This window comes from Helianthus annuus, chromosome 11 (genome assembly GCF_002127325.2).
Source record: "Helianthus annuus cultivar XRQ/B chromosome 11, HanXRQr2.0-SUNRISE, whole genome shotgun sequence".
In the NCBI taxonomy this organism is placed as follows: domain Eukaryota; kingdom Viridiplantae; phylum Streptophyta; class Magnoliopsida; order Asterales; family Asteraceae; genus Helianthus; species Helianthus annuus.
In genome coordinates, this window is record NC_035443.2 from 51,162,126 (window position 1) to 51,234,214 (window position 72,089).

A 72,089-nucleotide genomic window follows, 5' to 3' on the forward strand; every position below is an offset into this window, starting at 1 on the left:
TTTCAAATCAAAGTATTCAAAGGTTTCGTTTTTAGTTAAAACGACACAGATCTACTCAAATTATCAACATAACCACTGAAATTACAAAGAAATTCAGAATGTACCTACCGTTTCCGGAGTGGAGTTGAAGATTGAGGAGCACGGAGATGGTGGTGCTCCAACAGAGTCTAGGTGGTGCGGCAGTGCTCCGGAAGAGTCAAGGTGTTGCGGCGGAGCTCCGGCAGAATCAACGTGGTGCGGCGGCGGCGTGGTGTTTTGTGGTCTGAGATAGAACCATTGTTGTATGCAGAGGTGTGTAGAGGTAACATGCGCGTCAAGAGACCTTTTCTCCTTCTTTATTCAGGGATAAACCCTATCCAACAGATTATTTTCGGAAGGAACGACCCAGATCACTTTAAACTTTAGCAGCGGCATTTCCTAAATCGCCGCTAAAAGTGTCGCCGCAATAACTTGTTTTTCTTGTAGTGTACCTCAATAATGAATAAGTGATTACATTTATCCATAAATTTTTTAATTGAATCTAGGTTTAAAATTAATTAATAATGATTTATAAAAATTTACTCATAGTCACAGAATTCGCTAGAAAAGTGGTGAATTTTGTATTGGTACATTTCGTACCATACGGAATTCGTTTTCATATAACAAGGTTCGAATTCGCGAATTCGCTCCATGAATTCAGCGTTTCATTCCATTCAATTCTGCGAATTTCCTACACCAATTCATTGAATTTCGTTCGCAATAATAGTGAATTTTAAGGGTCAATACGTATTAGGGTTGGATACGGCGCCAATATGTATGTGGAGGGGCTTATGAAAGAGGAGGGAAAATATAGATACTGTATCGACGTTACCATATTTTCTAACCAATTACCAAAATTCCAGAAATCGCCAATCATGTATATATATCTACGATTTCAGCCTCAATAATCACACTGATGTGCTAAAAGTGATCTAAATAAATTAACTAAATTAAACCCTAAACTAGACTCTCTAAGTTTTAAATTTATAACTAAGACTCTCTAAACCTAGACCACACAACCGGCAAGTGTACCGGTCAATGTAGTATAGCCTAAGCAAGTCCGAGTATCGAACCCACGAGACTTTCTAATTACGTTTTTCACACAGCTGTGCATGTTTCAACCCGTTTATGAAGCTACTGATCTTCATGACCTCCGGGACGTCTTTGATGTTCATGCTTTCCTTGACGAACCGCTCCATATACTGGTCTATTCTTTCATTGTCCCTCTGTCTTATATGGAGGATCTCATTTGGATTCTTGACCACTTTTCTCTGTTGGCCAAAGTTCCTAAGGAACTTCTCGCTTAACTCTTCGTAGCTATCTATTCCCCCCGGGGGAAGGCTGTCAAACCAAAGCCGAGCCCCCTCCGTCAGTGTTTGTACGAACATGTGACACCATACAGGCATGGGCCATCGCCCAAGTTGTCCCGCTCCCCGGAAGGCATGCAGATGATCCTCGGTGTCTCTTGTTCCGTCATACCGGTCAAAGCCTGGGGGTAACTTTGTCTTGGGGGGCATAGGTGCTTCTGCAATTCTTCGTGTGAACTTTGAGACCTTGGCTAGGTCTCGTGGTAGATAGGGCTGATCTAGGCCATTATCACCAAGGTTGTCTTTTTCCTTCCCCTTCTCCTTCGACTTCTGTCCTATGATAAGGTCCTCCCTTTCTTCTGAGGACATTTGCCTGAGGGCAGTCATAAATGTTTCCAACGGGTCACCGTTGTTATTCTTATTTTGAAGGTCTGCTCCTTCTTGGTTGGAAGGTGTGTCAAAAGAGAGTCTAGCCCTGAGGCTGTCGAGTTTTTCTTGTCTCATTAAATCTTCAAGACACTTTGTTAACTTCTCCCTATGCATGGCCACAAAATCTGGAGTGATATGCTCTGTTCTTTCTGGGTTTTCCACCTGGTTCTCGTTACCTTCTTCATGGGTAATGTCCTCTACAGTGACCCTTTCCAGATCATTTTGTGCCGTTTGAGTGACACGTGAGTTGGGTGGGGTTGCCATGTCGTCCTTGGTGAGATAAGTTGCTCTTTAAACGTCGGATTTTGATGTGGGAACACCGGTCAGGCTGGTGTCCCACAGATGGCGCCAATGTCGAATACCCGACTCCCGGATGACGTTAGATGGATCTTCGTTGACGTCAAGAGCCTTTATCTTCGTTGCTACAAAAGAACAAACTGTTAGCCTCGTCACGGGGGATCCCGGGAGGGGGATCCGTGACCAAGCTCCGGCGTAAGAGTAAGTAAACTTGCCGGGAAAATGAGAGGAGTTTCTCCCGATGAGTAGAATCACCGGGGGGTTTCCTCTTTGGTGTGAATCTAATAAATATGTATGTGGGTATTAAATGTAAGAGAATGTTGGTCGGAATTAATGAGAGGAGAGTAAATGAGAGTGTAGTAAATGAGATGGTTCCGGAGATGATACCTGCCTTCGTTCCTTCATGCTTGCTCTTATATAACAGCCGGTCCTTATCTCACTAGATATCTCCCACATGTGATCTAACGGTTTTTGGGGGCTCTCGGGGGGTGCAGACACGTGTCTGACCCCTAACGGTGAGATGTTCTCCTTAATTAATGCTCCAGCCGGAGAAGTACAGTGTTTCAGACGAGATCCCATTCTTATCGAGCATTAAATGAAACCTGTTTTCCTTGCTAGCTGTTTTCCCGCTCTTTACAAAAGGAGAGAAGCCTTAATGGACAAGGTAACTCTATTTTGTGGGCTTTCGTGTAATTGGGCCTTCGTAAAGATAGTCCAAAGCGGGTAAAGTGGACTTTCCCACTGGCCCGTCGTCAGCTTTCAACACTTTGAAGCTATAGTAGATAACAAAAATCTCATATTACACTTAGCTTACCGGTCCAACTCATGAGCATAACTCTAAACTCATGGGCTTCACATCATAAGTCTATACTTAGACCATCTGAAGTGGTGAGTGAAGATAATGCCCCTCCCTTGGGCATGATCCGTCGTGTGGCCGCCTAATCAACAAAGGAGAATTATGGGGCTTAAAGTTAGAACTGGTGTAATGATATAATGCCCCATTCCATGATTAACCAATTATTAATTTTTTTTATTTTTGTAAATTACATCAAATAATATTTCACTAAAACCACGTCTCTCTATTTTGATTGGCCAATTTCATTTGTACCCAGCGTTTTTTTAAATACGCCAAAACGAAAGAAGCAAAAACCACTCCCGGGCGTAGTGGTGTGTGAACGTGTTTGGGCGTCTTTTTTTGGGTGCTCCACGTCTAAACCACCCCACTACCGGTGGTCTTAGCATGTTATGGGAACTCTTGAAGTCATCTATTAAAACAATAGACTCCATGCACAACATCAATAATTGTAACATAATGTCTCAACCTCAACCGTCTTGTCCAAGCTTGCCATTGTTAGGGCTGTTCATTTTTATCCAAAACCCGAAACCCGACCCGAATTCAAAGCCACCCGAACCCGAATTAGCGAATATCCGAAAAACCCAAACCCGAGAAACCCGTAGCCGACCAACCCGAACTTTAAATGGTTCGGTTATCGGGTCACTTTTTCCCTACCAAAAACCCGAACAACCCGACCCGAAAAACCCGAAACCCGAAAAAAAAACCTGAACATTTATTGTTTTTTTCTTATAGAAGTGTTTTGGTTTGGAGTCTTTAATATATGAAACATTAAGTTTTGGGACTTTTAAATATTATAATAGCATATTGTCAAATAATGTTTGAACTTTGATGATATTTTTAAAGTAACAATATGAATTTTGATGATATCTTGTTAAAAAAACATAAATTTTTTATTTTACATCTAAACCTGATAACCGAACAACCTGACCCGAACTAACCCGAACCCGAATAACCCAAAACCGACTAACCCGAACTTTAAATGGGTCGGTTATTGGGTCAATTTGTTCTAGACAAAAACCCGAACAACCCGACCCGAAAAACTCGAAACCCGAAGAAAAAACCCGATGAACACCCCTACAACCAACATTAATAACGAATAAAAATCCACACTTTATCAAATATTCATCTTAACCTAGGTAGCAACGAAAGGTTTAGCCAGAAAACATAGTCTTAAAAATAATAAAACTAGGTCTCAAACAAGAATTTATCGAATAAAAACAAAGAAACTAGAAAATAAGAGAAACTAAGTAGCAAAACTCGTTAATTCTTTGTTCTCCAAGCTTTCCGCTCAATCCTGATGATTCCGTAGCCTTGATCCTTGCCAAATAATCTATAAAATTCGTCCCCAAAAAGCTCCTGTCTTCGTGCGTCTCACCGATGGTAATTGTCTGATATTGTATTATATAGAATGATATATGTGCGACTCCAAGATCAATTCAGTCGTGATCCCCCACCCCAAATAAATGGGCTTCGGCCCAACAAGAAAAATAGCCGTCCAAAAATAAACCTCCCTCCTTTGTTTCGTATGAGGTCCCCTTTGTATATTTCGTCTGATCATGTATTGTTGTGGATGCCTCCCCAGTTGTTGTGCGGCTGATCGTTCATGCCTTAGGGTGAATTATGGTTCAATATATATCATGACAATATATCTAAAACTTGATTCCAAAGCCCATAACCCCATTCACGTAGCCACCAATCATTAGGACTTTCATGGCTTGTAGTGGACCTCCAAAAATAAATATACGTATGATATGCCTTACTTTATTCTTGGATGTCAGCGTCCATATGGCAGTTGCTTCCAATTCTTTTGACATGGGTTTATTGGATGATCACAAAGCCAACCTTTTCTAATCTCTACGGCCCAATTTAATTGTATTATAGCAGTCCTCTTAACTTATAGAGATAGTTGCTTTTGCCCATTCATAATAAATAGCTGCAAATTTTCTTCTGTCACTGGCATCCTACTCTGCTCAACTGGCTGATTATCTCCTTTTTACTCTTTTTCGCTCCATTTGCACCAGAACCTACCTGGCCCAACACAAAATAATGTAATATAATACTAAAACTAAATAAAACAAATAAAACTTATACAAAAACTATACAATTTACACAGGACAAATATGTGTATTTTACCCCACATCAAACACCTTCATCCTCAATTTCCCACTTCATCTTCAATTTCACACCTTCAAATTGCTTTTGGTAAAAAAATAAAAAAGCAAATACAGTGATGATGATTAAGAAGAGACACATGAAAGCGAGACACAAGAAATTAGTAATTTTTGTTTTAATTTGTGTTTATCGAACCAGACGAAATGATACATCATACCGAATTGTACAAGAACGTACCGAAATGAACCTACCCCCTCCGAACCAAATTCGTTCCAATTAGCGAATTGTAAACACAAACCACATACCCGAACCGGAGCGAAACGCGAATTAGGTGACAATGAATTTACTTATTGTGATAAACTGTTTATTTTTACTTATTTAGTATAAATAAATGTAATAAGAGTGGGGGAGTCCATCTCTCAACTCCCCTCACCTTCCCTAACCAACTACTAAATATAGGTGAGGTCGGTATTGTACGAGAATGCAGATGTCGAAAATGAAGAGAGAAGTGGGCACCGCACACCATATCGAATGCATCGGTTCTGTACCGGTACGGTATCAGTACTGGTATTTCTATACTCAGCCGGTTTCATATTTTCCCCTTTTTACATAACTAGTGGGTTACACTCCCGCTTCGCGGCAATACCACCCTATTTTTAACAAATTTTAAATAATGTATACCCGATTGAAGTTTCGGTCGACATACCAATACCAATATCGATGTATCTGGTCCTTGACATAAGTTCGGTTCATCATGGTACCGCTACGGACACTGTACCAACACTCATTGTGGAATAAAAATATATTCTAATGCAAATAAAACTCCGTTTTCTTCAGCAAAATTTATATATGCATAAAATTAAGCACGTCATAACGGTGTACTCATAACTTTATAAAAAAATCTTGTATATTATTAGAAAAACGAAGAATATCAAACGGTGCTAATTTAATGAGGTCACTTTGATAATATTTAAGTGTGCGCTTATGGAGACGTAATAAAAATAAGCATGTCACAATGACATACTCTTAATTTTAAAATACATTGTATATTAAAAATTATAAAAAAAATATATACTCAAAATTAATTATAACAAAAAAACTAAATGTTTAAAAAATTTGTAAATCTACCTGACACGAGTTTGGTCATAAATATAAAAATAAAAATCGATATCGGTACTAATATTATTTGGTTAGTATCAAGTCGGTTTGTTTTGTTACTTGTACAATACCGAATGCGATTGAAATTTAAAAAAAAAACAATAACTGACAAAAAAAAAGGAAGAAGAAAAATAAATTCACATAAAAAAAGAACAAAAAGTGTTATGTATTATATATACAACTAGTATTAAGCACCCCCGCGTTGCGGCGGGGCGAGCACAAATGTCACACTGCTGTCAGCGACCATCGACACTGAAGTTGCGGTGTTCATTTGTAACACCCCGAAAACGGGTTTGGTAATCAAACCACGTTAATACTAAAAGACGGGTAAAGTACCGTTAGTGGTAAAATCCTGGTAAATATTAGGATTTTAATTAAATAAACCTAATATTAAATAAAGGTTTAATGAAAGCTTTTGAGAAAATAAAGTTTATAAAAGGCCCGATTTAACGGGACTTAAAATAAACTGAGTCGTGAATCCCCCAAACCACTAATTTAACTAAGAATGTTTAACCTAGTTAAGGAGTGGAAATATTGTTAGTAATAAGTAGGTTGTAGGCTACTAAATAACTAACCAAACATGAGGGGCCATATTCGGATAACTTGAAACTTGTAGTATAAAAGAAAATGAACAAAATAAAACACACATAATGTGTGTGTTCTGGGTGTTCTGTATCGACCAGGAAAACTCCCCAGGAGCCAAAACCCTAGTTTCAACCTTTTCATCAAATTGAAGGCTCAAACTAAGTCCAAATTCACAATTGAACGTGAATTAATGATCACCCAAGCTAGGAGATCATGAGGTATGTCAAATTTTGATGATTTAAGAAGTTGTGAAATTTGAATAATCATCATAATCGCGAATTATGAATGAATTATTGAAGCTATGATTTAATTAGTGATGTATATGTCACACCCCAACCGATGGCGGAATCATCGCGGCATGACACTGAGCGAAACAGATTGTCCAGAAGTTTCCATAACAATTATCATTACCAATCAATTTAAAATAACATGTCCCATACCATGTCTCAAAAGGTAAACAAATTATTACAGACAAAATCTAGGCAAATAGTTCTATTTCGACAACTCAGATTTTTAAGTAGAGCAATTGTTTATTTGCTTCTAGAGACTCCTGATTACATTAGTACAGACAACTATTCGTTGGCCTCTAGAAACTTATTATAGCCTCGCTTTCCTAGCAGCTAAGAATCCTAAATACCTGTCACATACGTTAAAATAAAAGTCAATACACATAGTGTAAGGGTGAGCATACAAGTTTGATAGTAGCATATAGAGTTCGAAATAGTTTACGCATAACCAGCACGTACACAGAGGAAAACGAAGCATGTTAATTATCGACATGGATCTATCGATACCAATGACTGCGGGTTGACTGCCCAAGGCAGTTCATAATACATGATCACCACCGTAATCCATGCAAATAATTGTCCTTAACAACCCCCGTGTGAACGGGTGCTGAGTCCAAACTATAGTACTATCGTCGTTAAGGCAGGTAGACAACATTCCACTTGTAAACATAACAACAAGCGTTCATTTAGTCAAGTAATACATGCAGTAACGGTCAGCGTTTAAAGTATTGTGTAATGTGTTCGATTGTGATTTTGTATAAGTAATGTATGTAACACCCAAAAGTACATAAAGCAAAAAGGGATCGAGTATACTCACAACGGTTGGATGGATTGAAGGGAGCGCTTGAGAGTTAGGTTAGCCTGAATAGTTCGATAGCATAACGGTAAGTGGCGCATAAAACGAACACAAGTGTTGAGGGGTCGAATGGTAGTTCGGTCGGATGGTAATCCGATCGGACAGCCAATTCGTGCGGATGATAATCCGTTCGGATGGTTATCCGGTCGGACAGTAGTCTGGTCGGATGACTATTCGAGTGGATTGTTTCTTCCTATGAGAAGGATATGTTTGTGTATGATGGTTTGACTTTTGAATTTTTTATTGTAGCATTTGAAAACATTGAAGTATCTCTACCTTTCAGGTCGGTCGACCGGACGGTAGTCCGATCGGACGGTAATCCGATAGGTTGACACTTCAGTGAGAACAAGTTCACAGCAGGTTGTCACTCGATCGGACAGCAGTCCGGTTGGGTGGCATCACTAGTGCATTGAACATGTTGAAAAATCGATTAAGTGTTAAAGTCAAGTATATCATGATCTGAAGAGTAATCCGGTCGGATGGTAGTCCGATCGGATAGCAATTCGTCAATACTCAACTTTAAATGAGGTTGATTAAGTGTGGGACCCAAAGTGTCGGTCGTTCGGGCGGCCGTCGCTCGGATGGCTGTCCGGTCGGACAGTAGACCGGTCGGATAGCATCCGTGCTGGTCACTCCGTTCGTCCTTCACTTGGTCGTTTTGACTGTTTGTAGTTTTATCGAGACGCTTTGACAACGTTTTAACCCAACAGAACCCCGTTTCGAACCTGGCAACCTGTCCGAATAGGAATCACCCAACTTTTAATCAGTTAACCGGTTCAAGTCGGTCGTTCTTGATTAACCCGAAGTCGGTGGCCTCGTGGATATGATCCAGATGTTGAGCCAACACACCACTAAGGACAAGTGGAGGTTAGAACTAGATCCGATCCTACCGGTTTTGAATGTATTGATGTAACGCTCCGTAATTTTTCGCGTTTATCAAATTATTTATTTATTCATTTATTTAATTAAATACATTATTTATTAATTATTTATTCTTTTATTTAAATCATTTATTCATTTTTAATCATTTATTTATTTATATATTTACTCAATATTTATTTATTCAATTATTAAAGAAATAATTATCAATATTGTTATTTATTTATTTTATTTAACTAATTAAATTAGTTAGTCTAAAAGTTTTATTCTTTTTATAAAAATAATAACCTAGTTAGTGTCGTTAACATAAGTTAAGGGGCTAAGTTGTAATTTATGAAACTTAAAAAGGAGATAAAACATCAAAAAGGGCCAACGCCCGGGATCGAACCGCCGCCCCTCAAACCACACACACGCGCTTTAACCGGATGGGCTACCATAATCGATATGAATAATCCCAACTCATTAATTGTTATACATGAATTACATGGATTCCTTTTTAAACATTTGCCGCCAAAGTTGACAGCGTGAACAACCGACTGTTCCTTCTTTTCATTGATTTCCTTTCCTTTTGTACGCTGATTTGCCGGAATGAAATCCCATATACGCGTGTTTCTACTTTTGTTATCAATCAAGAACGTGATTGATCCTTAATTCCTTGTTTCCATATTGTTTATCAATCACCAACTCGTTTCCGTTTTTGCGAAACCAATCAAGGAATTAATCTAATATTCATGGCTTCATTCAGTTATGTAATCATCTATATATACCCTCTCAGCCTACTCGACACCCTCACAACCTCACAACACCTCGCCGAAGGCACTAGTCTCGCCGGAGAAGAACTCGTAGTGTCGGAGGACGCAGACGTCGCCGGAACCGAAACTCGACTCGACGTGTCTCAGTATAACTTCTCGTCTTTTCTATTTGCTTTCGTTTGGGATGCTTGTTCGACACTAATATTTTATCCAACACCCTCAACCAGCCGCAACACCTTTTCGCTTAACCGAAGCTCGTCGGAATCGCGCCGGAGAAGCCGCTAGAAGTCCTCGAAGAAGACGACTGTAGTTCGACGGAACTCACGACATCCTTTCGTTTCGGTATACAATTCTAATTCTTTTGTTTTGTTTGTTAAATTTCTGTTATGAATCCTTTCCAAATGAATTAAAAAGCCTAGAAACCACATAACAGTTACTTTCATGTTTTGTTTTTGTAAAGAAGAGGATAACAAAGAAACAGTGTTTAAAAGAATTACAAAACTCAAAATCTTTCAAAACCAGTACTTTAGAAAGTATTATTCCAATGATCGACCACAATTTTCGTAAACGTTTTTTTTAGTACGTATAACTTCGGGTATGAACATTATCTCTGTTATTATTATTAATATTATTTATTATTATTATTATTATTATTATTATTATTACTATTATTTTCTATTTTATTATTTTAGTGACATTCTCAAATATTATTATTATCAGAATTTATAACATTATAATTACTCATTATTAACGGGTTTTAATCAATATTATTAATAATACTATGATTATCGACTATTACGTTGGCAATATTATCAATATATTATCAAATAACAAATGTTATTGTAATATTATCATGCTTATTTCTATTGGTGGTAATATTAAAACGATATCCATGTTGACATACGTATTGTGTCAAATTATTACAATAATGATGTCAAATATTATTAAATTAATAATATTACTAAAAATACTATATAAAATATTATAAATTATTTTTACCATTATTATATAGAAGTATCAATTTGGTAGGACGTTATGACGACTAATCTCACTAACATAACAAACCAAAGTCTTGCAATATTAACAAATACTTCATATTTTAATAGGGTAATCTCTTGCAAATCTCTTGGATAATCTCAAACCTTCCTATTCTTCTTTTACCAAGAAAACGCAACGCAATCCAAGGTGAGTATACATGACCCATTTTCCATTTTCCACTTTGGGTGCAATATGTATTCTATATCAAACATCACAATTACATCAAACATTTTATGCACACTCTATCCTTACTCTATGTGATACATTTTAATCATGTTAGACATGTTATGCTAATGTAAACATTCATGACTATGTGTTCATTAACTTCGTACAAGCCTCCCCTAACAATGGTAGTGCTATAGGTTGAGAAACGCCCCTCCCGTTATATTAACGGGTATTGTTAGGTTAATCTATGTTAAAACCACCCATACTCTTTTGGGTAGGCACTTTAATTGTGTTAAACTTTGGTTTGGACACATAGAGTAACATCGTTTCGAGTATATACTGTCAATATGATATTGTATTTCGCATTTGGATATGAGCAACATTTTAAACACGTACTATGCTATGTATGAAAACTTGTATACTCGCCAACATGCTTTTGTTGATTTTATTTTAATACATATTGCAGGTTGAATGATCAAGAAAACAAGAATCAAGCTAGGATGGACATTAGAAACCCACTTAGCATTTTTGATTATTGTTGAATGTTATGTTTATTTATTTCGAACTATGTACCCCACTTTACAATTTATGAAATGAATTTAATAATTTATTGTCACAATAGTGTTATGTTGTTTTGAGCAATTTGTTCGTCTCATCCCGATGTTTCCGCCATCGGTTGGGGTGTGACAGATTGGTATCAGAGCCATAACTATAGGGAATTAGGAAGATTGCCATACTTTTCCCTAGTCTATAGTAGGAATACTCTGATACCAGATTGGTATCAGAGCCATAACTATTGGGAATTAGGAATGCCTTGCCTAGTCTATAGTTTAAGAGCTTATTCACTATGTGTTGCTTAAAACAACTTCCTTTCTATCTTCTTTGCTTCCCTCTATTCTCTTGGTCTTTTAATATACATGTCTTTCCTAAGGCTAACACAATACACTTGGAGGCTTTGAAGACACTCATGTAACACAATCGAAACGAATCATCAAGATAGGGGTGATTCCCACACTTGGTGATGACTTTCACTCAGCTATACTTTGAGTTTTGCACGAAATCTACCCTCAAGTTAGGAGTGATATCCAAACCTTGAAGGGAGTTTTCCATCTCATATTCTAGTGGACCCTTATATTTTGATAAGTACCAACCACATTAGGGTATGATGTTATCAAGTTAGAGGTGATACTCGCATCTTGTTAACTAGTCCCACTCCTCGATTTTCAATCTCGCCAAAGTTTCGATTTTCCCAATCAATTAGAGACGTGTAGTAACTGGAAGGACAAATATCGTTAATCGCTTCTCGATGAGAGTATTTGTCTATTAGGCCAAAGCACGTTTCCTTAATTCGAAAAGGACTTCGATTCACTTTGGAATTGTCGTATGTTACGTTCCGTGACAATCCATATTTTACGTTAAATCTCTTTTATGTTATCTCAATTATTATGTGTTTTACGTTTGAGCGTTTCATTCATTTCAAGCTAGGAGTCACGATTCACATTATGGTCGCAACCTAAAACAATTAATGATGCTCTCGCGTGAACAAATTAAATTTATTATGCTTTCATCATACATGTTACTCTATGTGAAAATTCATGTCACTTTATTCATGTTATACTATGTGAAATTCTATGTGAAACAAGGTGCTATATGGTGCATTCATGAGAACAGTTTTCCTTAAACAAAACATTACGATCTAGTATCTCGTCTATTCCTTCCTTTGAATCTTTAGAACTCTTACCCTTAGATTTCGAGGACGAAATCTCCTAAAGTAGGGGAGACTGTAACGCTCCGTAATTTTTCGCGTTTATCAAATTATTTATTTATTCATTTATTTAATTAAATACATTATTTATTAATTATTTATTCTTTTATTTAAATCATTTATTCATTTTTAATCATTTATTTATTTATATATTTACTCAATATTTATTTATTCAATTATTAAAGAAATAATTATCAATATTGTTATTTATTTATTTATTTTATTTAACTAATTAAATTAGTTAGTCTAAAAGTTTTATTCTTTTTATTAAAATAATAACCTAGTTAGTGTTGTTAACATAAGTTAAGGGGCTAAGTTGTAATTTATGAAACTTAAAAAGGAGATAAAACATCAAAAAGGGCCAACGCCCGGGATCGAACCGCCGCCCCTCAAACCACACACACGAGCTTTAACCGGATGGGCTACCATAATCGCTATGAATAATCCCAACTCATTAATTGTTATACGTGAATTACGCGGATTCCTTTTTAAACATTTGCCGCCAAAGTTGACAGCGTGAACAACCGACTGTTCCTTCTTTTCATTGATTTCCTTTCCTTTTGTACGCTGATTTGCCGGAATGAAATCCCATATACGCGTGTTTCTACTTTTGTTATCAATCAAGAACGTGATTGATCCTTAATTCCTTGTTTCCATATTGTTTATCAATCACCAACTCGTTTCCGTTTTTGCGAAACCAATCAAGGAATTAATCTAAAATTCATGGCTTCATTCAGTTATGTAATCATCTATATATACCCTCTCAGCCTACTCGACACCCTCACACCCTCACAACACCTCGCCGAAGGCACTAGTCTCGCCGGAGAAGAACTCGTAGTGTCGGAGGACGCAGACGTCGCCGGAACCGAAACTCGACTCGACGTGTCTCAGTATAACTTCTCGTCTTTTCTATTTGCTTTCGTTTGGGATGCTTGTTCGACACTAATATTTTATCCAACACCCTCAACCAGCCGCAACACCTTTTCGCTTAACCGAAGCTCGTCGGAATCGCGCCGGAGAAGCCGCTAGAAGTCCTCGAAGAAGACGACCGTAGTTCGACGGAACTCACGACATCCTTTCGTTTCGGTATACAATTCTAATTCTTTTGTTTTGTTTGTTAAATTTCTGTTATGAATCCTTTCCAAATGAATTAAAAAGCCTAGAAACCACATAACAGTTACTTTCATGTTTTGTTTTTGTAAAGAAGAGGATAACAAAGAAACAGTGTTTAAAAGAATTACAAAACTCAAAATCTTTCAAAACCAGTACTTTAGTAAGTATTATTCCAATGATCGACTACAATTTTCGTAAACGTTTTTTTTAGTACGTATAACTCCGGGTATGAACATTATCTCTGTTATTATTATTAATATTATTTATTATTATTATTATTATTATTTTCTATTTTATTATTTTAGTGACATTCTCAAATATTATTATTATCAGAATTTATAACATTATAATTACTCATTATTAACGGGTTTTAATCAATATTATTAATAATACTATGATTATCGACTATTACGTTGGCAATATTATCAACATATTTTCAAATAACAAATGTTATTGTAATATTATCATGCTTATTTCTATTGGTGGTAATATTAAAACGATATCCATGTTGACATACGTATTGTGTCAAATTATTACAATAATGATGTCAAATATTATTAAATTAATAATATTACTAAAAATACTATATAAAATATTATAAATTATTTTTACCATTATTATATAGAAGTATCAATTTGGTAGGACGTTATGACGACTAATCTCACTAACATAACAAACCAAAGTCTTGCAATATTAACAAATACTTCATATTTTAATAGGGTAATCTCTTGCAAATCTCTTGGATAATCTCAAACCTTCCTATTCTTCTTTTACCAAGAAAACGCAACGCAATCCAAGGTGAGTATACATGACCCATTTTCCATTTTCCACTTTGGGTGCAATATGTATTCTATATCAAACATCACAATTACATCAAACATTTTATGCACACTCTATCCTTACTCTATGTGATACATTTTAATCATGTTAGACATGTTATGCTAATGTAAACATTCATGACTATGTGTTCATTAACTTCGTACAAGCCTCCCCTAACAATGGTAGCGCTATAGGTTGAGAAACGCCCCTCCCGTTATATTAACGGGTATTGTTAGGTTAATCTATGTTAAAACCACCCATACTCTTTTGGGTAGGCACTTTAATTGCGTTAAACTTTGGTTTGGACACATAGAGTAACATCGTTTCGAGTATATACTGTCAATATGATATTGTATTTCACATTTGGATATGAGCAACATTTTAAACACGTACTATGCTATGTATGAAAACTTGTATACTCGCCAACATGCTTTTGTTGATTTTATTTTAATACATATTGCAGGTTGAATGATCAAGAAAACAAGAATCAAGCTAGGATGGACATTAGAAACCCACTTAGCATTTTTGATTATTGTTGAATGTTATGTTTATTTATTTGGAACTATGTACCCCACTTTACAATTTATGAAATGAATTTAATAATTTATTGTCACAATAGTGTTATGTTGTTTTGAGCAATTTGTTCGTCTCATCCCGATGTTTCCGCCATCGGTTGGGGTGTGACAATTGAGGGTAAAAGAGTTGAAAGAAAGTTGAAAAACCATCTTTCAATCCTTTCTTTGGTGAAAATGTTTAGATCGACTAGAGATCTTTGTTTGTTTATGTGGAAATCGGTTAGATCTAAGTTGTTCTTGGTGGACTGAGGCCAGAACATGAAGTTCTTCAAGAACACATGATGACGTCATCCTAGAACACCTTGAATCTTGGTGATTTCACGGTTAAAAGTTAAGATTCAAAAGATAGAAAGGTGTAGGAGTGCGTGTAGATCAAGAAAGTACAAGATTTATGGAGAAAGCTTGGGAAGGAAGCGGGTCAAACGAATCAAGAATGAAGGAAAAGCATAATCTGGATGCTAGGTAAGTCAAAGCTTACATCTTTTATTTAATACTTATTGGTTTTATAGGTTATGAATAATAAAAAGTCATATTTGAATTATGATGTTTCGACACGACATGTGCGGTTCGGAACAATAGACAATAATGATAAACCATGTTGAATGGTTAAAAAGAGATAATAAGATTATTTAGTCATGCAATGACTAATAAATAACGAGTTTTGGATGATTACCTTATAAGGTAAACCAATACAAATAATAAGGGTAATACGGTAATTCGGTCACTCGTTGACGATAACCGTTAGTTTTTGAAAGACACTTTATGCCGTAAGACATAAAGGAGTCAAAAAATTTAAGAAATGGTTTATAAATAAAAATGACCGTACGGTGTAAACCGAAGCGAGTAACGTAGACGAGATGATAATAAATCCCATCTCGCAAAGATAAACGGTCATTTAGACCAAATGGGTCAAATGGTGAAAATATCACCATTTGAACAATATCGACTAATGAATGCTGTCGAGTCTTATGCTCACATGAGTAAATAAGGGAAAGATAACTTACATCTCTATTAAGTAGCTATTATTAAAGCAAGGTATTAAAACGGGTCAATATATTGATCTAAACCAGGTATGTATAATAGGTTAACTATTCAATTGGAACGAAAGGTTCATTGAGAGTTAAATGAAGTCAAAATAGACATTTGGTTACTTTAATAAGTAAACCGAATGATTCAAGTAATGGTCATTGTGATTAGAAAACATAATGACTTTTCAAACAAAATCATAGCTAAAAAGAGGGATTTTGGTCAAAACAGGCTTTCAAAAGTCCTTCATCGTAAATGAAAGGCTAAAATGGACCAAAATGCCCTTGTAAGCTAAATCAAGCGAATGACCCTTAAATGTTGTTTGGAAATGAGTTTTATGATAAAACAAATACTTCGAATAAGTATAGAAAGCGAAAGATGTAAATTTATGGTCAAATGACTCTATATGAGTCTTTGCCGTAAAATGATAATCCGAGGGGTATAACTCGGAATATATAGATCTCCACATTAAATCCACCACAAATATAGTTGTGGTGGAATATTACTTGATAAGAAATGTGGAAATATGAATCTAGAAACGAATGAAAGCGATTCGTGTTTAAAATGTACTTCAATACCCTTAACGGGTCAAAATAAGTATATAAGAAAAAACGGGTTAAATTTGCGTATAAAACCGTAAATTGAACCTAATACAATAGAAAACAATTACAACAAAAGTTCATGATCATTGGAATGAGACAAATAAGTTGTTTGATAAAATCATGAACGGGTCAATAAAAGTTGTAAAAATATATTAAGCCGCAGGCTTAAAAGTCTCAAAAATTTATTAATCCGGAAGTCGGATTTCAACTCCATGTGATGGAGAATCGAATTACGATAACGTAGGAAGAAACGTGACGAAAAACGGATAAAAAATGATCGAGTTATGATCATTTTAGTCGAAATGTGGTTTGTTGGTAATATGTAGCACCAGCACCAAACCTTTCTGTCAAATTGCCTTGCTCGCGTCACGCGACAAGAATAGGCAACGCGGTCGCGGCCCGCAACCATTGTCGCGTCGCGCGGAACCAAAACCTCATCCCGTCGCTGCAAACGACGGGTTAGTCTCTCTGAATTCTTGCTGAAACTTGGGGTTTGCATCTTTTTGACTCGCGCACTTGTTTAGGCATGTTTTAAATGCCAAGTGACTAACTCATTTCATGTTTTATGAAACGTAGCTGTGCTAGATATACCGGAGGACGACCAAGCCCGACAAAGAACCGAACACGATCAAGAATTAAGCTTCCGCGAATAGTTTTGTTGTCACGTATTAAACGGCGAATTTACATATAAAACGTTAGAACGTTTTATTTATTAAAATGTTTTAACAAACTCCTAATTTCAAGTGTATTTGTGATTGTTAATACACAATTATAGTCGGAATTTATATGATAATCTTATAAAATGGACTAAGGGTCTTACAAGTTGGTATCAGAGCTCCATGTTAGGGAGTAAGGTGTTCGGTTCGAGACTTGATCGCAAAATCCTGTAAGTAATTCTGTACATTAACGGTCTAGCATGTAAAGTGTTGAAAACAACACATAAGGTTATCGTGTAAAACACGTTATCCAAAGAAAGCGATAAAAGACCAATATAGTTAAATGAATTACGTGTGTTAACACGTGTCGTAAAAAGCCTTGTATTATAGTATGGGCGCTTATAAATGTCAACCTCACTAACATTTGTAGACGTTTTAAATTAAAGGATCCTTGCATCTAAAGATGACGAGAGTCTAAGGATCTATCGATACGATGAAGATATGGTCCGAAGTATGACTAGTAAGTCATACATGTTGAAGACATAAATCAGGAAATGGTCTCGAATGAGAGATCGAACAACAAGGAGAGTTATAAGAGCAAGTATCTACAAGGTACACGTTTTAAATTTATAGTATAAATAGTAATATGCAACAAACAGATAGTGAATAACAGTTGCATATAGAATATGAAACTTGGAAAACCTGGATAGATTACCTATCCAGGATGACGTTTCCAAGAGAAATTCAGTAAAGATACGTATTATTCACAGTCGTGAATAATAAGACAATAACTGAATTTAGTTTAAATATAAACTTGGACGAAAGTAATCATTCAAGAAAGTATTCTCAATAAAGATTAAATTGAAAAAGGTAATGATCACATCAACGAATGTGATTGTATAAATGGTTATAAAAAGGAACATTGTATATGTTCAAAGATAAAACGGGTAAAACTAATAATTGTTAATAGGCAATTAAATAAAGTTTTACCAATTTAAATAAATCAAGAGATTACTTACATGGGACGTGATGTGGTAATTATAATAAGGTTATGCGTACCATGTGTTGATCGCTTACTCTAGCTAAGTAAGTAGTGAACACATGATACCATGAGCTTCTTATAATGAGCACAGTTATGTCCGATGTGGTAAGGTCGAGACGAATAAAAAGTTAAAAGAACCTTGGGGTCAAGAAATTTTATGGGCATACTCGTATAAATGGTTTTCGAGGGAACCATAAAAACGATGTATGGCGCGCATAGAAATAAATGACCCAAGGGAATTCGTGAAATAAGTCATTTTGGACGAAAGAGCCATGGTTGACAACAAGGGGCATATAAAACCAAAGTATAAATGAACCGCAGGGTCATAGAAACGAAGGTAATGCCCATACAAAAGACGATCGAAGTCATTGACTTGGTCGTAGTAAAGAAAGGATGATGATAATAATCATCATTCAAAAATTAAAAAGACCATCAAGCATGGTCACATAAAGAATAAAGGTTTGGTTAAACAAAGCGATGGATTTCTCTAAGAAAACCAAACAAGTCAAAATGAAGTTTAAATGCATACCCAAAGGGTTGCATTAATAATGACTTCAGTAAATCACCCGGTTGATGGGTAGGAATTTAAACACATGCGTAAACTGAGAGACGGGAATGTGGGTTGAAAGTCAAAGGACTCGGATTATGTGTTATGACTAAAAGACTACAAAATTTCGTAAATAGAAATTTTAAATAAATATGTTCAACTATTTGAGGTTGAACGGGTTAAATAAAGAATAAAGTTTGATTGTTTATAAGTGATGGATTTCACATTAACAAGTCAAACGGATTGAATATGATATAATGCCGGATGGCATAAGTAAGCGTAAACCGGATAACGGTGAGCATAAGACGAACGGACGCATAAATGACGCGAGAAGTCATAGAGTCGGGATAATGATCCGAAATAAAACGATTGTAGTTACGAACTACAGTCAAGGTTAACGGATCTTAAACTTGAACCCAAATGATTTCCAAATATAAATATGGTGCCTTGACACCAAACATGTATTTAAAAAAAATGAAATGAGTAAGAAATGATCTACGGGATCAACATAACCTTCGGGTTATAAATAACGTAAAGGTCTACAGGACCAAAATGACCCTTGGGGTCATAAATAAAAAGAAATGAACTATAAAGGGCCTTACCTTAACAAGGTAAAAGCCTAAAGAAATAGCCCACGAGGCTAAGTGATAGAACCTATGGGTTAATTAGACAAAGCGAGGAAACCAGTTGAGAATCCCCGCGTAAAACAAAGACCGTAAAAAGAATAAATTCTTAACTGTCAATATCCTGGTATGGATAATTGACAAAAGTTAATGAAAAGATGCTAAACTAAAACTTCAGTTTTAGTAAGAGATAACGTTTTTATAAATATGAATTCTGATAGGAATTTAAATAGTAAATATTAAAGATACAGGTCTTGACACTGATAGGTGCGAGACATTATATTCGAAAGGAGATATTTCGAAAATGAAAGGTTGAAATAAACCTAAACCTGACGTGACACGATCACGGTCAAGAAAAGTAATGTGAAGTATAATCACATTATAGCCCAAGTGATGGGTATAAAGTAACTGGACTAATAAGTCTACTTAGTGAGACCGGTAAAGGTCGAAATTCAAATTGAGAATTTGGATAATACGCTATTTATTATGAGAATAGCGTGGAATAAATAAAATCAATAAATTTACATGATCAAGTGGCCAAATTGGCGACTCGATCAAGTAAACAACAAAGGTCCATGAGATCTCACTAACAGAAAATATTGATCACCTATTTTGAGGGACCATAAGGCTATAAGTTCACAAACAAAAGAGTTTGTTTGTTGAAAGTGAAAGATTTCACTAAAAACCTTTAAACGGATTAAGTTAACGAATTCATGAAGAATTCGATAGTCTAACAGCGATGGATTCCGCTAAGTTAATTAAACTGGTGGAAATAACTAGATTATGTTATTTCAAGTTGCATTATTTCGCATGAAATACATACATGTTTAGTAACCAAAAAGATATTACCATATTTTTATGGTAATGCTAACAATTGGTTAAAATATGAGCAATACTGAATTGATTATCGAGATCAAGTGTATTGAGTTTAAACTCAATGAATTATGTAAGAAAAGGTTTCGAGGACGAAACCTCTTTGAGGGGGATAGACTTGTAACACCCCAAAAACGGGTTTGGAAAACAAACCACGTTAATACTAAAAGACGGATAAAGTACCGTTAGTGGTAAAATTAACCCGGTAAATATTAGGATTTTAATTAAATAAACCTAATATTAAATAAAAGTTTAATGAAAGCTTTTGAGAAAATAAAGTTTATAAAAGACCCGAGTTAACGGGACTTAAAATAAACTGAGTCGTCAATTCCCCGAACCCACTAATTTAACTAGGAATGTTTAACCTAGTCAAGGAGTGGAAATATTGTTAGTAATAAGTAGGTTGTAGCCTACTAAATAACTAACCAAACATGAGGGGCCATATTCGGATAACTTGAAACTTGTAGTATAAAAGAAAATGAACAAAATAAAACACACATAATGTGTGTGTTCTGGGTGTTCTGTATCGACCAGGAGAGATCCCCAGGAGCCAAAACCCTAGTTTCAACCTTTTCATCAAATTGAAGGCTCAAACTAAGTCCAAATTCACAATTGAACGTGAATTAATGATCACCCAAGCTAGGGGATCATGAGGTATGTCAAATTTTGATGATTTAAGAAGTTGTGAAATATGAATAATCATCATAATCACGAATCATGAATGAATTATTGAAGCTATGATTGAATTAGTGATGTATACTTGCTTAGAAACAAAACCCTAAGTGAGAATTTTACATATGATGTTATAAATTGAATGATTTGATGAATTACCACACTAGGATAAGTGGGTATTAATCATAAGATGAATTTGATGGTATAGTTATGATTAGAATCATCATATATGATAGTAAACAGGAAATACTTGAACAAATTGTGAGTTTAGTATGATATGATAAAAATTGATGATATGTTCATATAAAATGATGTTTAATATCATCAAGTATTAATTCGGTAACTTATGATTACAAGAACTTGGTAAATAACATGGTTAAAGACGGTAGCATAAGAATTATGCTTACCGGATAATTGACCAAGTAATTAAACGAATAGTTGAGCTATTTCGTGAAATTATTTATGGTAATAGGCAGTTGACTTAAAAAAAAGTCAAACTGACCAATGATATGATCGAATGATAAATTCGACATTAGAATCGTATGATGGAATAGTCGTGAATGATTTTGACTAATCTAACCATCTTACAAATTTCAATGATAGTTGACGCTTGACAAGCTAGGTGAAAGCTTGGGAAGAAAGCGGGTCAAACGAATCAAGAATGAAGGAAAAGCATAATCTGGATGCTAGGTAAGTCAAAGCTTACACCTTTTATTTAATACCTATTGGTTTTATAGGTTATAAATAATAAAAAGTCATATTTGAATTATGATGTTTCGACACGAAATGTGCGGTTCAGAACAAAAGACAATAATGATAAACCATGTTGAATGGTTAAAAAGAGTTAATAAGATTATTTAGTCATGCAATGACTAATAAATAACGAGTTTTGAGTGATTACCTTATAAGGTAAACCAATACAAATAATAAGGGTAAGACGGTAATTCGGTCACTCGTTGAGGATAACCGTTAGTTTTTGAAAGACACTTTATGCCGTAAGTGTGACAACCGGTGATTTACGGTTCTTAATTACGTGATTAACAGGTGATTAACACGGTAATAAATAGTGTTTACAGCAAAAATTAACTTAATTAGGCCTTTGGAGTGCCTAGGAACGTCTATACGACTTTACAGTGCGCGAACGGTGGTTTACAGAGAAACCTGTTAAACTTCAAAACGACAGCTAATAGAAACCGAACGGAATACTGTCAACGCCGACAAGTACGAATCTTATACGAGTATTTTGTGTTTGTAAATTTAGTTTTACAAATTTATCGTGCTTCCGAACGACACAAAACGCAGACACGTTCAGATATGCCTAGAACCTTAAAATTTATGGCATTGTTATATGTTTTGGTGTGAATCTTAGATCAAACTTAATAATACGAACATAAATGTATCTTTTTTTTTTTTTTACTTTTTTTCTATTCACCGCGTAAATGCTATTTTTAATCACATTTTAACACCAACACTTATAATCTTTTACCAAACTATGTAGTTTGGAGTAGATATTGTATAGACTAGTCATGTTTACCTTATACATATACTCAGTTAAATGGTTAGCAAATGGCTAAACAAGATCAAAACCACACTTGGATTAGAACCAAATTCCATGTAGTTGGGAAACATCTCTAGATATTTTAATATTATTTTTGGAGTCCATGCCATTTCCAAAGAACACCCATGCTGTTAAACAACTCATCAGTCACATGTTGAGTGTTAACCTGGGTAAGAAACAAGTAACCTGAATGTAACATGAATACATAAAAGGCAAAAGACAAAAGATAAAAACCTTCGATCTCTTTCTTTTTCTTTATCTCTGCAATCCAAGACAACACATTAAAATGCCCTCTCATCCAAACACCCCCTTACTTTCCCTTCATTACTATACACTGATTCTCCATCTTCATTCTCACTCTTTCTCGATATCATTCACCAGCAAACAAACCTTTTTCCCTCTCCCTCTCGGTCTGATGGTCACCACAACTGGAGCCGGACACCGGCCGACGACCCCCCCACCCCTTTTCGATCCAGAAAACGAGCACCACCACCACCGTCTGGTGGTGGTGCGGCGACGATAACAAGCAGACAGAGATGAGAGAGAGACTAGAAGTGAGAGAGAAGAGAGAAAGACACCGGTTTTACGGCGACCTTTTGACCGGGGGCGGAGCTCCGACGATGGTGGTGGCGTGTGGCGGTGCTACACAGAGAAACGGAAAGAAAGAGAAGAACGAAAGAGATCGGAGAACGAGAAGAGGAGCCGGCGACGCCGGCGGCGGTCGGAGACTCGGACCGGCGGTCCTTGTCTCGGTCCGGTGGATCCGTTTGGTCCGACGAATTTCCGATGATGCTGAAGATGTTCAGTTCTGGGTTTAAGCGGGTTTGATTCGAGTTCGGCTCAAATGTTCAGGTTACGGGTCTTGGTTCAAGTTATTTTGGTTTGGGTTTCTGTTAAGAGGTCTCGGGTCACAGATGGGTTCGGGTTTTCAGGTTCAGTCTCGTCTCAGATCGGGTTCGGTTAGCTCAGTGGAGGTTCGTGTCTGATTCGGCTCGGTACGAGTCAACTCAGTCAACAGTAGCCGGTCAACTCAGTCGGTTGGGGTCAGACGGTTCGAGTCAAGCGGCTAGATCAAGACGGTTCGGTTCGTGGTTCGGGTTGACTCGGTCAAACCGATTCAACTCGGTCAAACCTGGTTAACTCAGCGAGTCAACCCGGTCGATTCGGTCAACTCAGTCAACAAAAGCGGCACAAAAGACTTGGTAACGATTATTAGTGACGCGAATAAATATTTACGTTAATTATAAAGTCTCCATTTATTTCGTGAAACGAGCTCGAACCGAATAAATTGACGAGTTATTAGTTAAAGGTCACATAGATTTATTTACTACATTGTTTATATAAATTGACCATACGTAAAGATTGTTGAATAAATTGTTGAATCTTGATAAAATAACGACAACTTGTGTTGTCGGGGCCGTCCAAAAACAGAGGAAATTCTGCCCGTTTTTCGATAAAATCCGTAAAACAACGCATTTTATTATGAAATATAACATCGGATTCAAATAATCTTTTAGTAAAACAAATACGAAAATCGACGACACTTCACAGCATCACGAAAGCGACAATTTGGACATAATATTTTCAATTCTTTTATTATTTTTGACAATTCTTTCAAGTATCAAGCAATACGAAACCGTTTTATAACAATCATCGAACAATATGAAACCGTTTCATAAAAATAAATATAGTTTATATTTATTTCAAATGCCAAACGACATGACTTCGTTTTATTAAAATAAATATAGTTGATACATTTATTTCGAATAACAAACAATACGACTTCTTTTATAAAATAAATGTAATTCATATATTTATTTCGGATATCAAACAACACGACGATTCTTTTATTAAAATAAATATAGCTTGTATATTTATTTTAAACATCAAGCGGCTCGTACCCTTTTATAAAAATAGATATAACTTATCTATTTATTTCAAACATCCATCAACTCGATGATGATTTTATAAAATAAATATAACTTTTTATATTTATTTCAAATGCCTAAACGGCACATTATGTAACATACATTTCAACGTACGAGTTTGTTATATGCTATTTTCATATAAACAACCTTTTTTATACGCGTACGACTTCTCGGGGCGGCTAACATTATTTTGTCGATATATTGATATTCTTGTATAAATATTTATATATGTCGAATTTCTCAAAAACTAAGTACTTTCTAGACTTAGTAAGTTATTAACGGTATCAAACGAGACGTAACGCGTATAACTTAGCCATTTTCATTAAGTTAACCAGTTACCATCGAATCGTTCAATTAACGGTTCGGTAGAGCTCGGTGACACGTAGTTTAGTTACTACGTTTATTTAGAAACTTATAAGATATTCTGTGTTAGGAATATTGTAGAATGCACGCTAGCAAGTAAAGAAAAGACATCACGAAGTCGTAATTAGCTAGCTTTGCACAAGACAATCTAGGTGAGTTCATGTTCCCCCTTTTCTCTTTACTGTTTCAGTTTTATACTTCGGGGGTGAAATGCATGCGACAATTATTACAAACATTTATTTACATGGTATGGTTAGCGTAGGGAGGGTTTACTACTAGATCATGTGAGGGGTGGGTACAACACTTAAGGCCATTAATCCTCGTTGTTAGGACCGAGGGACACAAGAGTGATAGATCTATTTGGGTGTAGCGAGCCCACACCCGTGAGGTCGAGGCGGCCCATAGAGGTGACTGTGTTTTACAGCCGAAGCCCGGCAACAAATTTGCTAGGTTTGAGTTTTCCTGCATCATTCCACACATACCATTGGCTTTGCAACCCATTGGTGATCTCTTTTTCCTTATTACGACATACCAGGGACATACATATTTACAGAAATACTTGATTTATACAAATTAAATACCATGTTTTATACAAATTCAAGGCATAGGATTATTCGGGCATGGAGTCAAAGTCAGGGTGGGCATTGACGATTATATGGACTTTACAAATTCAAGAGTTTTCAATACATGGTTTTACGAACATAATGCGTCACAAATACAAAGTTTCCATGTAACTTGGCAAGAAAATGATTTCTAAATTCGTTTTCTCAATATTATTTCACAAACCGGTTATTCAAAAGATTTATTTCAAATCTTTTACAAACAAACTATGAACTCGCTCAACTTTATGTTGACTTTTCCGCATGTTTCTTTCTCAGGTCACATTTCAAAGTTATGGCACGGTTGGAATAGGAGAACCACGTGGAGTCGAGTACTTAGCGGGCGTTCAATTTCTAGAAAGTTTATGCTTATTTGCTTCCGCTGTGCAATGAAGATACTAGTCCAGTCACGCCAGCTCTGATAATTTCGGGGTGTGACAGTAAGACATAAAGTTAAGAAATGGTTTATAAATAAAAATGACAGTACGGTGTAAACCGAAGCGAGTCATGTAGACGAGATGATAATAAATCCCGTCTCGCAAAGATAAACGGTCATTTAGACCACATGGGTCAAATGGTGAAAATATCACCATTTGAACAATATCGAGTAATGAATTTTGTCGAGTCTTATGCTCACAGGAGTAAATAGGGGAAAGATAACTTGCATCACTATTAAGTAGTTGTTATTAAAGCAAGGTATTAAAACAGGTCAATATATTGATCCGAGCCAGGTATATATATTCAATTGGAACGAAAGGTTCATTGAGAGTTAAATGAAGTCAAAATAGACATTTGGTTACTTAAATAAGTAAACCGAATGATTCAAGTAATGGTCATTGTGATTAGAAAACATAATGACTTTTCAAACAAAATCATAGCTAAAAAGAGGGATTTTGGTCAAACAGGCTTTCAAAAATCCTTCATCGTAAATGGAAGGCTAAAACGGACCAAAATGCCCTTTTAAGCTAAATTAAGCGAACGACCCTTAAAGGTTGTTTAGAAATGAGTTTTATGATAAAACAAATACTTCGAATAAGTATAGAAAGCGAAAGATGTAAATTTATGGTCAAATGCCTCTATATGAGTCTTTGCCGTAAAATGATAATCCGAGGGGTATAACTCGTAATATATAGATCTCCACATTAAATCCACCACAAATATAGTTGTGGTGGAAGATTACTTGATAAGAAATGTGGAAATATGAAGCTAGAAACGAATGAAAGCGATTCGTGTTTAAAATGTACTTAAATACCCTTAACGGGTCAAAATAAGTATAGAAGCAAAAACGGGTTAAATATGCATATAAACCCGTAAATTGAACCTAATACAATAGAAAACAATTACAACATAAAGTTCATGATCATTGGAATGCGACAAATAAGTTGTTTGATAAAATCATGAACGGGTCAATAAAAGTTGTAAAAATATATTAAGCCGCAGGCTTAAAAGTCTCAAAAATTTATTAATCCGGAAGTCTGATTTTAACTCCATGTCATGGAGAATCGAATTACGATCACGTAGGAAGAAACGTGATAAAAACGGATCAAAAATGATCGAGTTATGATCATTTTAGTCGAAATGTGGTTTGCTGGTAATATGCAGCACCAGCACCAAACCTTTCTGTCGAATTGCCTTGATCGCGTCACACGACAAGAATAGGCAACGTGGTCGCGGCCCGCAACCATTGTCGCGTCGCGCGACACCAAACCCCCCTCCCGTCACGCGACGGGTTAGTCTCGCTGAAATTGTTGCTAAAACTTGCGGTTTGCATGTTTTAAATGCCAGGTGACTAACTCGTTTCGTGTTTTATGAAATGTAGGTGTGCTAGATATACCAGAGGATGATCAAGCCTGACAAAGAACCGAACATGATCAAGAATTAAGCTTCCGCGAATAGTTTCGTTGTCACGTATTAAACGGCGAATTTATAAAACGTTAGAACGTTTTATTTATTAAAATGTTTTAACAAACTCCTAATTTCAAGTGTATTTGTGATCGTTAATACACAATTATAGTCGGAATTTATACGATAATCTTATAAACTGGACTAATGGTCTTACATAATTCGAAGAAATTAAACCGAAATGTCGAAACGTAAAACATAGAATAAAATAACTAAGTTGATCTAGGACTCGCGCGTTACGATGAACCCGTGTCAGTTTTTCTCGTTTGACAGGTTTATTGTAATCTATATATAATATATATCATTACCATTATACAAACCATAATGCATACATTACAACAACTATTGCATCATATGTTTTAAATTATATTTATACAAGATTTTGGCTAAATTAATTAGATTATTATAAATAATAATAATAATTAATAAATAAAACAACACACCTTTGAATGGATCAAATCGATTGAATATGGTAAGATAATGAAACCATTATTTGATTAGGGTACAACAACTTAAGCACAATTTACAACCATACATGCATACAAAACAGATTGAATTGGTAAGGTAATGAAACCATTATTATTTGATTAAGGTACAACCACTTAAGCACAACTTACAACCTATATTTGATTAAGGTACAACCATTTAAGCACAATTTACCACTAAATATGCACACAAATGTTTCAAATTAATAGTATATAAATAATAGGGATTATTACATATATCCCCCTACTTGAATCCCTAATTACATATTTACCCAACCTGAAAATTTAATTACGTATTTACCCTCTTGTGTCAAAATGACACAAATACCCTTCAAACATATAAAAACCTAAGACCATTCCTCCTGCCCACAACCCCTCCAGGTGCACTCCTCCTTGCTGCAACATTGCCAAATCCTCCACCGCGAACACCAATCACACCAATCTAAACCGGCTTTTGAGAACCGATGACAAGAATAGTAATAATCGAGGAAAACCCATGGCGAAGAGAGTAATAATCGATGAGAACCAGAACTGGCGACAACCATTGTGCTTTGGTTCGAATTCGAATCTATTCCGACTACCACTACACATGTTCTCTCGATAGAAAGGGAGATTGATTGTACAAAATGAAGGGTTCATGAATATTGAAATGGTAGTACTGTAGTGGGATGGATTTGAATAGATTGACTACACATGTTCTCGGATAGAATACGGTCGATGTTTGTATGATTTGATTAGTTTCAGTGAAGAAAAAGAAAAGAAAAAAAATTGAAACTTAATTTCATTCTTTGTTGATCAGAACTTTTTAAATTGGTTTTGGAATAAAACTCAAAATGGATACTGATTTTCATGAGAATTATTCCTCAATTGTTGTGCTTCCTTCATTTCAATTTTAGGTGTTCTGCAAACTTCAGTTTAAAGATTATGATGTGAGGTTTATATTTAGGGTTCTTAGCTTTTGAATCGAAACAGATTTTGTAATTTTCTTGAATTATATAATTTATAATTTTTAGTAAAAGAAAGGGTAAAATAGTCATTTAATAATTTATTTTTAATAAAATAAAGCAAAATGGGTAAATTTGATATTTTTAATTTTAAGGAAGGGGATATATGTAATTTAATTTTTGAGTTGGGTATATATGTAATAAATGAAGTTTATAGGGGGATATATGTAATTGCCCCTAAATAATATACATGTGTTTATAGTTTTTTACTCAAATGTTGTTAGATTCGATATTTCATCATTCATGCCCATTATGATTCTATTGTACCAAACAAAACGTCACTTAAACTCTTTTAATCGTTCTAAACTTCAACAATTATATTGTTGGCTCAATTGTTGTTTGGCCTGATCGAGGGGTCCAACCCAGAAATTAAATGCGTTTTAAACTTGTCATGAGTTGGTGAACTTAAGGGACCAAATTGGGCAAGTAGAATAAATTGGTTAAGTTTGCTAACTACATTATGGTTAGTATGGTAATATTTTGGATAGAAAGTTAGGGTTGGTCTATATAAACCAAGTTTGACATTATGGGTAGAGAGAAATCGAGTTACGGCTTAAGGGATTATAATTGATTTTTTGAGTTATATTTCTATATTATATATTGGAGAGGAATTCAAAACCTATTTGTGTTCTTGTTTATCGGTTCTTGGACTTGAATTGCTACTAGAGCCAAGTTCAAGAACCCTAATTGAAGAAGAAGTCATTGCTGCTGTATTTTGTCGACTGAAATAAACCAAGTTCAATCATTGCCGCTGTCGGGAGAAGTCTATCGTCGTCATCATTTTCCTTGAGTCATAGGGTTCTCGCAAGGTTTTGTTTTGAGATTAAATGGATGTAACTCTTCCGCTCCAAAATGTTTGCGTTTGCACGAACTAAGCTTCATGCGTTCTAAATTCATCTCGTTCACACAATGGAGACATTCGCACGAATGAACCTACTTCATCCGCACGAATGAACCTACTTCATCTCGTTCGCATGAAGGCATATTCTGATCGTGATGATGAGACGAGTCTCCAGAAAAAATTGGTGATAGAATTTTCTTTCGAGGTTTTAACTTCAAATACGGGCTATTCTGGGGCATCGTCGGGGGATTCAGAGAATAGATATGATGATCCGATCATAGAATGTTAAAGATAGTGGAGTAGTCATTGATACCTATGCAGAATGTTTACCATTTGGTATAGTAACTATTAATGGGCCAAATAGAAAAATCTACAATGATGAAAAAACGCACTTTTATGGACCGAAATGACATATTTTACACATAGCTGAGTTTTTCTATTAAAGAGAGGACTGAATTTGCGAAAATTAGGGGGAATAAAAGTTTCATTAGAATATATTGAAATTCTGGCATTCTTGAAATGCAGACATGCAATAGCATTCGGGTGGTTGCGAATTCAAATTGTCTGGGGATGCATAAAATCTGGATTCGTTGATCATAGGAAGTTCAGGTTCTTCAGATCGTGGTCAGATTGATGTCTTAGGGTTTGAGTCCCGAGTCTTCTTACAAGCCGGTGAGCAAGATTAGTGTCAGGATTAATGCATTAGTATTGTCGATACTTAAAAGATATTTCGGAACTGGTAATTATGTGACAGTCTAAAGTGTCAGATTGATCAATCTTCGAGTAGATGAGTTATTTACTGGACTAACCGCCAGGAAGTGATGATGTTTGTTTATTAAGTTGTTGTCGGGACTAATGGAGAAGAATATACATCTGTTATCGTGACTGAAGAGGAATAATGTGAATCTGATCGTGAAAGAATGTTTCTTAAATCGCAGTGTGTTACCAGATGATTTGTTATCCGATGAAGATTTGTTGATTGCGGAGATTACTGTTTACACTGATCAATCATTCAGGATTATGCATAAAGATGATTATGGAAAACGGAATTTCAGATTTAGACTTGAAGTTTACCGGTGTGGTGATCCGAAGTTTCTATCAATTGCCGGTTGGGTTTTTAAAGATTAAGAGATTGAGTTGAAATGGTAAATAAAAAACTAAACACGGATGTGATTAATGTTGAAACAGAGATGCTGCATCAATTAGTTTCAACTTGAAGATTACTTTTAACTTGAAACTTTGAATTAGTTTTGTAACACCTCGTAAAATCATACCTAATAAAATAAGGACACGTGTCATGTAAGACAAACGTGTCAGGAACCCGGATCAAATAAAGATGTATGGTAGGATTTAAAAAGGGCGACATGTTATTAAAATACCTCTGAGCGACCCAAGGCATAAATCCCAAGATCCTTAAATCGTTATGATAAACATCTTATATATTTAGCCGGTTATTCCTAAATAAATAAAATTCCATTTTTATATGGAAATTAAATTCTTTAAAATGTTACTACAATATTTAGGAATTTACAATTCTTGATTAAAAGAATTGAACTTAAGCTAAAGCATGTCCAAACATGTATTCTTGAGATTTCCGTCACTTCAAACTTGCCACAAAGTGCCAAAGGGGTGTAAGTGCATGCAAGGCATGCAATGTCTGAGCAATTGGCCCCTCCACTGAAAAGAAATGCACAAGATTCAGATTGGAAAGAAGTGCATGGTGAAAGCTTAAAATTTTCAAAATTTTTGTCCTCGGATCATCGGTTACGGACCGTAAGGGTCCAGGCTTACGGTCCGCAAGAAGCATACCTGGGCGCATCAGACCTGGGTCGGTTACGGACCGTATCCGTATAAGCATACGGTCTGCAAGAGGGGTATATGGAATGCAAGGGCTTCGGCTTACGGTCCGTAAGCCTGTCGCTGGCAGTAGATTTTCGACAGCTGCCTGTTCAGCCTGTTACACCGCCTTATTAGTGTGGTTTTCGAAAACAGGGGCTTGGTAACTGGTATATAGAAACATAGGGGCACCTGGGATCATCTCACAACATTAGTAGAGTTACATGGCATGATCTTGTGGCATTTTGTGCACTATATAAGAACTTGATGTTGCAACTTTGAGACTTGCTCATTCAAACACAATTGCAACCTTGCTCTGGAGCTCTCTGGACAGCAATCAATCTTTTCCTAAAGTCCCTAATCATACTTAGGACCATTGTAAGTGTTCCTTATCCTTTTTAATTTAGTTTAGCTTAGTTAATTAGCTAAAAGTCAAACCGCCGTAATTAAGGTTTGACTTCGAGATTAAGCAATAATTATCTAGTCAAATCTCGAATTAAAAATACCTATAAGTAGGTAATTATGTGGGTAATAAACCCTTAAAAGGGTATTCTCAGATTCCCACTCTAACTGTCAATTGTCGGGTCAAAGCTAATTACAAAAAGTCAACAGAAAGCTTTATTCCAAATTAATACATAATTAACAATGTAGGATCCATGCAACCTCTTTTATCATTAATATAACTTGGTAATTAATGTAAGAACATGTCTAAACATGTTCACCCGGCAATTTTCAGTTTAGGCTCGGTTTGGAACCGAAAGTCGCATAGTTTGACTTATACTTTGACTTTCAGTTCTGACCTGTTTAAGACAAGTTTAGGATTGCCTTAGAGCTTCTTTTGGACCTAGTTACATGTTAGTATAACCCTCTGTGATTATACGGCTTGGTTCATTAGTTATCTAATTATTATGCAAGTTTCCGTTAATTGCCTAAATGTTGACTGTTATGCCCTTCACACCTTAAAATATGATTTTTGAAAATGTAAAAGAGTAGACACCTTAGTTACTGATTTATAAACTTGTACCTAAAATTTGACATCAGTTTGAGGTCTAGATTTAGAGTTATGCTCATTAGCGTAATTAGAAGCCTTTTTAGTAACTAAATGGCGTAATTAGCATATAGCCTATCTAAACCCAAATTTTAATATCAAACCTTTTACCTACTGATATAAAATAATATTTTGGGACTTTTGAAGATTTTTATTTATTTTTAGGCTGAGCATAACTTAGAGTTCTAAGCTTATTTCGGTTATTGCCGGTTTTGCCCTTTTGGGCTATAAGATGAGTTTTATAAATCCTTTTGACCCCAAACCTTTTTCTACTGATTCAATATGTTAAATAAATTATTTTGAGCCTTCTGGAATTATAAAAATATCAGCTTTCTATACAAAACCCGGAAATGGCTCTAAATCGCCTTTTTAAGCATTTTAACGACATAGTATGTATCAAACCTAGTTTATATATATAAGGTTTGATACCTACTGATATATTCAGTAAATTTTTATATTATAACAGTAAACAAAGGTTTTAAACTCAGATTTCCAGTTTTGACCTTTTAGGCTTATGTGAAATTACCAAAATGCCCCTACGGTGCATAATATGGTTATAATTAATAACGTTCACATATATAAGATACCCTACTGTTATAACTTATTAAATTAAGAATATTTACCGAATAAATCAGACCCGTAACTCAGATTACAAATTAAACTCTTTTATACCCTTTAAAATGACCAAAATGCCCTTATGAGGCATAGTTTGCGTTTAAAATCATTTTGGGCATAATAGAAGATATCTTACTAATGTCACAACATATTTAGTGCATATTAACTCAGGGAACTTGTATATGATTCATATGGTTACTCGTTACGCACTTTTCGCGTTCGGATCGGCTTATGTAACTAGTTTACATATATAAGCCGAAGCGGATTAAACCATAAAATTTTTGTCTCAAAATCCAGAATGTGTTTGAGTTACCCATATTAAACAAGCATGCAAGCTTGTCGGGTCAAAATAACATTCTAAACCGGTCTTCGCCTTCCATGCGATTGAACCGTATTCTTTTTTTAAAAACTAACCGGTCTAAGCTTAGGCTAAATTAAAGACCCGTTAGGATTCTAATAGGTTATTATAAACCTTCGTTCCAGAATAGGAGATCCAGTAAAAGCTATTTGCACTTGCTTATTGTGACTATACTTGCTCAGGTAAATACTTTTAACTTATTTTCCCTATACGGGCTTGGGGTACGGTATATTAAATACCGCTTGGCCGGGCATTGAATATTTAATCAAATGTAGGTTAAACCATTGAAATGACCCGTTAAAATTGTTTTGTTTGCTTAAAGCCTTTGGGGGGTTAATGACCATGTCTCGGATATCCTTTGCATCATTTTACGAAATGGCCACGACCTAAGCATGCAGGTGTAGGCGTACACCCGTTGTGCATAAATTTTAAGGTATAACCGCCGGTTTTGGGTTAAACCGTTGCGGGATTATATCAAGTGGTGTGTCTATTGATCTTTAACCCGGTGTAGACCCGGCTACTGGACGCCTAAGAAACGTGTAAATCTTTTACAAGTTTATATTCAAATAATTATCCCAAGTTATAAAAATCTTTTTGTGCCATGTGCATTCAAATCAATTTTTAAACCTTTTTAAAATGAGTCAGTTAAATTGTATTTACCAGTGTAAACTGACGTATTTTTCCAAAAAGGTTAAGTGCAGGTACTACGCGTAATAGGCTGGCCCCTCCTTAGCATCACTTAGAGTCTCGCAAGCTTGGATGCAATTAAATCTATTGAACGAGTTTTTTTTTCTTTTGATCCGCCTGTGGATCTGTTTCAACTGTTGTGATACTTGATATTACAATTTTATTCGGTTGAAATAAATCTATCTTTTTTGCTTCCGCTGTGCATTTATTTATTGTGTTGTTTGACTATGACGATATCAACTACGTCACGATACCCTCACCGGGCCCACCGGTGACACGTGGAAAATAGGGGTGTGACAGGTTGGTATCAGAGCCAACACTGAGTGAATTAAACACTAGCCTTTTGTGTTTAATCTCAGTGCACAAATTGCACATTCCTCGAGTTCTGGGTCTAGACAAAGAACATAGGACAAATTCTGTTTTTGCTTTATTTTATTTTTGTCTTTTATTTTATATTCTTGTTGTTATCTTTAATTATGTTTACAGGTTTAAGAATGCCGCCGAGGATGAGACGAGGACGAGGTAAGGCTCCATTTACTAGCCATGACCACGAAGCCGGGCCTTCTCACCGGCGTACACTCTCGATCACTATGAGCACGAGTCCTCAGGAGCCCTGGAGGACGTATATCGAACCCGGGAGGCGATCTGTCTCCCTAAGCTCCTCACCATCCTACCTACACTCATTTGGGCCTCAGTCTGAAAGTGAGCCCAACAACCCCCAAGCATCCTTCATACCACTACAGTGATCAAACTCGCACCATTCTTTCGGCGACCCCACTCCCGCCTTTCAGAGCCGATTCAACCCGGCTAATTACATTCAGGAACTCGTGGGTTTTAACCCACTAGGACCCGAAGATCATTTTTCAGGTGGCAACGACATGGATGAGGATACGGATCCCGTGGAGCCTGCAACCGGGACCCCAAACCATCACATCGAGATCTCGGATGGATCCTCGTTTCATGTATTGCCTTACCGTGGTCCGGATAGCTACCAGGCGAGGTTCAACCAATGGGACTGGTATTTTACACCCTCTGAACACTCGTCTCCATACCAGCAACAGCAGCAGCAACAGCAGCAGGATCCTTCTGAGGATTCTCGATTTGTGGCGGTTACTCTGCCACCACCACCACCAGTGGAGCAACCACTTCCGGAACCACCGAGGCGGAGAAGATCAAACGCGCGGATGTCCGTGCGAGGAGGAGTCCGCATCAGCACTCCTCAGCCCTCGAGTGGCAGCCACTATCCGCTACTCCAAGAAGAAGACCCGCAGATGTGGGGACCATCAAACTCCGTCTCGGAGGCAAACTCTGCGCCTGTGGTGCCACCATTGGGTTTTGATAACCCAATCCCTGCATATGCCGGTTCAGCGGCATATAACCCGTTCGAGCTACCGGGCCACAACAGCTACAACTATGCCAATGTGGACCCGTACCAGGAGGCGTGGGACTACAATGCTCGTCACCCAGAAGGACCCTATGGTGGTCTTTGGACCACTGGTTACCCAACTTATGGGTACCAGCGTCCGCCACCTCCTCAACCTCTGTATCAGCCGCCGCAGCCGCAACTGATCCCGCCAGAACGCCAACAAGAGGTTCTCGATAGGTTGAACCAAGTTGAGCAGGAAGTTCAAGAAGACCGCAGGGAACGTCAAGGCTTCTTCAAAGGTCTGTCGGACCTACTCAAGAGGAAGTCCAAAAGAAGGGGTCATTGAAGACCTTTGTTTATTTATTTTATTTAGTTGTAATCAGGTCCCTGCGTGGACTTTTGTTTCAGTACTCAGCCCCTGCGTGGGCTTGTCTTTTTGTACTCTGCCCCTGCGTGGGCATGTCTTTTGTTAACCCCTGCGTGGGTTTGTTGTTTGTTTCGCCCCTGCGTGGGCATGTTATTTTGTAGAAGTCCCGTTTAGGGCAAAAATGTACTTGTTTGAATTATTAATGAGATGTTTAATTTAAGTTTTCATTTTGTTTGTTATTTATTATGTGCATGAAACATAAAACAAATGATAATAAATTTTCCTATTAAAAGATCTACCATTATATTAAAATGGCAAAATCTAAAAAGGACAAGACCTAGCCATGTGTCATCATAAGACAGGGCCAAGATGGTAGTCCCATAATTAGATTCAGATCCATATTAACATCTCAATTTAGGACTGTTCTGCGTTAATTATTAAAAGAATCTTAAAGGTAATACCTAGCCTATATGTCGTTGCAGACATGGCCAAGATGGTAGAACCTACACAAAAGATTCCAATTCTTGTTAACATCTGAAAGCATGTTAACATTCATGACAAACTGTGATGCGATAAAATCACATAGGTCATCTTTTAATTGGGTTGTTTTAAATTCCCTTAATTATATAACCATCCCTTAAGGATGAAGTGCCTACGGGCTATAATTAATGTCCTTGGGACTAAAGGCAGTAGTAGCCTATAACTCCCTGCCTAGAAAAAGGCAATGAACTTTGATTTAAGCCTTAATACCTTGGCTCCGTAGAAGTCTTGGTTTATAAATTTGTCTCTTTGACTATGCCCTTTTTGTGCTATTATTAAATTAAAATATAGGATTGAAATAAAGGTCCTGAATATATATATAATTAGCTAGATTCACCTAAAATGGCTATTAAAACCATGGTTAATAAATCATAAAATGCCGTAAAAGCTTCTAAATAAAACCTTTCCCAATTATTTTTCTATATGTAGCAATTGAAGCTACATGGCTGGGTCGGATGAGGTAAACAGTCATCCGGTGGAAAACCACGATAATGCTAGGGTACAGCTGACTGGTGTAGAACTGCAAGCACTAGTTGATAATGCTGTTACAAGGGCTTTGGATCGGCAGAATAGTGAGTCTAGTGGAACTCGAAGTAGGACCCTATCTACACCGCATTCCAAGCCTAAGACTCATTCTGAAGCTCACAGCAAGCCACCCTCTACCCAACCTAAGTCTAAGAAGGAAGAATCAAAGAAAGATGATGATCGACATTCCTCAAACCAAAACAGTGTTCCCTCCAAGAAGATAGTGTTTGATAATGCACCACGTGCCAAAGGTTGCACATATAAATACTTTTTTGTTGCAAACCCCGGGATTTCACTGGGGAGAAAGGGGCAGTGGATTGCATGACCTGGTTGGATGAAATGGAAACTGTGGTAGATATTAGTGGGTGTGCTGAAAGAGACATTGTGAAGTTTGTATCTCAGTCTTTTAAGGGTGAGGCATTAGCTTGGTGGAGGTCCTTGATCCAAGCTACAGGGAAAATCCCATTGTACAATATGTCTTGGGAACAGTTTGTGACATTGATCAAGGAGAACTACTGCCCTCAGCATGAGGTTGAAAAGATTGAGTCTGATTTTCTGTCATTGGTGATGAAAAACCTGGATTGCCAAGCCTACCTCACAAGCTTTAATACAATGTCAAGGTTGGTTCCTTATCTTGTGACCCCGGAACCCAAAAGAATAGCTCGTTTCATTGGGGGTTTAGCCCTAGAGATCAAGGCAAATGTAAAGGCTTCTCGGCCAGCTACATTCAGGTCTGTAGCTGATATATCCTTGTCCCTCACATTGGACGCGGTCCGTCAGAGATCGCTGAGGAACACGGATGCAGAGAAAAGAAAGCGTGACGATGATAATTCACGACGCTCAGACAAGAAGCACAAGGGAAACAATGACCACAAGAAGGGGTCTGGATCCAAGAAGGACGGGCAGCAGTCTGGAGATAAGCCCAAGTGTAAGGTCTGCAAGAAGCACCACTTTGGGAAGTGCAGATATGACTCAAAGTCCCAATCACAACCAAGGCCATGTGGGATTTGCAAATCTTCTGAACATAAGACTCTAGAGTGTAAGAAGCTAAAGGATGCAACGTGCTACAGTTGCAATGAAAAAGGGCACATTAAGACAAATTGCCCAAAAGCTGCAAAGAAAGCTGATGAAGGGAAAAAGACCAATGCCAGGGTCTTCCAGATGAATGCACAGGAGGCTATCCAGAATGACAATGTCATCACTTCTCATTAATGATGTCTACGCAAGAGTATTATTTGATTCAGGAGCAGATAAATCTTTTGTAGATAATAAGTTTTGTGAGCTATTGAAATTGCCTGTTAAAGCATTAAGTGTGAAATATGAAGTGGAATTAGCTGACGGAACCATAGAAACCGCATCAACCGTGTTAGATGGATGTTTCATATCCATTAGGAACCACTCTTTTCCTTTGTCCCTACTTCCGTTTAAGCTAGTTGGTTTCGATATAGTGATAGGCATGGATTGGTTGTCGCATAACCAAGCCCAAATTGTATGCAACAACAAACAAGTGGTGATCAAGACTCTGTCTTGTGAGCCACTTACCATTCAGGGAGATACCCAACATGGATTGTCTGAGCAGGTGGCTATGCTCAAGGCATCCAGATGTCTAAAGAAGGGTTGTGTCATTTATATGGCACAAGTGACCATTGATGAGCAGAAACCCAAGATGGAAGATTTTCCAGTCATTTCTGAATACCCCGAAGTTTTCCCAGAAGAACTACCTGGTTTGCCACCAGATAGACAAGTAGAGTTCAGAATCGACATCATTCCAGAAGCAGCGCCTATTGCAAGAGCACCTTATAGGTTGGCACCAACAGAGATGAAGGAATTGAGGACGCAGTTAGATGATTTGCTAGCCAAAGGTTTCATTAGACCTAGCTCGTCTCCATGGGGAGCACCAATCTTGTTTGTTAAGAAGAAAGATGGGTCGATGCGTTTATGCATCGATTACCGTGAGCTTAATAAGATCACCATCAAGAATAGATATCCTTTGCCCAGGATCGACGATCTATTCGATCAGTTACAAGGAGCAAGCTACTTTTCCAAGATTGATCTGAGGTCAGGCTATCATCAATTGAAGGTCAAAGATGCAGATGTACACAAGACTGCATCTAGGACTCGTTATGGACATTACGAGTTCCTAGTGATGCCTTTTGGGCTCACTAATGCACCTGCCGCATTCATGGATCTCATGAATCGCGTCTGCAAGCCTTATCTGGATAAATTTGTCATCGTCTTCATCGATGACATCCTCATCTATTCGAAGAGTCAAGCTGACCACGAGAAGCATCTCCATTGCATTCTGAAATTGCTACATCAAGAAAAGCTCTACGCCAAGTTTTCAAAATGTGAGTTTTGGCTTCGAGAAGTCCAATTCCTTGGACATGTAGTTAGTGAGCATGGTATCCAAGTAGATCCCGCTAAGATCGAAGCTATTATGAACTGGCAAGAGCCGAAGACGCCTACGGAGATTCGCAGCTTCCTAGGATTGGCAGGATATTACAGGCGATTCATCGAAAACTTCTCAAGAATTGCTGCACCCTTGACTCTTCTCACTCGCAAGAATAGCAAATTTGATTGGGGGCCTAAGCAACAAGAATCTTTTGGTATTCTGAAGCAGAAGTTGAGCAACGCTCCAGTGCTGATGTTACCTGAAGGAGTTGATGAGTTTGTAGTTTATTGTGATGCATCACACACCGGAATGGGGTGTATGCTCATGCAAAACGGCAAAGTCATTGCCTACGCTTCACGCCAGTTAAAAGTGCACGAAAAGAACTACACCACCCATGACTTGGAGCTGGGTGCTGTTGTATTCGCACTAAAACTGTGGAGGCATTATTTGTATGGAACTAAGTGTGTGATCTATTCTGATCACAAAAGCCTTCAGCATCTGTTCAATCAAAAGGATTTAAATATGAGGCAGCGACGTTGGATGGAAACTTTGAATAATTATGACTGTGAAATAAGATACCACCTGGGCAAGGCCAATGTAGTCGCAGATGCCTTGAGTAGAAAGGAAAGAGTGAAGCCAATAAGAATCAATGCCAAGAGCATTGAGATCAAAAACAGTTTGAATGAAAGGTTGTTAGCTGCACAGAAGGAAGCTGTGTTGGAAGCTAACTATCCCGATGAAAAGTTAGGAGTAACTGAAGAACAGTTATCCTATGGCAAGGATGGAATCCTGAGATTAAATGGAAGAATATGGGTTTCTGTTTATGGAGGACTTCGGGATGTTATCCTCCGGGAAGCCCACAGTTCCAAATATTCCGTTCATCCTGGAGCTGATAAGATGTACCAGGATTTGAAGGAAAACTATTGGTGGATAGGCTTGAAGAAGTCTATAGCTGCTTACGTAGCTTAATGTCTGACGTGTGCACAAGTCAAAGCTGAACACCAGAAGCCGTCAGGATTGCTACAACAGCTTGAAATTCCCACTTGGAAATAGGAAATGGTGACGATGGATTTCATCACCAAGCTGCCAAAGACGAGGAAAGGAAATGAAACTATATGGGTGATAGTAGATTGACTGACTAAGTCAGCACATTTCCTACCCATTAAGGAAACTTATAGTTCTGACATGTTAGCCCAATTGTACGTTGATAAGATTGTGTCTGTGCATGGAGTACCAGTTGCTATTATCTCTGACAGAGATACCAGATACACGTCACACTTTTGGAAAAATTTCCAACAGTCTTTGGGCACGCGCTTAAATTTCAGTACGGCTTACCATCCCCAGACGGACGGGAAGAGTGAGCGTACCATTCAAACCCTGGAATACATGCTTCGTGCATGTGTGATTGACTTAGGTGGTAGTTGGGATAAGCACCTGCCATTGGTTGAGTTCTCCTATAATAATAGCTACCATACCAGCATCCAGGCTGCGCCTTTTGAGGCATTATATGGTAGAAAATGCAAAACGCCTATTTGTTGGGCAGAAGTAGGAAAAGCTCAGTTATCAAGTCCTGACCTAGTCTTTGAAACGACGGACAAGATTGTCCAGATTCGTGACCGCCTGAAAGCTGCCAGGGATAGGCAGAAAAGCTATGCTGATAAAAGGCCTCTAAAGTTTGAGGTTGGTGATAAAGTCCTGCTTAAGGTATCACCCTAGAAAGGGGTGATGCGATTTGGTAAGAAAGGAAAGTTAAGCCCGAGATATATAGGACCGTTCGAGATCATCGAATGCGTAGGAGCAGTGGCTTATAAGTTAAACTTACCTGAAGAGTTCAGTGGTATTCACAATGTATTCCATGTCTGCAATCTGAAGAAATGTCTAGCTGATGAATCACTAGTCATACCACACACAGATGTGCACATAGATGAGAGCTTGAAATTTGTGGAAAAACCTTTGTCGATTGAGGATCGACAGGTAAAGAACCTTCAAAGGAAGCATGTGCCTATTGTCAAGGTGAAATGGGATGCCCGCAGAGGCTCCGAATATACATGGGAGTTAGAATCCACCATGAAGGATAAGTACCCTCATTTGTTCTAGTAAATCTCGAGGTCAAGATTTCTTTTAAGGGGGTGAGGATGTAACACCTCGTAAAATCATACCCAATAAAATAAGGACACGTGTCATGTAAGACAAACGTGTCAGGAACCCGGATCAAATAAAGATGTATGGTAGGATTTAAAAAGGGCGACATGTTATTAAAATACCTCTGAGCGACCCAAGGCATAAATCCCAAGATCCTTAAATCGTTATGATAAACATCTGATATATTTAGCCGGTTATTCCTAAATAAATAAAATTCCATTTTTATATGGAAATTAAATTCTTTAAAATGTTACTACAATATTTAGGAATTTACAATTCTTGATTAAAAGAATTGAACTTGAGCTAAAGAATGTCCAAACATGTATTCTTGAGATTTCCGTCACTTCAAACTTGCCACAAAGTGCCAAAGGGGTGTAAGTGCATGCAAGGCATGCAATGTCTGAGCAATTGGCCCCTCCACTGAAAAGAAATGCACAAGATTCGGATTGGAAAGAAGTGCATGGTCAAAGCTTAAAATTTGCAAAATTTTTGTCCTCAGACCATCGGTTACGGATCGTAAGGGTCCAGGCTTACGGTCCGCCAGAAGCATACCTGGGCGCATCAGACCTGGGTCGGTTACGGACCGTATCCGTATAAGCATACAGTCCGCAAGAGGGGTATACGGACCGCAAGGGCTTCGGCTTATGGTCCGTAAGCCTGTCGCTGGCAGCAGATTTTGGACAGCTGCCTGTTCAGCCTGTTACACCGCCTTATTAGTGTGGTTTTTGAAAACAGGGGCTTGGTAACTGGTATATAGCAACATAGGGGCACCTGGGATCATCTCACAACATTAGTAGAGTTACATGGCGTGATCTTGTGGCATTTTGTGCACTATATAAGAACTTGATGTTGCAACTTTGAGACTTGCTCATTCAAACACAATTGCAACCTTGCTCTGGAGCTCTCTGGACAGCAATCAATCTTTTCCTAAAGTTCCTAATCATACTTAGGACCATTGTAAGTGTTCCTAATCCTTTTTAATTTAGTTTAGCTTAGTTAATTAGCTAAAAGTCAAACCGTCGTAATTAAGGTTTGACTTCGAGATTAAGCAATAATTATCCAGTCAAATCTCGAATTAAAAGTACCTATAAGTAGGTAATTATGTGGGTAATAAAGCCTTAAAAGGGTATTTTCAGATTCCCACTCTAACTATGTCAATTGTCAGGTCAAAGCTAATTACAAAAAGTCAACAGAAAGCTTTATTCCAAATTAATACATAATTAGCAATGTAGGATCCATGCAACCTGTTTTATTATTAATATAACTTGGTAATTAATGTAAGAACATGTCTAAACATGTTCACCCTGACAATTTTCAGTTTAGGCTAGGTTTGGAACCGAAAGTCGCATAGTTTGACTTATACTTTGACTTTCAGTTCTGACCCGTTTAAGCCAAGTTTAGGATTACCTTAGAGCTTCTTTTGGACCTAGTTACATGTTAGTATAACCCTCTGTGATTATACGGCTTGGTTCATTAGTTGTCTAATTATTATGCAAGTTTCCGTTAATTGCCTAAATGTTGACTGTTATGCCCTTCACACCTTAAAATATGATTTTTGAAAATGTAAAAGAGTAGACACCTTAGTTACTGATTTATAAACTTGTACCTAAAATTTGACATCAGTTTAAGGTCTAGATTTAGAGTTATGCTCATTAGCGTAATTAGAAGCCTTTTTAGTAACTAAATGGCGTAATTAGCATATAGCCTATCTAAACCCAAATTTTAATATCAAACTTTTTACCTACTGATATAAAATAATATTTTGGGACTTTTGAAGATTTTTATTTATTTTTAGGCTGAGCATAACTTAGAGTTCTAAGCTTATTTCGGTTATTGTCGGTTTTGCCCTTTTGGGCTATAAGATGAGTTTTATAAATCCTTTTGACCCCAAACCTTTTTCTACTGATTCAATATGTTAAATAAATTATTTTGAGCCTTCTGGAATTATAAAAATATCAGCTTTCTATACAAAACCCGAAAATGGCTCTAAATCGCCTTTTTAAGCATTTTAACGACATAGTATGTATCAAACCTAGTTTATATATATAAGGTTTGATACCTACTGATATATTCAGTAAATTTTTATATGATAACAGTAAACAAAGGTTTTAAACTCAGATTTCCAGTTTTGACCTTTTAGGCTTATGTGAAATTACCAAAATGCCCCTACGGTGCATAATATGGTTATAATTAATAAAGTTCACATATATAAGATACCCTACTGTTATAACTTATTAAATTAAGTATATTTACTAAATAAATCAGACCCGTAACTCAGATTACAAATTAAACTCTTTTATACCCTTTAAAATGACCAAAATGCCCTTTTGAGGCATAGTTTGCGTTTAAAATCATTTTGGGCATAATAGAAGATATCTTACTAATGTCACAACATATTTAGTGCATATTAACTCAGGGAACTTGTATATGATTCATATGGTTACTCGTTACGCACTTTCCGCGTTCGGATCGGCTTATGTAACTAGTTTACATATATAAGCCGAAGCGGGTTAAACCATATCATTTTTGTCTCAAAATCCAGAATGTGTTTAAGTTACCCATATTAAACAAGCATGCAAGCTTGTCGGGTCAAAATCACATTCTAAACCAGTCTTTGCCTTCCATGCGATTGAACTGTATTCTTTCTTTAAAAACTAACCGGTCTAAGCTTAGGCTAAATTAAAGACCCGTTAGGATTCTAATAGGTTATTATAAACCTTCGTTCCAGAATAGGAGATCCAGTAAAAGCTATTTGCACTTGCTTATTGTGACTATACTTGCTCAGGTAAATACCTTTAACTTATTTTCCTTATACAGGCTTGGGGTACGGTATATAAAATACCGCTTGGTCGGGCATTGAATCTTTAATCAAATGTAGGTTAAATCATTGAAATGACCCGTTAAAATTGTTTTGTTTGCTTAAAGATTTTGGGGGGTTAATGACCATGTCCCGGATATCCTTGGCATCATTTTATGAAATGGCCACGACCTAAGCATGCGGGTGTAGGCGTACACCCGTTGTGCATAAATTTTAAGATATAACCGCCGGTTTTGGGTTAAACCGTTGCGGGATTATATCAAGTGGTGTGTCTATTGATCTTTAACCCGGTGTAGACCCGGGCTACTGGACGCATAAGAAACGTGTAAATATTTTACAAGTTTATATTCAAGTAATTATCCCAAGTTATAAAAATCTTTTTGTGCCATGTGCATTCAAATCAATTTTTAAACCTTTTTAAAATGAGTCAGTTAAATTGTATTTACCAGTGTAAACTGACGTATTTTCCCAAAAAGGTTAAGTGCAGGTACTACGCGTAATAGGCTGGCCTCTCCTTAGCATCACTTAGAGTCTCGCAAGCTTGGATGCAATTAAATCTGTTGAACAAGTTTTTTTTTCTTTTGATCCGCTTGTGGATCTGTTTCAACTGTTGTGATACTTGATATTACAATTTTATTCGGTTGAAATAAATCTATCTTTTTTGCTTCCGCTGTGCATTTATTTATTGTGTTGTTTGACTATGACGATATCAACTACGTCACGATACCCCCACCGGTGACACGTGGAAAATAGGGGTGTGACAAGTTTCAACATGAAACTTTCAAGTTGATGATTATTTGTGAAGATTACAGTTAAGCAAATCAGAGGAGATCGGGAACCGTGCAAACAAAGACCTAAAGATTCATTTCAGGGGGAACGTATTGAAGATAATGCAAGCCCGAATCATCAATCAAGGGGGAATTATCTGAAGATATCAAATGCTTGATTGAAGTTACAAATATTTAAACACGGCTCTCATATTCAAAGATCAAGATTCGACAATGACGTCTAATGGGGAATTTGTTAGTGCATATTATATATGCCCGCCACTATGCGAATAGGCTATATAAAGCGTATGTTGAATATTGTACACTAGTGCCGCAAAGGGGTGGTGCGGTGTTACCTCTCGACACCGCAAGTTTACATGGGACATCCCCTCCCGTGCTGATCTCACTCCCCTTGCCCTAATAAGATGTAAAAAATAACAAGAAACTAAATATAGTTTTCTTCATTATATTAATTTCAATATAATTTTCATAAAAACTGAGTTACATTAATAATACTTTTTCATTGAACTCACTTCTCTATCAAAATATAGAAAATTGAACAAAGTTTTTTATCCAGATATTTATTAAATATTAGAAATTATTAAAAATATTAGCTATATTTTAGAAATAAAGATGTAATCTATATCTATAATTTATAATATATTATTATTATTATTATTATTATTATTATATTATATTATATTATATTATATTATATTATATTATTATACTATATATATAAAGCATTTCATATGGGCAAAAATGTAATTTCCTTTAAATTTTTAAGACGTCATACAAAAAGTCATGCCTTATTTCCCAGTTTTTCATCCCCACTTCCAAATCTGCCTTCTTTAAAGAGGATTTAATTTAATGATTTATGGAGTGTGTAACCGATGGCCAGATTGAATGTTCATTCAATTTCTTGCATTGAAGATGTGGATTGAATCCCATTTAACCTTTACAAGAAACTGAAGAAGTTAAACGCCCCTTTTATTTACTCATCATCACCCTGCAACCGTTTACATCATCAGAAGCAGCAATAGTTACAATCAACAAATCCATAAGCATTTCTCTGTGTCTCCCCAAATTCCCAATTTCTCATACCTGAAGACAAAATCTGGCATGTAAGTTTTATCATTGTAACAATTTATTACGAATGGGTCTGTTGAAACTTGTAAAATTAGGGCTTGAAATTTGTGAAATTGAAATTAGTTTTTTTTTTCTTGTGTTGAAACAGTTCTGACCCCCATAGGGGTTGGTCGATGGCGGTTATAGGTGAGGGGAACGCCGGTGGTGATAATATCGCAAACCTGGTTAGGATTTTAATTAGAGGTGCTCGATTGCCGTGAATAGAAGGGTGGCAACAGTTAAAGTTGATGAAGGACTGTGAACATGGCAAAAGGATGGCGGCGGAGCCGGAGAAAGGTGGATGAGGTGATTGCGGAGGTCCGGCGATGGGGGCGGCGATAATGGTAAGGTTACATTTTGAGGGGCTTTAATGAATCAACATTGAATGGAAATAAGATTCGCAGTATAGCCGTACATTGTTTGAATCATCGTTTTGTCTTGAAAAACAGGCTTCGGTCATGACCCTGCGGATATTGCTGGACTTGAATCTGCACTAAATAACCACAAAGTGTACAACTCCGAATCCAACTTTATTGCCTTTATGCAATAAGTTACGCAGTTGTTAATGTATCAATATGGTTTAATAATTAATAATGCAGGTTAGTCTTTTCTTCATGGAGTGATTGCTTTTTATCCATGGAGTGATTGCTTTTTATCTGTTGGAGATGATTCGTGTGTCGCTTTAGCTTCACTTGACACTTTACGGGTCGAGAGAATGCATAGCAACATCTGGTACCCACACTTACCTACTAATTTTAACATTTAACATTGCACCTCGACGTAGATGCAACTCTAAGAGGTGTCTTCTAAAACGACAAAACTAACTTTTCTAATACGGTATATACACCCTTATCATGCTATGATTCTGATGCTGATGTTGTTAACCCTTTTACATTTTTATATGTTTTAGCATGGTGGCGAGGGAGGGACGACTGACTGAACAATTTGCTACTTCAGTGCAAAATATTCTTACCGTTGATATGAGGTACAATCCTTTATCATATTTCCAATTTATTTGTATTTATCTTACTAGCTATATGCAACACTTGATGAACTTTTTCAGATACTTCTGTTTGAAACTGAATTTGACATAAATATCATACATTTTTTGTTTATATTATATAAATTGTCAACTTACAAGCTGCATAATGCTTTCCCGATCATAACCTAGTAGTTTGGCGGCGTTCACTGAACTTACTATCAAGGTATGTATGTTATGAGGTTATATATACGCACACGCCCACACACTTTTTTGTTGTAGTTGTTGTTGTTGTTGTTATTGTTATTATTACAATGATGGTGTTTTAATGTTGTATGGCGCTGGACATCATTCGTCTGTGGAATGGATTCTGCTAAACAAGAGAGGCAACCACTATTGATAAGCCAGAGACCGGAATGGTCCAATGCTACTGAGTTGTTCCCAAACGACGACCCTAATTCCATCATTCGATTGCATACTTGGAATGGTTTGCCGAGATCATGGGCTACTTTCGAGCCATGTATTTGTATGCGGGTTGACTTTTTTTTATTCTTATTTGTTGTTTTCCAGCGTTATATATACAGAAAAAGTAACCAGCTGCGAAGTGTATGTAGTTTTCATGAAGACAAGATCAGCTGCATTTGTTTTGCAGCGTTTGCGTTAGATATGTTGTTTTGCAGCCTAACTAAATTTAGGAGTTACATCGTTTTTACTTTGAAATTCGTTGAAGCTGTCATATTTCAGACTATTAAGTTTACGACACTAATCCATTCAATACTAATATACTATGTTAAGAGTCTTTTCTATGAAAGTGTTTTCGCTTAAAGTATTCAATATTGACATACGTAAAATGTAATAAACAAATTACTTTTGTATCTCTGATTTAAATTTAATGTAGTTTGCTTCCTTCTTTACCCTAACAGGTTTGAGGGCACTTCGAGCAGTGTAGCTTCAAGAACTTAAATCTCTGTGGCTTCCATCCCTGATCCCGCCGGTTTCCAGTCTCTCCATGGCTTCAATCCTTGGCTCCCCGTGTGTCTCTCTTCTTTCTCTCACGGTCTCTCTATCTCCTTCTCTTTCCCTCTCTATTTAAATTTTTTTTTCAATATAAAAAAGGGTGTGGATGGTGAGAAATGTTCTCAGGGACCAACAAGTCAATTCCAATGGTTTTCTTTATCACTGATGGCACTGCTGAAAATGAAAGACAGATCTGTGAAGTAATGCAGAAGCAACAAAAAACAAAGGATCAGAACTGTTTCCTCGTATTCACACGTTTGGTATAGGTATTTCTTTTGATCCCGGGATGCATAAATTGTAAATTATCATACTTGTGATTCTGCTGTGCTCAAATATAAGCATCTTGTTCTTGAGTTTGGAAGTGTAATTACCTTATCTTGCCTCCTTGATTACTTGCAGGTTCATTCTGCAATCATTACTTCTTGCGAATGCTAGCGATGATGAGCAAGGGACATTATGATGCCTCTTATGACACGGGTAATTAATTATTTTCTACATATGTTTCCATTTTAAGGCGGTGCCTATAAAACATGTTTGCCACTACACGATGCTGTTCTTTAAATGCTTTAAGAAGTTTTGGTTTCTTTTTAACAAGAGATATATACGAGAAGCCACTGATGACTATTGTGGGCTTCTAAACCTGCTTCTTCAATAATGACATGTAATTGATGGTCCAGATGATCTGGAAGTATGTTTCTGCACCTCTCTCTTTTTCTGGTTTGAGGTTACAGTTCGACATTTTCACTCGTATCATTTTTCACAGATTTACCCTTCAACCATTCCAGATCTTTGTTATAATAGACCATTGATCATATCAGGGAGATAGAAAAACTGGAAGCTAAGGGCACCATTGCTGATATGAGTAACTTCACTATTGACATAGAAGTACAACACACAAATGACATACCACTTGAAAAGGTATGGATGTTCATTGTTCGACTTGAAACGTGAAACCGTCCAAACCAGTCATCAGTTTAGTTTTGTGGTCGGTTAAATTTTTTTTCCTGTTTGCGCGGTCTGTTTACAACTTCTAAACCGTCCCAGAGGGTTCGGTTTACTTTTATACCATGGAGCTTTGGATTATGCAACTTTTTATATCCTACCTCGGCATCTTAAGTTGGATTAGATTGGCTTTGATTTAACAATACTATACATGGAGTCAGTTATAAGTTCCAACTGAAACATAATAAAATATTATTTTGATCAAATTTGATGCAACTTTTTGGGGTATTATTATTTCGAAATTTTAATTTGTTTTGGCAATATGCTTTTGATTTGTTACAATTTAAAAACACTATTACAAAGTAGACCTTATGTTAGGAGATTTTGGATTATGTTAATGATAGTGATCATCAAGAAAAACATATGTTGGATATATTTGGTCTAGAGTTTTAAAACTTTAACGGAAACTAAGAAACATCAATGATTCGTTATGTAATTTTAATGGTGAAGGATACAATAATCTCTTTTGTAGGCTGATGTGCGTTTTTGTTTGAGGCTTTCGTTTGTGAAGATGGTTTGGTGGACCATTTGTGTTTGGGTTAAGGTCTTAACAGCGCTTTCGAAATCTATGACATGATTTTAACTTCAACTTAACTTGAACAGGTAAATTTCTACATTCATTGATCTTACTATTGATGTGCTTTTACAATATTTTATTGCATTATAGTAATAGATTTTTCTACCAGGACTCCCTCAATAGGAGTATTGGTAATTTCCTTCCAAATCATACACAAGCAGTTTGTGAATTTTAGAGAGAAGTCGACATCCATTTGGCCTATTGGTAATTTCCTTTTTAAATTCTACTCAACTCTTTCTAAAACATACATGATGCTTTTGTGCTTTAATTGATTGTCTTACTACATATAGGCAACAGAGATGCAGAGGAAATCTTTGAAGAGGTATTATTTGATAGGATTGGGCAATCCGCTTCAGATGCTCGGACGTTTTCAAGCCGTGAAAGAGAGTTAGATTGATTTCAATTATGTTACAATATTTGTCTTAGTGGTATTTCTTTATATACCTAAAGAGACAGATCAACTTTTTAATGGGTTTCGTAAGAAATGGGATTCGGGTAGTCATGATGAAACCGTGTGTTGATGGAGTTTACAAGGTGATTTACACTCTGTCGCATCGTGCGAGCTCCTGACTAGGTTGTACAACAACCTCCCATGATATCATCACTTCACTACCACTTGATTGCCTGATGTCATGTCGTGTTGTCGACTCCGCCGCAACGCACGGGTTTCCCACTATTGCATACAAATGGACCACCATCTTATCTTGAAGGGCTTTCTACGGTTTGTATTCAAGCAATAAGAACTCTCCATCTTATCGTGAAGGGCTTTCTACGGTTTGTATTCAAGCAATAAGAACTCGTATAATATCAACAAAATATACAAATATAACAGACAAAACAAAGATTCACATGCTTTCGTATTATTGCCACTAGTTGAATATAAGGTCAATACAAAAGACAATGGCTACAATAATTGATACTAGCATGCAACCAAAAAATAAAAAAAGCAATTTGGCTGGAAAAAATGAAAGGGTGGTACAAGAGAAGATCTCGTGGTGGCAAGTGGCAACTTTATTTATTTTTTCTTTTCAAGAGTCCCTATCAAAATTTATAGAATGTGCAACAGATAGATTACTTGCAATCACTCATGTAATAATACAAGAATACATGAGTAATAAAGTTAAAAACGTTAATTATAATAGATATTATGTCATTTAACTGTTTTGTTTATGTTTGTATGATAAATATAAATTAACGTCGGAAAGTATGATGATTAATCTATATACAATTGAAGGTTCTCAAGCACCCTGCAATTGGAGGATTCTTGACGCACAATGGATGGAACTCAACACTTGAGAGTATTAGCAGTGGTGTTCCGGTCCTTTGTTGGCCGTTTTTTGCAGAACAACAAACAAATTGTCGGGATCGGAATGGAAATCGATACAAATGTCAAGAGAGAGTAGGTGGAGGCTCAAGTGTGGGAGATCATAGATGGGACGAAAGGAAAGATGATGAAAGTGAAAGCTTTGGACTTGAAGAAGAAAGCTGGAGAAGCAGACACCATTGATGGATCGTCTTATCTCAACTTTGACCAATTAGTTACCAAAATTCTGTTAAAAAGTGAAGTTGCAATTTATATGTATACTTTCTACCAGCAGATAAACATTCTATTGTCCTTAGTTTAATTCTTTGCACTATCAATATCATTCATATTGTAAGGTTCGTATTATTGGCACACTTTGGGAAATTAAATCGACACCTTCAATACGTATCGTATAGACCTATACGATACGTATTAAGGTTAGTTCAAACTTCTGGGTCATTCAAATGCTGACAATGTCCGCTTATAAAAAAGTAATACGCATCGTATAGGCCTATATGATGCGTATCGAAGGTGTCGATTTAATTTTTTTAATTTTGCAAGATAGGTTTCTGTTACGTGGTAGCTTTCTGTCACGCGGACGAAGAAGCAGCACTTTGGACATTTGTACGCATCGTATAGGCCTATGCGATGCGTATTGAAGGTGTCGATTTATTTTTTTAAGTTTGCAAGATAGCATTCTGTCACGAGGACGAAGAAGCAACACTTTGGACATTTATACGCATCGTATTGGCCTATACTGTGACAACTGTCAAAATTCCAGGTATCCGTACAACTATTAAACCATGATTAGTGCTTAATAACTGTGCTGAATTACAATTAACTGCTTACTGATTATTGCCATATACATACATGTGCATCACATATTGCTTAATGTCATATCATTAATGCATGAGAATTTATTGACTCAAATGATTCACGAAACACAGTTAGCACAATTATCAGACAAACCGGGAAAATGCTGACAGAGTTCAGTACATAGACAGACAATGTGTTGAGACACAGAATGTGCCAGAAACCAAGTATTACACTAGTCTAGTGTGTAAGAAAGTAAGGATCATAAAACTGCCTTCCTAGAGATAGTTTAAGTGCCGGAAAGTGCCTAAAACTCACTTAAACTGCAGAATTCTGCAAAAATTAGCAATTTTCAGCATTTAAACACACTAATATCATGCAGAAATATGGTTAAATGGTCCTGAATGCTTTCCTAGCTGTCGGGAATCAAAACTGTCGTAAAAGGGTACATAAAGCACACTAAACTGCATAGTTTAGCACCTTAACGAACCGGTAACCAACCGAACAACCGGACACTAACCGAAACACCAAATTTTTACTAGAAGCACTGTTTTAACATTACCAAGCTAGTTATGGTCCCGAACATCATAACACACTAAATAAATATCTAGTAACTAAATACCTAACTATTTACTTACATTCTAACCTAGAAATCTAACTTAGTTACAACCTAAGCCTACTATCCCCCCCCCCGCCCCCCACCTAGTGGACGGTCACTAGTGGCCCCCATTCCTTGATTTTCTTGGCTTTGTTTATTAGATCATGTTTCACTTTAATGAGCACATTACATAATGGAAAAACACTTGGAAATGGATTATAAGTCTTGAAGTTCATAGGTTACATAACTTTCACACAATCAACACACACTCTTCTACCTCTCCCTTGCTTACTCTAGGCCGAAACCACAACCACCATCATCACCTTCATTCAATCAAGTCTCATCCATTTCAAGCATACTCAAAGGTGTTAGAGGTTGCATAAGGAAGCTAGGAGCTTACGGAAGTTCAAGGACCTTCTTCATTTGCTATTATCCGTCTCTTTTCTTCTCTTGATCATCCCTAGCCTTGAGCTAGTGGTAAGAACATCATACACTCCATTTTACATCTATTTCAAGTGGTTAAAGATGATACATAATGTTAATCTTGAAGAACACTAAGAATCAAGAGAATGAAACTTTAACATAAGCTTAAATCATGAAGAAACTATGTTGTTTATGTGTTAATCTACTTGTTGATTGTTGTTTACTTGTGTAACTGATGTAGATCATCATATGATCTTGCTAGATCATGATTAAAAACATAATCTAGCAAGATGAGAGGATGAAAGTGTTAAGGATTCAAAGATCATCCTCTTGGAAGTCATGAACTTGAATGAATAGATTGTTTTCTTGTTAAGTAATAAACAAAGTAAGTTTAATGTCTTGTAAATCCAAGATTTCAAGGATGATTTTTCAAGAAAACAAGTTAAAAATACAAGTTTTACTTAAACTTGGTTCTTAAACAAATAACCCTCATTTTTGGTGGTTAATAAAGTGTAGAAACACTTAAGTAACAAGAAAAATCAATGAAGAAATATTTTTAGAAAATGTGACTACAAGTTGTGAAGATCTATTTTCTTTAAAAATGATGTTTTTAAAGAATCAAACACACTTTAAAGGATAACAAGTCTTACTAAATACACTAGTAAGTTACTACATATTTTTATAAATTTTCAGGTCCATGAAGTAGTAGATTATGCATATTTTTGGCAAAATTGGTAAGTAAAGATTGGTTATTGTTATGGAAACCTCCATTTTTAGGGAAACTATGGCAAATTTTTCTAAAAATTAAACATTTAGAAAAATATTTCAAATAAATATTTACAAGGATATTTAAAACCATGGATTTTTCACATAAAGTTTGCCATAATTTTTGTTACAAAAATATAAATATTGGAGGTTGTTTTTTATAAATAAAAGTGACTAAATATGTATTTAGGAAATATATATTTAGAAGTCACCATGTGTCTGATTATTTGTATATTATGTGTATTAGTTATATTATTTTAGGACTTGAAATAATATAACTCATCAAAATACCAAAAATTACAATCCAAAATATTACCAAAATTCTAAAAATGTGAATATACAAAGAGTACACAAAATATTGGTGAAACCAAACAAAGGAATATAACTCATAAAAATATTCCGGAAAATTTATTCACAAGTATATTTTTTGGTAAATAATATTTTGGACACCAAGGAAACAAAAATATGATTTTTACAATTATTACAAGACTATATCATATTTTTGACAAGAAGAAAATATATTATTTTGGGTGAATAAAAATATATATATATTTTCTTGGAATTATTTTTGGAAGAAATATATATTTTCTCGAACAAACATGAAATACATTATTTTTTTTTAGAGAAAATGTATTTTCTTAAATAAACTTAAAATACACATTTTTGGAAGAAAAATGGGTTTATATAAATTTTCTAAGTTAGACTTGAAAATGTATTATTTTTGGAACTTATATGAAAATACAAATATTTTTGCCAAGAGAAAATTATAAATAATTTCTAAGTAATATTTCGTAAAATATATATTTTGGAAATATATATTAAAGTATTTTTACTAGAGATATTATTCCGGAAAAACTTATACCAAATTAAGTATGAAATTACTTAACAATTACAGGAAGATACGTATTCTCGTACGTATAAATACACACCAGAATACGACCCCGATACATGGCAAAAATATACAAGTATAAGGATACAAATACGAATACAAATACAAATACACCCATCCTTGGGAAGGAAATACATGTATAAATACTTGAAAAGTATCAAGTTAGAATATATTATTTTAACTATTATTCCAAAATTTAATAAATATAATTTTAAGTTAAAATAGTTAATATTTTAACAAATAATTATAACATGGAATAATAGTAAGGACTCAAAGAAACGTAACTCAAAGACACTAATTTAATACTAAGTCAAGGCACGACCCGCTCATCTAATAGGCCTTAGTACGTTGTAGGTAGTCGTGTACACACGAAGGAGCTTTGAGTTACCGTTGGTACAAAGAACGCAAAACCGTGAGTTCATGTTCCCCCTTTTCTTTTAACTGTTTTCGGTTTTATAACTTCGGGGGTGAAATACATGTTACAAACTATTTACAAACAATTATATGTGGTATGGTTACCTAAGGAAGGGTACTACTTGATCATGTGAGTGATGGGTATAACGCTTAAGACCATTAATCCTCTTTGTAGGACCGAGGGACATGAGTGATAGATCTATTTGGGTGTAGCGAGCCCACACCCATGTGGACCAGGGTAGCCCATGAGGTGACTATGTCTTATTCCCGGAGACAAATTTGCTAGGTTTGAGCCTTCCTGCATCACGTCACACATATTAATGGCCTTGCAAACCATTAATGATCTGTTTTCCTTGTTGCTTTCATACCGGGGTTTACAAACATACATACAAACTTTCAATGATTTCAAACGTTTATTCGTGCACACTCACAATCACATGAACTCGCTCAACATTTGTTGATGTTTTCAAACTACATGTATTTCAGGGAATTAAAAGTGGATCTGGCAGGCGTTTGGATGTTTCCAGTTATGTTGAGAATAAAAGATGTCATCCGATGTTTAAGGGTTTGGATTGTGTGTCCTATCTTAGATGAGGCACATCTTTCAAAGCCTAGTTTTATTAGAGTCTTTTGTCAAGTCCTTATGGAACTCTAAAACAAATCGTATGGTTTGTAATTCGGATTGAAGTCCATGTTTTAAAACAATGATGTTTGTGGTATTTTAAACTTATTTAATGGTTGTTCATCTTTAGTTTTATCATATAGATGTTGTTATGATTGAATGCAATGATATTAAGCAAGTCACACATAATCACGCTTCCACAAAAGTCAGGGTGTGACAGTTTGGTATCAGAGCTTCGATTGTAGCGAACTAGGATTCCTTCTCGAGTCTAGACTACAATCCTTAGGGCTCTCACGAAAATATTTTTACATGTTTTCATTGCATACACAAGACGCCTAGATCCAGGGAAACAAATATTTTTACAAACAGAAAGACATGAAACACGATTACAAGGTTTACTTTTGTGGTTTAGTCTGGGAGACTAAGTGGTTTAGTCTGGGAGACTAGGTGGTTTAGTCTGAGAGACTAGGTGGTTTAGTCTAGGAGACTAGGAAGGATAGAAAAGTTTCATGAGGAATGATGAGGATACATGGTTACATGATTTCATTGTCTTTGATTGCATAATGTTAGTAGTTAATATATGTGCATATGTTGTGATTGTTCTATTACAGACACTATGTCTTCATCCGAGAGTGGATTGTCCGATGCTGATGACCCTATGGCTATTGGCTTTGGGGCGAGTGAGCCAGAGATCTTTACTTCAGATACTGAGAGCGACCCATATATGCTGTCAGACGATGACGACGACTTTCAGCCGTTTGCGTTGCCTGATTTTGGAGTTGACTTACCGCTTGCTGATGGTATTCCAGACGAGGATCCTTTTGTTGTTCCCATTCCAGTTCACGATCATCTTATCATCGGGCATCCCGATGGAGAGCATGTCGTGGCACCGATCCTCGCTCCCGTTCCTCTCATGGTCATCCCACCTGAGGATTGGCCTTTTGATGATCTGTTTGATGATGATTTTGATTTGTTTGTTGATGGTCCTCTTGATGATGCCCCTGGTGATGGAGAGCTAGATGAGGACGTTGTTGCTATTCCTTTTCTTGAGATCCTTGTTATTGAGATTTCCTCTGACTCTAGTTTGCACTCTGTCTCAGATTCCTTTGAGTCTGTGACTTCTTCCGCCTTGCAGGGAGTTGGATTACGACGTTATGCCACTGATTCTAACGATGATACGACCATGTCAGCTGCAGCGACAGAAGGTTATCGCTTATGCTTCACGCCAATTGAAGGTTCATGAGAAGAATTACACCACATATGATTTGGAATTAGGCGCGGTGGTGTTTTCCTTGAAGATTTGGCGACATTATTTGTATGGTACTCGCTGTACGATATTTACTGATCACAAGAGCCTACAACACATCTTCGATCAGAAAGAGCTTAACATGAGACAACGACGTTGGGTGGAACTGATAAACGATTATGATTGCGAAATCAGATATCATCCAGGGAAAGCGAATGTGGTGGCAGACGCTTTAAGTCGAAAAGAAAGGATTAAGCCCATAAGTGTTAGTGCTTTGGAGATGATTATCCAGACAGATCTCCCGTTGCCCATCCGTGCTGCACAGAGAGAAGCCCTTAAGAAAGAAAACTTAAAGGCTGAATATCTCCATGGGATGGAGAAGAAGTTGGTACCCAACGAGGAAGGAACCTTCTGTTTTATGGGAAGGATTTGGGTTCCCCTCTTTAGTGGTCTTAGAGACGTTATTTTCGACGAAGCTCATAAATCGAGGTACTCGATCCACCCAGGATCGGACAAGATGTACCAAGATTTGAAGGATTATTATTGGTGGCCAAGACTTAAGGGTGATGTGGCTACTTATGTTGGAAAGTGTTTGACTTGCGCCAAGGTGAAGGCCGAGTATCAGAAGCCTTCGGGTCTTCTGCAGCAACCCGAGATACCCATGTGGAAATGGGAGCAGATCTCGATGGATTTCATAATGAAGTTACCCAAGACACCCAGAGGTCATGATACGATTTGGGTAATCGTGGACCGTTTGACAAAGTCTGCAAACTTTTTGCCACTCAGAGAGAAGGATAACACAAGTAAGCTAGCTGAGCTGTACCTAAGGGAGATAGTCGCACATCATGGAGTGCCTATCTCGATTATATCTGATAGAGACGAAAGATTTGTCTCAAGGATTTGGCAATCTTTCCAAGAAGCGTTTGGTTCTCAGTTGAATCTGAGTACAACTTTTCATCCACAGACGGACGGTCAAAGTGAGAGAACGATTCAGACGCTTGAAGATAAGTTACGTGCTTGTGTAATGGACTTGGGTGGCAGTTGGGACACTCACCTACCTTTGGTTGAGTTCTCCTATAACAACAGCTACCATACAAGCATTCAAGCTGCACCGTTCGAAGCCCTCTACGGACGCAAATGTCGATCACCCTTATGCTGGGCAGATGCAGGTGATAGACAGCTGGTTGGTCCCAAACTGGTCCAAAAAACGACAGTTAAGATCATGCAGATCCGAGAGAGCATCAAGGCGGCTCGTGATCGCCAGAAGAGTTATGCGGACCGAAGACGAAAACCTTTGGAATTTGAAGTGGGTGATATGGTTATGTTGAAAGTTTCACCTTGGAAAGGTGTGGCACGCTTTGGGAAGCGTGGTAAGTTAAACCCACGATTTATCGGACTATTCAGAATCCTGGAAAGGGTTGGTTCTGTAGCATACAAGTTGGAGCTACCGGCATAACTTAATGGTGTGCATGATACATTCCATGTATCTAATCTGAAGAAAAGTCCAACACAAGAGACAGTCGTCATCCCTGCTGACGAAGTTCACATAGACGACACACTCCACTATACCGAAGAACCCGTTGAGGTTACAAATTGGAAGGTTAACAAGACTCGGAGGAGTAGTGTTAAACTCATCAAGGTTCGATTGAACGCGCGTCACGGTCTAGAGTTTACTTGGGAGCGTGAAGATCGCATGAAAGCTAAATACCCGCATTTGTTCCCTAACACCCCTGCAGCTAGTAGTAAAGCTTAAAATTTCGGGACGAAATTTTCTTAACAGGGGGAGAATGTGACAGCTGTCAAAATTCCAGGTATCTGTACAACTATTAAACCATGATTAGTGCTTAATGACTGTGCTGAATTACAATTAACTGCTTACTGATTATTGCCATATACATACATGTGCAACACATATTGCTTAATGTCATATCATTAATGCATGAGAACTTTATTGACTCAAATGATGCACGAAACACAATTAGCACAGTTATCAGACAAACAGGTAAAATGCTGACATAGTTCAGTACATAGGCAGACAATGTGTTGAGACACAGAATGAGCCAGAAACCAAGTATTACACTAGTCTATAGTGTAGGAAAGTAAGGATCATAAAACTGCCTTCCTAGAGATAGTTTAAGTGTCGGAAATTGTCTAAAACTCACTTAAACTGCAGAATTCTACAAAAATCAGCAATTTTCAGCATTTAAACACACTAATATCATGCAGAAATATGGTTAAATGGTCCCGAATGCTTTCCTAAGTGTCGGGAATCAAAACTGTCATAAAAGGGTACATAAAGTACACTAAACTGCATAGTTTAGCACCTTAACGACCGGTAACCAACCGAACAACAGGACACTACCCGAAACACCAAATTTTCATTAGAAGCACTGTTTTAACGTTACCAAGCTAGTTATGGTCCTCGAACATCATAACACACTAAAATAATATCGAGTAACTAAATACCTAACTATATACTTACATTCAACATAGAAATCTAACTTAATTACAACCTAAGCCTACTACCCCCCCCCACCTAGTGGATGTTCACTAGTGCCCCCCACTCCTTAATTTTCTTGGCTTTGTGTATTAGATCATGTTTCACTTTAATGAGCACATTACACAATGGAAAAACACTTGGAAATGGATTATAAGTAAGTCTTGAAGTTCATAAGTCACATAACTTTCACATAATCAACACACACTCTTCTCCCTCTCCCTTGCTTACTCTCGGCCGAAACCACAACCACCATCATCACCTTCATTCAATCAAGTCTCATCCATTTCAAGCATACTCAAAGGTGTTAGAGGTTGCATAAGGAAGCTAGGAGCTTACGGAAGTTCAAGGACCTTCTTCATTTGCTATTATCCATCTCTTTTCTTCTCTTGATCATCCCTAGCCTTGAGCTAGTGGTAAGAACATCATACACTCCATTTTACATCTATTTCAAGTGGTTAAAGATGATACATAATGTTAATCTTGAAGAACACTAAGAATCAAAGAATGAAACTTTAACATAAGCTTAAATCATGAAGAAACTATGTTGTTTATGTGTTAATCTACTTGTTGATTGTTGTTTACTTGTGTAAATGATGTAGATCATCATATGATCTTGCTAGATCATGATTAAAAACATAATCTAGCAAGATGAGAGGATGAAAGTGTTAAAGATTCATAGATCATCCTCTTGGAAGTCATGAACTTGAATGAATAAATTGTTTTCTTGTTAAGTGATGAACAAAGTAAGTTTAAAGTCTTGTAAATCCAAGATTTCAAGAATGATTTTTCAAGAAAACAAGTTAAAAATACAAGTTTTACTTAAACTTGGTTCTTAAACAAATAACCCTCCTTTTTGGTGGTTAATAAAGTGTAGAAACACTTAAGTAACAAGAAAAATCAATGAAGAAATATTTTTAGAAAATGTGACTACAAGTTGTGAAGATCTATTTTCATTAAAAATGATGTTTTTAAAGAATCAAACACACTTTAAAGGATAACAAGGCTTACTAAATACACTAGTAAGTTACTATATATGTTTATAAATTTTCAGGTTCATGAAGTAGTAGATTATGCATATTTTTGGCAAAATTGGTAAGTAAAGATTGGTTATTGTTAATTGTTGATTGATTGTGTTGATTTACAAAAGAAAATGATATACCTTCAAGTCATGGAAACCTTCAAGTTATGGAAACCTCCATTTTTAGGGGAAACTATGGTAAAATTTTTCTAAAAATTAAACATTTAGAAAAATATTTCAAACAAATATTTACAAGGATATTTAAAACCATGGATTTTTCACATAAAGTTTGCCATAATTTTAGTTACAAAAATATAAATATTGGAGGTTGGTATTTATAAATAAAAGTGACTAAATATGTATTTAGGAAAATATATATTTAGAAGTCACCATGTGTGTGATTATTTGTATATTATGTGTATTAGTTATATTATTTTAGGACTTGAAATAATATAACTCATCAAAATACCAAAAATTACAATCCAAAATATTACCAAAATTCTAAAAATGTGAATAAACAAAGAGTACACAAAATATTGGTGAAACCAAACAAAGGAATATAACTCACAAAAATATTCCGAAAAATTTATTCACAAGTATATTTTTGGTAAATAATATTTTGGACACCAAGGAAACAAAAATATGATTTTTACAATTATTACAAGACTATATCATATTTTTGACAAGAAGAAAATATATTATTTTGGGTGAATAAAAATATATATATATTTTCTTGGAATTATTTTTGGAAGAAATATATATTTTCTCGAACAAACATGAAATACATTATTTTTGAGAGAAAATGTATTTTCTTAAATAAACTTGAAATACATATTTTTGGTAGAAAATGGGTTTATATATATTTTCTAAGTTAGACTTGAAAATGTATTATTTTTGGAACTTATATGAAAATACAAATATTTTTTCCAAGGGAAAATTATAAATAAATTTTCTAGGTAATATTTCGTAAAATATACATTTTGGAAATATATATTAAAGTATTTTTACTAGAGATATTATTCTGGAAAAACTTATACCAAATTAAGTAAAAGAATACTTAACAATTACAGAAAGATACGTATTCTCGTACGTATAAATACACACCGGAATACGACCCCGATACATGGCAAAAATATACAAGTATAAGGATACAAATACAAATACACCCATCCTTGGGAAGGAAATACATGTATAAATACTTGAAAAGTATCAAGTTAGAATATATTACTTTAACTATTATTCCAAAATTTAATTAATATAATTTTAAGTTAAAATAGTTAATATTTTAACAAGTAATTATAACATGGAATAATATTAAGGACTCAAAGACACGTAACTCAAAGACACTAATTTAATACTAAGTCAAGGCACGACCCGCTCGTCTAATAGGCCTTAGTACGTTGTAGGTAGTTGTGTACACACGAAGGAGCTTTGAGTTACAGTTGGTACAAAGAACGCAAAACCGTGAGTTCATGTTCCCCCTTTTCTTTTAACTGTTTTCGGTTTTATAACTTCAGGGGTGAAATACATGTTACAAACTATTTACAAACAATTATATGTGGTATGGTTAGCTAAGGAAGGGTACTACTTGATCATGTGAGTGATGGGTATAACGCTTAAGACCATTGATACTCATTGTAAGACCGAGGGACTTAAGTGATTGATCTATTTGGGTGTAGCGAGCCCACACCCATGTGGACCAGGGTGGCCCATGAGGTGACTATGTCTTATTCCCGGAGACAAATTTGCTAGGTTTGATCCTTCCTGCATCACGTCACACATATTAATGGCCTTGCAAACCATTAATGATCCGTTTTCCTTGTTTCCAGTTATGTTGAGGATAAAAGATGTCATCCGATGTTTAAGGGTTTGGATTGTGTGTCTTATATTAGATGAGGCATTCAAAGCCTGGTTTTATTTAGAGTCTTTTGTCGAGTCCTTATGGAACTCTAAAACAATTCGTATGGTTTGTAATTCGGATTGAAGTCCATGTTTCAAAACAATGATGTTTGTGGTATTTTAAACTTATTTAATGGATGTTCATCTTTAGTTTTATCATCTAGATGTTGTTATGATTGAATGCAATGATATTAAGCAAGTCACACATAATCACGCTTCCGCAAAAGTCAGGGTGTGACATATACGATGCGTATTGAAGGTTTCGATTTAATTTTTAATTTTGCAAGATAGCTTTCTGTCACGCGGACGAAGAAACATCACTTTGGACATTTGTTGATCTTCAAACATCTAGGAAACATTATTTGAGAATACCCCTGAATTTATCAAAGCTGTAGAATGAGATCCTCCACTGTTGGGTTATCATCTTTCAACCCCATTTTCCCTAAATTTATCGATTCTGTTTTTCAACGGGAATGTAATACAATGATTCCTCTCAATTGAATAGACAGACACTTGCTTCGTAGGACTCACTTTCGGGTGTAATAACAGTATGTTTAGCATCCGTACCTGCTTGAGTTGAAGGAAGCAAAGGATAACGAAGATGAACATTCTATTTATCACGAAAGTACTGAACAACCATGATAACAGCTCTGGTTTCATCAGCTGCATTTGGAATAAGAAGTCCAACAATTCGTTCATTATCTGTTGTTGTCTCAACAACATGAATGCACACAACGAAGTTAACAACTTTGACAGCTTATTAAAAGTTCCTCAGGCTCATGGCAACCGCACTGGTAACAAACTGGTATTGCTGGTGGTTGTTCTGGAAATTGAAGGAAAAGCACTCAAATATCGCCTTGGTAGTTGTTACCATATCCATTATCCCCTTGAGTCACAGATTCGACAATAGGGCCCACGGATCCGTGACTCCATAGGACTCAATTGAATCGTCTTGGATGTAATAACAGAACGGTTCGTGGATGTAAATTGCTTGGGTGTAACAGTACGATTTCAACAAATCTTTTCAATAATCAGTAAGCAAATACACAACGGTTCTCCAATTCTAGATTAGTAATGTAAGTAGAAGCGTTGAGATAACGGACATCCATCAAGCTCAAAAAGAAAACTTATGTTTCCCATAGCCACCATTCCCATAGTCACAAATGATTGCAGTTTGTATTTCCCATAGCCACCGTTCCCATAGTAAAAAAGGTTGCGGTTTCCAATTCCCGGTTATACCGCGAGTGGGCATCAGATCCGTGGGCCCTGTTGTCGGATCTGTGACTCCATGGAAGATGTGATTAAGGTTAGGGTGTCGTAAAGTTGCATCTTTTAGAGAGAGACCTTTAAGTACGAATCCTATAGCTGCATTTGTAGTGTCTCCTTGGAAGATGTGACTAAGGTTAGCGTGCTGTAAAGTTGCATCTTTTAGAGAGAGACCTTTAAGTACGGATCCTACATCTGCATTTGTAACAAGAAGTCCAACAATTTGTTCATTATCTGTTGTTGTCTCAACAATATGAATGCACGCAACGAATTTGACAACTATGACAGCTTATTATAAGTTCCTCAGGCTCCCGGCAACCGCACTGGTAACAAACCAGTATTGCTGGTGGTTGTTCTAGAAATTAAAGGAAAATGACTACGATTCTGTTTTTCAACAGGGATGTAATCCAATGATTCCTCTCAATTGAATAGAGATACAGTTGCTTCATAGGACTTACTTGAATTCGGATGTAATAACAGTACGGTTAGTGGATGTTAATTGTTGGGATGTGACTGTTCAGAAAGTAGAAATCACCTCCAATCCTTTCTTGGTCAAATCACACACTATAAAATTTAAAATTATCATTATCTAACTATCGAGTCAAACCAATTCATTGAAACCACACATTCGTGTATTGAAGTTTGGAAAGATGACCGAACCGAGATCTGAACAACAAGCTGTGGAGAACTTGTTTGCGTTATCCTTGTTGATGCAGATCTGATGATGCGCAAGAGAGAGAGGTTTAGAGTGATTTTTAGAATATGCTAAAATATGCGAAAATACGCTAAAATATGTCGAAATACGCTAAAATATGTGAAAATACGCTAAACTACTCTAAAATACGCTAAAATATGTCAACATACGCTAAAATACTCCAAAATACGCAAAAAAAAAAAACTCTAAAATACGTCGAAATATGTTAAAATACCGCGAAATACATAAAAATAACCTAAAAATAGGTTAAAATAAGCTAAAATACGTCAGAATACGCTCAAATACGTCAAAATACTATAAAATACGCAACAATATGTTAAAATACGTCAAAATAGGCAAAAATACGTCAAAATACGCAACTAGTGATATTTCCACACGCGTATACATAAAACACGGCACTATATAATACAAGTGGATTTCAAACAAAACTGTACGTAATCATAGAATACGATAATCGCACGCAACCAAACGTCACCGAAACGACGCATGTTGAAGGTATACGTCATAAAATGACAAAATATGCAAAAGTTCGTCAAAAAAACGACACATATACACGTCGAACCGAGGAAAACACGATAAAACAAATTTTCGAACTATACCATATACGATCGTATAGGCCTATGTTGTATCGTATATCAGTTTAATACGCATCGTATAGGCCTATACGATGCGTATTAAACTTTGAATTTTCTCAAAAATACTCCTGAATTTATCAAAAAAAAATAGGGGTATTTCAGTAATTTCATTGATTAATACGCATCGTATAGGCCTACACGGTGCGTATTAGACTATGAATTTCTCAATTGAAGGTGTCGATTTAATTTTTCTAATTTTGCAAGGTAGCTTTCTGTCACGCGGACGAAGAAGCAGCACTATGGACATTTGTTGTTCTTCAGACATCTAGAAAACATTATTTGAGAATACCCCATCTAAGCTATAGAATGAGATCCTCCATTGTTGGTTATCAACTTTTAACCCCCAGTTTCTCTAAATTAATCGATTCTGTTCTTCAGCTGCATTTGGAACAAGAAGTCCAACAATTCGTACATTATTTGTTGTTGTCTCAACAATATAAATGCACGCAACGAATGTAAACCCGATTTGCTTTCTCTAGAATATCTACAATCCAATCAACGCACATTATGCGTTTCAAATCAAAGGTCCCATCATTACAACCACTTGTTTGAAAATGGGAAGGAGAGTTGAAAAAACTACAATTGGAATTGATCTTGGAATGATTCCTCTCAATTGAATGATTCCTATTGTCGGATCTGGACTCCATGGAAGATGTGATTAAGGTAACTACCGAATCACACCAATTCGTTGAAACCACATATTCATGTGTTGCAGTTTGGAAAGATGACCGAATAGATATCTGAATAAGTATCTAGAATTGGAGAACCGTTGGGTCTAATCATATCAACTACCACCTTGGTAGTTGTTACCATATCCATTATCCCCTTGGTAGTTGTTACCATCGTATAATAATTTTATAAAATAGCCCTAAATTAGAGACAAAATACATACAACGTTAACTACGTCATCAAAATACAGAGCTTCATCCTTATTTCTGTAAATCACCCAAACAAGCATGCCTTGAACGGGTCTAGAACACTCGTAATCCTTAACCGGCTTTGAAACCGGACAAAATGTATGAAGAAACTGTTCGATTTCACGGTAAGTGGAGAAATTAGCAACGGAGAAAACTTCTTTGTAGAAACATTTCCCACTGACATAATATTTACAAATTGGGAACCACATATTCGTGTGTAAAAGCTTGGAAAGATGACCGAATAGAGATCTGAATATCATGCTTTCCACCAAACACTTGGAGTGCTCAAACATACGCATTCCGTTCTCCATCTGAACTATGCATTCTTTCACAATGTCCAACAACTGAATTTTACTTTCTTGTAGACTACTGGGCTTGAATGGTTTTAATATATTTCATCTTGGACTATCTAGTCTAACACTTGAAAATGGATATGATCGTGTCAAGATCTATATCTATCATGTCATCGACCATAAGTTCGGTTCATCACGGTACCGCTACATACACCGTACCAACACTCGTTGTGTCTTAAAAATAAACTCTAATGCAAGTAAAACTCCGTTCTCAACAAAATTTATATATGCAGAAAATTAAGCACGTCATAACAGTGTACACAGAACTTTATAAAAAATCTTGTATATTATTGAATAACGAAGATAATCAAACGGTGCTAATTTAATGAGGTCACTCTGATAATATTGACATGTGTGCTTATCGAGACGTAATAAAAATAAGCACATCGCAATGACATACTTTTAATTTCAAAATACATCGTATACTAAAAATTATAAAAAAACAAAATTTACTCAAAATTAATTATAATAAAAAAAGTAAATGTTTAAAAAATTGTAAATCTACCTGACACGAATTTTGTCACAAATATAAAAACAAAAATCGTTATCAGTGCTAATATTATATGGTCAGTATCAAATCAGTTTGTTTTGTTACTTGTACAATACCGAGTGCGATTGAAATTTAAAAAAAAAACAAAAAATGACAAAAAAAGAAAGAAGAAAAATAAATTCACATCAGAACAAACAAAAACAAAACGTGTACTGTAGCTAATAATTTTTTCTATTATATATTTAATAATACATGTGTTAATAGTTTTTTACTAAAATGTTAAATTCCATATTTCATCATTCACACCCCTTATGATTCTGTTGTACCAAACAAAACGTCACGTAAACTCTTTTAATCGTTGTAAACTTCAACAATTATATTGTTGGCTCAATTGTTGTTTGGCATAATCGAGGGGTCCAACCCCGAAATTAAATGCGTTTAGTATGAGTTTTAAGGGACCAAATTTGACAAGTAGAATAAATTGGTTAATTTGCTAATTACATTTTTTTGAACGGAAAATTTGGATCACGGACGGACCATTGGAATATCATCGTGCCACCAGCGGAACCACCTGATCCTATCCATCTTCACTAGGCAATAATGCCTATACACTAATTCAGGAGGAACCCCAATAAATCTGGGAAAACCCCCTATTGTAGGAATCGAACCCATGACCTAATGGTCATAAGCCTTATCCCACCCCAAGATGCCACTAGGCTATAATGCCATGGGCAAGTTTCCAATTACATTATAGTTAGTAAGGTAATATCCTTGCTAGCAAGTTAGAGTTAGCCTAGATAAACCAAGTTTGACATTATGCGGTAGAGAGAAATCGAGTTACGGTTTAAGAGATTATAATTGATTTTTTGAGTTATATTTCTCTATTAAATATTGGAGAGGAATTTCAAAACCTATTTGTGTTCTTGTTTATTAGTTCTTGGACTTAAATTGTTAGTATAGCCAAGTTCAAGAACCCTAATCGAAGAAGAAGTCATCGCTGCAGTATTTTGCCGATTGAACTAAACTGAGTTCAATCATTTTCGCTGCTAGGAGAAGTCTATCGTCATCATCGTTTTCCTTGAGTCATAGGGTTCTCACAAGGTTTTGTTTTGAGATTAAAAGGAGAAAGGTTTGATGTTGTTTGGGGTTTTGGTTTCCGTTTTCTCGTTTTGTTTCTTTGTTGTTGTTGGTTTTTCGTTCCATCTTGTTTTGGGAATAAACAAAGAGAAACAAGTTGGTTGGTTTTGGCATTCGCTCTGAATTCGAGAAGCTTCATACAAGGTTGGTTGTTTTGACTAGTGGTTTCATTTTAGTGTAGCTGTCTCGACAGTAAGGGTGAGGGGGATGCATGCCTAACTCATTTAGGCAAAGTTTTCCCTCACCCAATTGAATTGTGCCATGTAATTTTCCTACACTTTTTGCCTATTACCCAAAAATAACAAGGAGTGTATGCCTAAATTGAGATTAAACAAAGGAATTTTTATTTTTTAAATGAAAAACATTATATTAATAAAAACATTATATTAAAATAAACTAAGTAAAATAACATTAACTAAATTAAAAACTAACATTACATAAAATTTAAAAACTACATGGCCATCCATACTTTTTGGCGATCTCGCGTTTTCGAGCTAGTATGATTTTCAACATCTCCGGTGGAACATTATCGTGTGGCCTGTTAAACGTCTCGAGATCTTTATCAAACCGAATCGATTTCAACGCCTCTCGTTGGGTGTTGTAAAAACCCATTTGTGGAAAAAATTGCGGTGGGAAGTTGGGATGGTACACACTTGAACCGCCTCGCCTACTTTGCGAGCCAGGCCCACTCGAACCCGAACCTGATACTTTTTCCTTGGCATCGCTCTTGTTTTGTCTATCCATGATGTGCTTGAGAACTTTTTAAATTGGGTGAACTTTTTAGAATCGGGTGAGAAAAATATTGAATGGAATGATATTAATAGGGTGTTTACTTAATTTTTTTTTTTAAAAACCAACGGTAATATTACCATTCAAAACATTAAAACCTTCCAACAATTTGTGCCTTCCAACATTCCATACCTTTCCCCAATGCGGCAACTCTTCACCGATTATTTAGTCTTCAGCCAGACAAAGTGATGTGGCAGCAGTGGCGGATCCAGAAATTTTTTTCACTGGGTTCACTTTTTTATATGACTGAACAAAAAAAAATTCGGGTCGGTTCGACAGTTCGGATCGGGTGAGGTTCATCACATAATAAAAGTACGATACAATAATGAAAAGAAAATCGTCATTAGAAATTTAAAAACACATAATATAAAATAAGATAGTCTTTACAAATAAAAAAACTACCAAAAGTTGTTATTATAAGAGAATCAAAGAATGAATCAAAACAGAGGAACATGTTCTTCAATATAATCTTTTAAGTTCTGATTGTTATTAGCTTCAATTAGATTTAGAAAACCCACAATAGGGTATTACATTCAACAATTACACATAAAACTGTGAAAAAAATATACCTCAACTGAGAATTGAAGATGCAAACAAACAATATAACACTTATATAACAAACAGATAGTGCTGAAGGTATAATCAAACCCAATTTATGTAATGATGAAAATCGTATAAAGTATAAAACTTACCTTAATCGCTGACTGGTGTCTGTGTCTGGTGGAGGAGAGGACGGCCGGCAATCGGCGATCGGCGGAGGCGCCTGTGGTTCACCGTTCTCCGTTCACTTCAATGCAGGGGCTGCTGCTTTGTTAAAACCTTAATCGCTGATTGGTGTCTTCTCTGGTTCTCTGACTGATGTTGTGTCTGGTGGACTTTGGAGGGCCTGGAGGCGATGTTGTGTTAAAACCCTAAATGGGTTAATACATTAAAGAAAAAAAAGGAAGCGATGTTTTGTAAAAACCCTAAATGGGTTAATACATTAAAGGAAAAAAAAGAGAAATAAAAAAAACTAGAAGAAAAAGGATAAGTATTGCCTCAAACGGGATTCGAACTCGGGTACCTTTGTAACACCCCCAAAAATTTCACCTGCGGAAACCCCGCGAGACGTGTTACGCATCAGAGTTCGAGCCACCAATCACATTGAACCAATGATAAATATCTAAATAAGTCATGACATTATTTTACCAGAATAAGTTATCAACATAATATTAATTCTCAAAAGTTGTGTAGCGGAAGCATGTAATAAGTTTTTTTTTTTTTTTTGCAATTGTTTCATAGTAACGCTTATAACCAATGTATCAAATGTAATTTAATCCAAGAGCCTCGACCCATGACCACTCCAGCACTCCCAGATAGCAAGCTTCCCAATACCAAGATGCCTAACGTCCTGCGAGCATGTAACACGTGTATCAGACAAAGCTGGCGAGTTCACAGTTTTAGAAAACGTTTGTTACCCGTTGTATGTAAAACAGTTCAATAACCAATGCAAGTAATATTGTTAATATCTCGTTTCCGAACAATGACGGCTCCTGAAATACACGACTGCCCTTCCCACGTACTCCTATCTAGTACTGGGCCAGACTGGGTCATTAGTTCACCTCCGTCCTCTACAGGCACGGGGTGAGGGTGCCAAACCTAAGTAGCGCTATCAACTAAATACCTCGTTGCATTCTCAGAAACACGGTAGATGTAAGGGGTCTTATAAGATAGATTCTGAGTTCAATAACCAACATCCCAGTTTAACAGTTTACCCAGCATTCCTTCCCAGAACGTTTACCAGATGTCCCAAACCACCGGGACGCATGCTTAGAAAAGTGCAGTGAACTCACCTTAGCTTGCTCGGTATGTTATGTCACGTTATTTACAGTTTGCCACCCACTTCCTAACATAGTTACCAAAGATAATTAGACTCATATATATATATTTACACGTACACACTCAAATGACATACTTAGCACGTTGCACATACCACGAGAGTTACTACATAATACATGATAAATTTTCATATCACATACAATTCACCTTACACAATCGAGTCTTACAAACTCCTTTAACAGATTACATGACACCACTAAGTGTGTGATTTCCACAAGTTGTCGGCCCACGCGTAATTAGTGCAACCCATCAACGATGCACGGCCCAAACCCGAGAGCATATGTGGAATTAGTGGACACGCGGTCCAAGTCTAGGCAGCCCAGCTAGTTTATGTGAATGGCCCAATTTAAACTCAATTTAACAAGTATGAAATTCACATCATAACACAATCTTTAGTAGGGTTCATTGTTAAAACAACCCAACCCGGACTGGACGTGTCTGGGCTGCCCATACCCGAGCCCAGTTTACACATTGATATGTGAGGCCCAACCAATTTATTGTGTTGATCCCATACTCGCCTTCCCCACAAACTAATACCACAGTATCACCAAATTATTTTAAAACATACTGATCCAAAGTCCCAAGGTTCATTCAATGGTTACGTCAATCCAACACACACGTACGAACATATATATCATTCAGTAATAATATTCCACAGTTGCCACAAAAATCTTAATGCCTACTATTTATTCAAGAGATTAAGGTTTCTGAGATTTTCATTAATAATGCCATACATAAAATAACATAACATCACAGGCTTCCATTTATCATAGTCACTAATTCATGTATATGAAATCCGAACTTATTAATCATAGGGATCAAGCCTTCACCACTGGATTCACCAATTTATTAACTAAACTATACTTTACCTATATGAAATTGTCACAACAGAAGGGGGGTCCTCTCGGCCCATACCCGTCTGACCGAGACATCACCTACAGCCATCCTACCCATCAGATCATTATTTCTTTTAATTCCTCACACAAGCATCAAACATACAAGGTTCTGTTAATCACCCAAGATGTATTCATATATTGCAACCTAAACTAATCACAATCATGCAAGTATACATCCACTAGGAATTCATATTTTGACCACATAATCAAAGCAATCAATACATTAAGTAAATATAAGATAACACTAACCGAGAATATATGAAGGATATAAGGATGGTGATCACGATGGGGGAAAAGGTGGTTTCTCCTGCCGCACGCAACTAGAGGGAGGTAGGGTTTTGTTTTGGATTTCGTGATGCATAAAGACATATTACGTATATATATAATAGGGGAAACAAGTGTTGGGCCGAGAAGATACATGCAACATTTACAAATGATTGGGCCATCTAACAAGGAATTGAGCCGGTAACGTTTAACAAGGAATTGGCCCACCTACGAAATTAGGTAACATTTAACAAGGTTAACATTTAACAAGGTTAACATTTAACAAGGTTAACATGCGTATAGGTTTAAGCTTAACGAAGCAGTACTAGCACAGAATGTTCAACGCATCCGAAAGGAATAAAT

At 36.3% G+C, this 72,089-nt stretch overlaps 2 long non-coding RNA genes across 17 annotated transcripts; both read left to right on the forward strand.

Annotated features, from left to right (window-relative positions):
• The first annotated feature begins 22,822 nt into the window (after positions 1-22,822).
• LOC118483731 lies at positions 22,823-27,546 on the forward strand. The gene is made up of 2 exons (XR_004871270.1): positions 22,823-23,812; positions 25,780-27,546. It is a non-coding gene; the product is annotated as an uncharacterized LOC118483731 (long non-coding RNA).
• Positions 27,547-45,987: 18,441 nt separating this feature from the next.
• LOC110890348 lies at positions 45,988-51,550 on the forward strand. Of its 16 annotated transcripts, XR_004871281.1 has the most exons (14): positions 45,989-46,317; positions 46,431-46,665; positions 46,771-46,831; positions 46,921-47,053; positions 47,232-47,306; positions 47,496-47,526; positions 48,224-48,583; positions 48,717-48,794; positions 48,913-49,005; positions 49,081-49,235; positions 49,792-49,922; positions 50,006-50,100; positions 50,187-50,670; positions 51,131-51,550. It is a non-coding gene; the product is annotated as an uncharacterized LOC110890348 (long non-coding RNA). The 16 variants fall into 16 exon arrangements; XR_004871272.1 differs by having other exon boundaries at positions 45,988-46,317; positions 47,232-48,357; positions 48,444-48,583; XR_004871277.1 differs by having other exon boundaries at positions 45,988-46,317; positions 47,232-48,357; positions 48,509-48,583.
• The last annotated feature ends 20,539 nt before the right edge of the window (positions 51,551-72,089 follow it).